Source organism: Oreochromis aureus, linkage group 16 (assembly GCF_013358895.1).
Source record: "Oreochromis aureus strain Israel breed Guangdong linkage group 16, ZZ_aureus, whole genome shotgun sequence".
NCBI classification, from domain to species: Eukaryota; Metazoa; Chordata; class Actinopteri; order Cichliformes; family Cichlidae; genus Oreochromis; species Oreochromis aureus.
Window position 1 is genome coordinate 28,362,160 of NC_052957.1, and position 72,089 is coordinate 28,434,248.

The 72,089-nt window shown below is 39.1% G+C and overlaps 3 protein-coding genes across 4 annotated transcripts in view; all 3 read right to left on the bottom strand.

The window, feature by feature from the left end:
- Positions 1–15,092: 15,092 nt before the first annotated feature.
- Positions 15,093–31,597, bottom strand: trim45 (tripartite motif containing 45). 2 transcript variants are annotated; one of them, XM_031755584.2, is made up of 8 exons: positions 30,873–31,596; positions 28,955–29,243; positions 28,538–28,683; positions 27,223–27,539; positions 20,131–20,260; positions 19,193–19,307; positions 17,884–18,010; positions 15,093–17,254 (listed from the first exon to the last, which is right to left on the bottom strand). In XM_031755584.2, exons 1-8 carry the CDS (start codon positions 31,358–31,360, stop codon positions 17,100–17,102), a joined length of 1,767 nt encoding a protein of 588 aa, XP_031611444.2. In that variant the 5' UTR covers positions 31,361–31,596; the 3' UTR covers positions 15,093–17,099. The 2 variants fall into 2 exon arrangements, 1 of the variants encoding a protein (XP_031611444.2); XR_005608531.1 differs by lacking the exon at positions 15,093–17,254 and adding an exon at positions 19,018–19,124 and having other exon boundaries at positions 17,914–18,010; positions 19,220–19,307; positions 30,873–31,597.
- A 6,626-nt stretch (positions 31,598–38,223) lies between these two features.
- Positions 38,224–41,627, bottom strand: vtcn1 (V-set domain containing T cell activation inhibitor 1). The gene is made up of 5 exons (XM_031755567.2): positions 41,596–41,627; positions 40,960–41,041; positions 39,333–39,675; positions 38,825–39,076; positions 38,224–38,402 (listed from the first exon to the last, which is right to left on the bottom strand). Exons 1-5 carry the CDS (start codon positions 41,625–41,627, stop codon positions 38,284–38,286), a joined length of 828 nt encoding a protein of 275 aa, XP_031611427.2. The 3' UTR covers positions 38,224–38,283.
- Positions 41,628–65,497: 23,870 nt separating this feature from the next.
- The window catches only part of LOC116322567 (MAGUK p55 subfamily member 4-like), a 15,148-nt gene continuing 8,556 nt past the window's right edge, over positions 65,498–72,089 (bottom strand). The window contains exons 8-20 of the mRNA XM_039599705.1: positions 71,987–72,058; positions 71,522–71,718; positions 71,158–71,216; positions 70,802–70,819; positions 69,905–69,946; positions 69,775–69,795; positions 69,140–69,178; positions 68,679–68,846; positions 68,192–68,272; positions 67,830–67,923; positions 67,544–67,652; positions 67,283–67,417; positions 65,498–67,114 (exon numbers count right to left, since the gene is read on the bottom strand). Coding sequence (XP_039455639.1) covers positions 66,929–67,114; positions 67,283–67,417; positions 67,544–67,652; positions 67,830–67,923; positions 68,192–68,272; positions 68,679–68,846; positions 69,140–69,178; positions 69,775–69,795; positions 69,905–69,946; positions 70,802–70,819; positions 71,158–71,216; positions 71,522–71,718; positions 71,987–72,058 — 1,221 coding nt within the window. The 3' untranslated portion in view covers positions 65,498–66,928. The remainder of the gene's footprint in view (positions 67,115–67,282; positions 67,418–67,543; positions 67,653–67,829; positions 67,924–68,191; positions 68,273–68,678; positions 68,847–69,139; positions 69,179–69,774; positions 69,796–69,904; positions 69,947–70,801; positions 70,820–71,157; positions 71,217–71,521; positions 71,719–71,986; positions 72,059–72,089) is intronic.

The following is a 72,089-nucleotide window of genomic DNA, read 5'->3' on the forward strand; positions in this document are numbered from 1 at the left end:
CCTCAAGCCCAGGTCAAAGCGCTTGTGCTTGGAATTGTCTGGGAGGAAAAAGAAGGCCCCGAAGCATAAGGTGATGAAGGCACTGAGGATGAGGAGGAGGATGAACTTCTCGGAGAGCCTCAACGTGGCCCTATGGTGCGGGAAAGAGGAGGCACCCGGCGACAGAGTGGGTATCCTGCGGCCCGACAGCGGTAGTAGAGCCGGCGTCGTCATCTTTTGACCGTTTGAAATGAACTTTACTAGGGATGGGGTAAGGTGGGTTTCACAGGTGTCATGGGTGTTGCTGTAGCGGTATGCAATCACCGCAGATGACACCACGGTGATTGGCCTCATCAGTGACAACGATGAGGCCGCCTACAGGGAGGAGGTGGATCGTCTGGCTGAGTGGTGCAACAGAAACAACCTGCTGCTTAACACCGAGAAGACTAAGGAGCTCATCGTGGACTACAGGAGGAATGCTGACCCACATCCACCCATCCACATTAAGGGGACAGCTGTGGAGCGTGTGAGCAGCTTCAAGTTCCTGGGAGTCCACATCTCCGAGGATCTCACCTGGACGACCAACTGCTCCAAGCTGGTCAACAAGGCTCACCAGCGCCTCTTCTTCTTGAGGACTCTGAGGAAGAACCACCTGTCCTCAGACATCCTGGTGAACTTCTATCGCTGCACCACCGAGAGCATCCTGACCAACTGTATAACAGTCTGGTACGGGAACTGCTCTGCCTCGGACCGGAAGGTGTTGCAGAGGGTCGTGAAAACTGCCCAGCGCATCGCCGGAGCACCACTTCCTGCCATAAAAGACATCTACAGGAAGCGGTGTCTGAAAAGGCTCCTGCCCTCTGGGAGGCGCTACAGGAGCCTCCGGACTAAGACCACCAGGTACCGGAACACCTTCTTCCCCACAGCTGTCAGACTCCTGAACGCTGCCTCCTGACATCTGACCCATGTTAAACTCATGGACTGAACATACACACACCCACAATGGACAACTGTACCCTCAAACACACAATAATAACATGGACTGAACCACCACTCACAAAAACTAGCACTTTATACAGCCTCTGTAGAAATTATCCACACCCTCACTTATCTTAACTGCACTACTGTATAGCTCTGTGTAAATAATCATTCTGTACATACAATAATTTTTAACCCTACAACTGTTTACAACTTGCATAGTTCCCATTTCTGTATAGCTGTATAACTCAGATTTCTGTAAAGTTATTTATTTCATATTCTGTATAGTTTTTCATATTTATATCCTGTTCATATCCTGTACATAGCTTGTACTCACTACAGCCTGTACATACTTATAGTTATAGAATATTCACAACATATTTCATACCATGTACATTATAACATACCATAATAGACCCATTTCTGTAATATACTTACATATCTATATTATTGCTAATATATATTGTAATATATCTATATCACTAAAGCACTTCTGGATGGATGCAAACTGCATTTCGTTGCCCTGTACCTGTGCATGTGCAATGACAATAAAGTTGAATTCTATTCTATTCTATTCTATTCTATGCACCGGCTGGTTGACTTTATTATCTCATCCCCGATTTGGTAGGTCCAGAAACCAAAAAAGGCAGAGATCCCTCAGTAACGGGGTGACTTGCCAGCAGGAAAAAAGTACACAGAGGCATTCAGTTAGAAAAAAAACAAACAAAAAAATCAAATGAGAGAGTGTATTTAACAGACTAAACACCATTGTAGAAAAACCTTGCCTTTTCCTTTCTTCATTTTTTTTTTACCATTTTTTTAGATAGTCAATGCTCTCTATGCACTGTCAGGATAGAAGAGTTGATGTCCAATGCAGCAAAGGCGAAATGCTCATTCTATCCCCTTTGTGGAAAGGAGGCAGAATAAGTAGCAAAACAACACAAAGGGGACACAAATGTTTACAGGAGGTCTTGGCAAAGCATGAGATGTTGTATTCCAGCTTGTAAATATGCACCAAAGCTTCCTGCCCTTCAGCTCCTCGCTTGACAAGCTGAAAGGGTGAATTATGACAGTTTCACCCCTGTGAATAATGTGCCGCACCACAGAACCTGCCTGTCAGTGCTCAGGCAAGGTCAGCAACAACCACTGGCTCTGGTGGACAGTGGCATGTGCGTGCATGTCTGTAGAGGAATTGTGTGTCTGAAGTGCTAATCCCATGCTCCAGTGGTGACAACTGCATATATTGCTGAGAAGAGACTCCACTTCACATATGATATTTGACATTCCAGTTAATGGTGCAACGCAGTGCCTTCCCACACTGCTAACAGAAGTGATGCTGAGACACTGGAGGGAGTTTGGCATAGACAGAGCTCTGTCCACGTGACTCTGTAGAGCACATCTTCTTTGTGTAGTGCTGTATGGATACTTAAATATCTACCAAATAAAAGTGGGATAATTCTCCAAACAAAAATGTTACACTCCCTTTAAAAGCAACTTCTCTGTACGTAGTGGTCATAGCTTTTATGTTCAGAATTGTATGCAAATCTTTCTTTAAAAATGTTTAAAAATTTGCTGACTTTACCCCAAAATCAAGTTTTAAAAGGTTTTCACTCACTGGGACCACATTGGCAGGTGGAAAAAGCATGAATTGAGGTTGTGGATTAAGGGAAAGCCTTAGCTGGCATTGTCTGCTGGACCATGGAGATCCCAAAGGAAGGCATCCTATAGAAGCAGTGATGATTGAGCGTTATAAAGGTTTTGAAGGCCTGTATATATAACTGGTAGGCTTGCAATGACCAGCGGCCCATGACCTTGACAATGAGGAAATTTGAAGGACCTGTGAGGACCTGGTAGCAAGATAGCCGGACTTTGTGATAAGCAGAGGGTCTGAAGATGAGGGGTGCTGGGATTTTGTAAGGTTGAGGTAATGGGCTAATAATTCATAGGGGCTTAGGGATGAGGTTAGTTTAAAATAAAATAACAAAAGGGGGGCTGCTTGATTGGTTGGTTTTACTTCATTTTAAAGAGAAGGTAAGGCATTCTTTGGAGACTGAGTGAAGGTTCCTGTTGCAGAGATGAAGATTTATTCTGAATTTGATTGTCGAAGAGTTAAACTCTGAGCAGTGTAGGAATCCGAAGAAAAAACATGGACTTGGACCTCGAGTGCGCCAGGTTGTCAAAAGCATTGTAATGGAGTGTAAAAATAGAGCAGGAGAACAGATCCCGAACTAAAGGGTAGATGGCGTGGGGATGTCGAAGGTGTCTGGCGTTGGAGTCATTTGATGAGTATTGACAGCTGGCATAATGCAGGGCTCGATGTGCGTATGATACAAAGCTTGACATTGAACCGATGGTTGGGAAGAGTAGATTCAAGTGGTTAAAGCCTTTGCCGTTGCCTTCCCTCACAACTGTGTCTGTCGTGGTCCTGGGTCCGTGGCCCATTGTTTTTGTATTTGGACAGTTTCAATCTAGTTTAAGTAATATTTAAAGTTGAGTTGTTTTCTGCTTGTGTTATATTTGCAATTTCTAGTCTTTAGGTTTCTGTTACTGTGCCTCCCCCATGTTCCACGTTGCTCGTTTAGTCACCCTTGTCTTCATGTTTGTTCATCTCCAGTGTTCGTGTCCTGTGTTCCCTTTAATGTTCCCATGTCTGCTTCTCCCCTGGTCCCCGTGTCAAGCCCGTGTGTCAGAGTCTACGTCTTAGTGTGTTTCCTGTTTATTTTGACAGTCTCTCATCCTGTGTTCAGTTTGTCCAGTTTCCGTTCGTCCCGTCTCATTTTGTTTGATTAGTTCCAGCTATGTACCTTCCTGTTTCCCATCCTCTTGTTATCCTCTATTTATTTAAGTCCTCAAATTCGTAGTCCGCTCCGGGTTCCTAGTTTCCATTTTCCAGTGTTAATTTCATGTTTTCTTGTATTTGGTGTTTGAGTTTTTTGCTACAGCAAATAAAAGCTGCCTCCTTTAGTTAATTCCTTTGTCTCAGAGTCCTGTGTTTGGGTCCAACCACTGCCTGCCACACAGCGACTCCATGACAGTGTCACTGTGATGAGCAGTTACATTTTCAGGGAGAAGCACATCATTACATGTTGTAGGGTTTCAGAGTATGGAACGCCAGGACTGCCATAATGAATTACTTAAATACACCATTAAATAATTAATTAAATGTGGCAATAATTAATTAAAATGGGAATTAATTAATTAAATAAATAGTTATGACACATGTAATTAATTAATTATTGACACATTTAATTAATTATTTATGTATTTCATATTTTAATTAATTATTGACACATTTAATTAATTAATTATTGACACATTTAATTAATTATTTATGTATTTCACATTTTAATTAATTATTGACACATTTAATTAATTATTTCATGATATATTTATTTATTTCATTTTGGCAGTCCTGGCACCTGGCTCTCATCATGAATTAATTTTATCTGTCAGCCTCACCCATCAAACTCACGGGGGCGGGGTTAACGCTGCCCATGCAGCTTCTCTAACATTTGATTGGTTGCCGTGCAATGTAAGTCAAAACAGGTCGATCCTAGATAATCGATTGCTTCTGTAGACTTGAGGCAGCCAGGTATCCCAGAATGCGTTTCAAATCACAGGCAGCAATGGTGGTGGTGTAGTTTTAAAATACCCCGTTTTTCTGTCACCAGCTACACTTTTAACAGTGTTTTAGCCGCGAATGTCGCGCCGTAATCTTCACATGTCTGGTCAGGTTGTCAACATAGAACATGTTTGCAAAAGTGCTCAGATGTTTTCAGAGATTTCACTGCTCTGCTAACAGTCAGCATGCAGAGTGCACCGAGGGGTTACGTCAACCGGTTTGTTTACATATTCCACTCTCCGTGTTCCACATGTTGCATTCGCAGATTCGCATTTTCACCGAACGATCGTCTCTTTCCGCCTGGTCTTGTGTCTCTGTGCTTCTGTAACATAAAGAACGAGCTGACATGTTTCTCAGGACACCAGCGATCAGCTCAGCAGGCCCTCAGTTTACCTGCATGCGTCCTCCTCACCTGTCAGCTGTTTAACACCTGCTGCTAATTCAAGAAACACGCCCACGTTACCTGGTGATAGTCACAGTTTAACTGGGCAGCCGGTGCTTGATATAACGCAATGTCAGCGCATTTTTCTGCACAACATAAGTAAATATAGTATTTTTCCCGAGCGCAGAGCTGCTGGAGCTTGTTTCCTTACAGAGGACTTTATAGGCGAACCCACTTTATCGGCAGCTGATGTCCAATCACCTGCACACAGCTTTGAAACCTCACCTGAGTTTTAGCTCTCAGTGGTTAAACGCTGGACTTAATTCACTCAGGTTTTGTCTGTCGGGTCACGTTTACTTCGCTGTTTTATTTACAACTGAGCAAATCGGTTTGGCTCAAACTAAAGTTATAACTGCAGAGTTTTACAGACGTTTAATGATTCACTGGCACATGTGTTAGACTGAACTATTCGCTTTTCTTTATCTGGTGTGTTTCGGATTTAACAGTGAATTTTGAGATTAAACTGACTTTTAAAAATGTTTTTATACAAAGAGGAAAGAGAAGGTGCATTTCCACCGAGAGGAGCAGAGTTTGCAACAGCATGTTCAAGATGAAGACTGCAACCTGGACAGAAATATTATATCATCTGTTTTAATAGTTATTTAACTGTATTCTAAGCACCAGCTATGTTAGAATTTTTAGAGTTTACTTAACTAAAAATAAATGAGCTTAACATATAATTTGTGTGATTTCTCTCTCTCTCTCTCTCTCTCTCTTTTTTTTTTTTTTTTTTTTTTTTTTCGGTCATGTTATGTTTAACTGTAAAGGTTTGTTACAAACTATGAAACACATCGTGCAGACTTCTGGATGTTAGAAGAAAACTAATACTGCTCATGAATGAGACTAAAGGCAGGAAGGTGTCCTTTAAAACTAAACATGTTAATAGGACCTCCCTATTTATATCGTAGTTTATGATATAGCACGTGTATTTCAGTAATAGCCTACTGATTTCAGCAGCTCACATGGGCGTTATCTGTGATACTCCTTAACTATAATTTATCCAAGTTAACGTCAGTTAACCATTCAGACAGTTCTTTTGCAATGAAAACATAAACACCCATGCTGCGTAATGTTTACATTATAGCTGCTTATGCAGTAACCATGGTAACCACGGACTCTGAGCGGCTGGATCGACGGAGGTCAGACAACAATTTTACATGTATGATCTTAAAACAGGACACAGCCAATATCCGTGCTGGCCTCATATCAAATGTGACCGCAGACTGAGTCTATGTTTGATGTTTGCTTTATATCTAATCTTCCTCTCAAACATTTAAACAGCAGCGAGTCTGCAGCTGAGGGAATACAAACTCAAATAGTCGGAACAGGTTCGATCGTGGATTCATTTGGTAATTTATTAAATGTATAACTGTTAGTCTAATCTGCTGCTGAGTCTCTGACGCTGATGAAAATGCAGATAACACAGATCACGAACACCTGTTCAACCAATCACTTTCATTCCACTTTGATCTGCGACAAACTGACGGTTCATCTCTGTTACAGTGTTGCGTGCTATATTTTTGTGTTCTTTATGCTGTAGATTTTCACGTCTCTGGAATAGTTGGCAGTATTAAGGATGCTTTTCTGTAAAATCATATTGATATGACCCGTGACATATTCGTAGATGACAGTTAGATAGTCAGCTGGGAAACTCTGTGTTAACTCAGAGAGCTGAAGATATCGTGGAGAGATGCTGATCTTGCTCCGTGGTGTACAGGTCACCCTCATGATTAATATTCACAATAAAAATATTAGCCGAACATCATGAAGTCTGTATGTGTTTCATAGTGTCGAACAACCTTTGTACAGTTAAAGCCAGCAGTTACTACATGACGGAAACACCAACGTTTTCTCTTTTATACGTTTATACACAGGTCACGCTGATTACTGAACAGAAACCCAAAGATCAGCTGTTAGTCGAATTTATTTGCTCTCTCTCCTCCTTAAACATGTTTTTAATGTTAGTTATCATTCAGAATTGGCGACTGAAACACGTAGGACACATAAGAACATCAGGAAATAAAACCCCGATAAATATAACCTCAGTAAAAGAAGTCAGTGTCAGCGGGGGTTATTACAGCTGTGTACCGGGGCCTGCGCTTTGTCGGCGGTAATAACAGCTCGATTGCTTGCGAGGCGAGCGGGTCTATCCCACGCTTTGCCGTGAGACTGGGCAGACATCTCCGAAATCATCGAAGCACTTTTGCAAAGAGGCTGTATCTTGACAAACCGATCACACATGTGAAGATTAAACCACTACATTCTCGGCTAAAAACATATTAAAACAGTATTTGGTGACACACAAACAGGGTTTTCAAAGTTCAGTTCTGCCGGTTGTTGTGGGCTAAAAACAATGGCCACCAGGCCAAAGCAATGGTTTTGAGTCGATCAGCGTTAACCCCGCCTCCTGAGTTTGATGGGTGAGGCTGACAGATAAAATTAATTCATGATGAGAGCCAGGTGCCAGGACTGCCAAAATGAAATAAATAAATATATCATGAAATAATTAATTAAATGTGTCAATAATTAATTAAAATGTGAAATACATAAATAATTAATTAAATGTGTCAATAATTAATTAATTAAATGTGTCAATAATTAATTAAAATATGAAATACATAAATAATTAATTAAATGTGTCAATAATTAATTAATTACATGTGTCATAACTATTTATTTAATTAATTAATTCCCATTTTAATTAATTATTGCCACATTTAATTAATTATTTAATGGTGTATTTAAGTAATTCATTATGGCAGTCCTGGCGTTCCATATGTGGATTGCTTTAAGTAGTTAATCTTTTTAATTGTAACCTCAGAGCACAGCAGATTGATGCATAAAGATGGAAAACACTGTCAACAGTTTAGCAGGAAGTTTTACGCTCACTTTAACACGCCTGTGTGTCGTGCTTAAAATCAGTACTATAATACTTAATCTTCACCAAAACTTCATAACAGACATTATTATTTGAATATTTGAAGGAGGTTTTCATTTTGCTGTTGATAGCAGCCATGTTTTACAATACTTGCACAGAAACTCAGGTGAGTGTGGAGGTGAGAATGAAAACCAGAAGATGGAGATGCAGCGTAGAAAATATTCAATGTATTTTGTATGTGAAAAGCAGGAATGGCAGAATTCAGGGAGCTCAGAAACAGTGACAGGACTGTATCCTCATATTCACTGCTGCCAAACAGGCTTCAGTCTGGCCGACAACAGAGTTCACATACTGTATATTAAGTAGCAGACTGTATGACCTCACCAGTTCAGCGAGGGCAATTTTGTTCATTTGATTTTTGATTTTTTTGCATGTTGAAGTATTTTGTCCTTTAATCTCTTTTTAAATTATTCCTAAAGAAGCAAACAATAATCCATGACACTGTTTTGTCATACTGGTATGGAAAGCCTATTTATCCTTTTTAGATTTAGCAATGCCCAAATCCTCTTTTTCCTGTTTATTTCAAACCTATTTTCTATTTATCTGCAGTGTATTGATGAATCCAAATTAATATACATCTGCTCCCCAACACACCAAAACACATCACTATGGGTTTCGATTTTCAGTCCTATTAATCTCATTCCGTTCGGTTGTTAATCTTTGACTCTAAATCCTTTTCTACTATTCCGAGTGGGCGTGATCAATCATTTCTGTTGCTCCGGAGTTCTATTGGAAAACAATACGTATCCATTTGGACACACATCCTCTTCTATAATATCACCTCTCAGTATCTTTAAAACAGGGGACCTTATTTGAGATAAGGTTGCTGTCTTGTCAGTGACATACGGCTTTACAGGCCAGCAAAGTTAGAATGACAAATTACGTTTGATTTCATTAGACTGAGTACCTTTTGTGTTTACTTGCACTTTCTGGAGTTTTTAAGCCAGCAAGTTTGTCTTGTATTCAGTTCAATTAACCCTATAAGATTACAATATTCTTGCCAGCTGTAAATTTTAATTCATTTACATAAAACTGTAGAGTGGAAAGCTTCTTTTCCTGTAAGAAGATGTACACTGTTTTTCAGCTTGCACCAGGGGTGGATCTACAGAGGGGCGGGGGGGACAACTGCCCCCCTGCTGTAGAGCCTTGCCCCCGTACCTACCCCCCATCTTTTATGTCCTTAAAATACTTGTAGAAACTAATTGCTTGCTGTTTTTGTACTTTAAAGCTTGTAATAAATCACCTCCGCTTAACCATGGCGAGATGATCGTCTGAGCAATCCAACTATCTTTAGCATTAAAAAAGCAGCGTGCAAAAGCAATAGATTTTAATGTCTTTGTGAGACGTTATGCTGCCCAGCACATCAATCGTTACCTTAAGCCTAAACGTGATGGCTGAAATCAGTCCTGTGCAGTAATTTAAGCTCTTTCTCTGTATTTCTGTATTTATTTTGGGGAACGTTTTTTTGTCTCATTTATACCTAAAATTTTTCTGTGTTTTCTTAGAAGAGACAATGATACAATAAATAGTTTTGTGTTTTTGTGGATATTTTGTTGACTCTATTTACACATACTTCACTGAAGAGGTGTGTGTGCCACCCTAGATCTCTTGCCCTTCCTTTGCCCCCCCATCTATAATTTTCTAGATCTGCCACTATTTGTAGCTCCAAGCTAAGAGCCATCCACGCAGCTGCAGTAGCACTGGTTTGTGTGTCGTAGCCTTTTGTTGCTTTGCAACACTGGAGACACTTTATTTTATAGTTGTGCTGAGGATTCTTTTTGTTACTGTTCAGAGCCTTCGTGTTTTATCTCCTATATATATTTCTGATCTTTTCACCTCATGTTCTTCACCAAGGCTGCTGTGGTCAGGCAACCAAATGCTGTTAATAGTTTCACAGCCGAGGCTCAAGAGAAAGGTGGATGGTGACTGTTTTATTTCCAACAGCTGAAACTAGGTCAGTGCCACAGAGGTGGGAAAAAGCTTTTTAAAACCTATCTATACTTACTGGAGTACCTTTTTACTCTTTTGCTTTTTTTCTGTAACTTTTTCATTTCGGTTTCTAGTTTTTGACATTTCTGAACGATCATTTTACTGGAGTTTATGATACAGCATTTTCATGTGTCCTTGCACAGCACCTTGGAGCTACATGGTCTTGATAGTTGCTCTTAAAGTTTGCTTTTGCAGTTAAAGTCAATCAGTGAGTTTTCTAAGATGCAAAGTCCAAAAGAGATGTAAAATGATTTTCACTGGTTATCCATCTTTAGCATACAGATTTTCTTCATACACGTATTACAGCATTCAAATGTCAAATGGACTAGTTGATCAGAATTTACAACCATGACCAAGAAATCATTTTACTTATTTAGGATTGGCTTGCTTCAATACAGACAGTAAACAGTAGGGATGATCAGGATAAGCAGGATCAGAAATGAGTGTATCAGAGTGACTGTGTAGGTTCTCAGTCATCCAGGTTGTGGCAGTCTCTAGAAGCTGAAAAATAAAACTACTTTAGCTTTGCAAAGATGTTTCAGATTACACCCAAGAGGCTTGTTCAGTTCCAAAAACAAATAGTAGAGAGGCCCAGATATTTAAACCCTAGCAGGGCTTTGGACAAGATGTGATAAAAGGCATGGGTCGTTAGCATCACCAGGGATTCAAGGTGGCTGGTGGTGGTTGAGGTCACCTAAGGGAAAGGTTTGAGAGGGGAGGTTGAAGCACTTGGGAAAGGACCTCAAGACTGCACTGTAGGTGGCTAATAGTTTGTATAGTTAAGCCACCACCTCTGTTCATTGATGGTCATTCACAGTGGACATGGATTGGGCTCTTTATACTTCCTTGTATTAAACCACCTGTGTTTTTGCTCCAAAATGTGAATATTGGCATCCTTAAATCAGTGAACTTTGTCCTTTAGGTGCAGATGTACAGCATGTTTGTTGAAGTTGGACGTTGTTGGAGTGTTTATGGAGTGGAGTGGAGTTTGGTTTCTCCAGTGTAAAGATATGAGCACTCCTCACTGCACTGCACAGCATACACTATGCTGCTTAGCTTGTGTTTGAAAATTTTGTTCTTGGGATGAACCACTTATTTTTGAGGGTGTGGTTGAACTGGGATATCATTCACCTGAGTTTCTTTGATAAACCTGCTACGTAAGGGATGGCAGTGTTGTTCCCTTTGTCATTCTGTTTCTCCCTGGGTGCTGTCTGACCTTCTTTCCAGTGCACCTTTAGTGATTTGACGAAGGCCCAGTTGGGATAAGCACATGTTAAAGAGATTGCTTTACTTGTGTGTTCCTTTACTTTCCATTTTTTCTTAAAGGGAACATTCTCTGTCTGGTGTTGTAGAGTCCTGATCATCCCAAGTTTGTGTTCCAGAGGGCAGTGGGAGTCAAGGAGTAGGTACTGGTCTCTGTATGTGTGGGTTTCTGGTAAATTTCAAGGAGGACACCAAGTAAAATAGGCTACAGTTCCTGGACTGTGCTGTGCTCACTGAGGAGGATGGAAGCCTCAACACTGAAGTTTACTGGAACCCCCCCCCCCACACACACACACACACACACACAAACCAGTATTGACTCTTTAGGTATAAAAAGACTGGGCAAAAATGGAAAATTTCTAAGGCAAAAACCACCTCTGACCAAAAAGAACACAAAGGCTCCCCTCACATTTGCCAGAAGCACAACCTGATAATCCCCAAGACTTTAGGGAAAATATTCTGTGGACTGGGGAAAAGTTTTATTTTTGGAATGTTTAAGTCGAGCTACATCTGGCATAAAACTAACATCATACCAACAGTAAAACTTGGTGATGGTAGCGTAATGGTCTGGCTCTGCTTTACTGCTTCAGGAACTGAATGACTTGCCATAAATAAGGAACCATGAATTCTGCTCTCTACCAGAAAATCCTGAATAAAAATATCCAGCTAGTTTGTGCACTGAAGTTCAAACCCACTTGGGTTATGCAGCAGGACAATGATCACACCATTAAGTCCACTTCTGAATGGGTCGAAAAAGAAAAAGAAAATTATGGTTTTGGACCGGCCTGGTCAAAGTCAGTACTTAGAGATCTGATTGAGATGATTTAACATGATTTGACCTACATTTGTGGGGTAATCGATGAGAGAGAAGGTTGTTTTTTTTTTTTGGCAAACACGCACATGCAATGTTTAGATGAGAACTGCAAACCAAAATGTTAGGGCATCAGTTCATGATCTGAAGCTTAGAGGTTGGGTGATACAACAAATTGCATGTCCTGTACTTGAACAGGACAGATGCAAATTGTTTCTTTGTAATAAGAAGAGTGACTATATCCCTCGACCAGCTGGAGGTCAGATTTTCTGCATGTTTCTCTTTGACTCAGGGAAATACAAGTTTATTACTGTAAAGATTGACCCGACACACTGGTATGTTGTTCATGTTTGAGGAGTGTTTATTGAAATATCACACATGTGTCGTTTATATGGTTCGGCACCCGGTCCACCAGCTTTCCAGCTGATCTCCAGCACACACTCCTCTCTGGGCTCCGGCTTCGCTCTAAAAAAACCACATGAACAACATACTTGGGCTCACTGCACTACCCCTCCCCTGCAGCTGAGCCAGGGACCACGCCTCTGTCGCAATTATATTACAAATAATTGAATCTTTATTTTAACAGTCATGGAAAATTTCCTGTTTCTTATTCAAGTTCAGGTGGTGGGAGCAGCAGTAGGATGCCCAACCACCTCCTCCAACTCATCTGGGGGAATACCAAAGTGTTTCCAAGCAAACCAAGAAACTCCAGCGTGTCCTGTGTCTGCCCCGGGGCTCTCTCCTGGTAAAGCATAATGAACACCACATCTTGAAGGCATCCTAATCACTCCTAACCACCTCAGCTGGCTCCTTTCAATATGGAGGAGGAGTTGTTGTACTCTGAGCCCCTTCTGAATTATCAAGCTCATTGTATCATCGTGTATCATGTAAAATGATTTCAGTGATACCATGAAATGATATGTAGCATATGGCCACAAAAATCCTACATATTGGCATCTGATGTTATGTAAAATACACAATATGTTAACTTATTCTGTTCTTTAAAATTGCAATCACTCCTTCTCAATGACTTGGATGCTGAAAACCTGATTCAGGTTCTGAACTCTGAACTCTGAATCTCTCAGGGTTAGATTAACTGGCAAAGCGTGAGAACATAAAAGGCACAAAAGGTAAGAGATTAAATATGAGAAAAGATGTCTCTCAGCTGTGAGACAATATTGTACCGTGGTCACTGAGTCTCTCAATTACAAGGTACATTACTTGACAGCTCAATGATGGGTGAAGGAGGTTTATGAGGTCTGGCACAAGTCCTTCTCAATGTGCTTCAGAGGACTGGTGGTATCCTGCCTTTACTGTCATTGTTCTAATTTGGTGTGAGTACGCTCAAGTTCTTTTAGATTGGGTCCACTGAAAGTACAGAGCCTGAGAAGGAGAGGAATCAATAATGACGACAGGTTTTGAAGCACTTTATCATCCTTAACCCAAAGCTGCCCTCATCTAGTGTGTGTGTGTGTGTGTGTGTGTGTGTGTGTGTGTGTCCTTACCTGCAGTGTCCTCCAATTTCCGGCCATGACCTCTCTTCCTGAGCGTTAGGATGAACATCAGGGGATCGTTCGTTTCCAAGTTGCTGTTAACCGACTGATCACTGTGTTTAATTAAGCAGTGTCACTGCTGACATCGCTGATGTAACTTCCTGTGAAGTGGCTTTTAGTGGAACAGATCCCCATTCATCAAACTTTCATAGTGAGAGAGTCAGTCTAAAATCGCTTTAGACATTTTCCAACGATAATGCAGTATTCATCAGCTCTGCAGGGCTGCGGTAAAGACGGCTTGTGAAAATGCTGATTATGAATGATTTGTAGGAATAAAGTGTGGAAAACTTGATGTCAGACGCAGAGGGACAGGAGAATTAGTTCTGGAAGACCAGAGGAAAAAAATAACTCTCTGCTGCAACCTAGTGGTGGGAAGAGGTATTTCTATGAAGTATTTACAAAGTCAGTGAGGGCAAGGTTAAAGTTTCTAAGAGGCTTTGTGCAAACTAAGCTTTATCTCTATTCTTATAGGAATAAATCATATTCCACAGTGTAGTGGTTAACACATTCACCTTGAATGAGAACAGCTCGAGTTTGAGACCAAGGGGAAACATAAATCCAACCTCAGGGGATCATAAGCTAATCAACCTCCAGTACCTTTGGAATTATAATCTGTAGCTTTATTTTATTCCAAAAAAAGGAAATACCCTTAAAAAAGAATAAGACAAAAAATTGGATTAAAAAAAGGAGGTGAATGTGATCCTTACCATACCCCTATACGTAAACAGGACACCAGCTAACAGATTAAGACAAAGAATTTGGCATAAACTTAGCTTAATGTTTTCTGCAATGACTTACAAAGATTAGATGTTAATAATGAAGAAAGGTGGGGCAGACCAGGCCCTCACTATGAACATTAAGGTTCACACTGATTACCAAGTATTATGTTTTCAGGCCACATTTTAGACAGTTTTCATCTGGAAAGTGCCACAATCCTTTACAGCAATATTTGGGCCATACTTTGTCAAATGTGGGCCACATTAGACTCACAACCTAATTAACCAGTGCACAGTAGTGGGCTACCTTTGCTGTGTTAGACTAGGGCCACTTACTCAAATCTTACTGAGCCACAGCTTTTCTAAAAGTGGCCACATATGTTTTATGATAAACTGTCTACCTTTAATAAATTAAATATAGACACTCTTTGACGTGGCGTATATTCATCTGTTGCACCAGGTCCATATGAACCATTTACCACACGGACCACTTTAGGGCACAACCAGACCACACAATCCCAAAAGCACCACATTTTTGCCAAAAACAGCCCATTGCTGCTTGGAGCTCTCATGCATTCTGTCCAGACCAGAAGGTTGTTGCTGAATCATTGTCATCCACTGCCACCCACCCCTGTTATCAGCCTTTGCCTTTACAATCTGCTGCACTGACCACAACACAAAAAAGTGACCTAAGAAGCAGTAGCCCTCTAAATTAAATAATGCAGATGTATTATCTGCAAAACAACATATTCATTCCTGAATGATTCTATATGTAATTTTCAAAAAATGAATGAAGCAGGATTTGAGAAGTGACAAACTCTTTATTAGATGTAAACAAGTAAAAAAAATAAATAGTAATAATAATACAGCAACAGGACAAGTTACCTGCTAATACATCCAGATGAATGTGTAAGTCAGTGTCTGATGGAAACACTTCCAGATCTCAGTGTGTGACAGCTTCTCTGTCATTCTGCAGATTTTGGCCCACAAGTAGAAAAAATAGTTGTAAATTTCATTTTTACAACTTCATATTGAGCCAATGCTACGTAAAAATCATCATGTTCCTTCCACTCAACTGGAACATGCATGTTGCATTCTGAATACAGAAAAAGTGGCTCATTATAAGGCTTAGAAGAAAAACAAGTCTGTATTCTAAGCAGTGGCTGTCTGCACCTTCATGGTCACAGTGTTTTCCAGATAAAGGCGTGAAGCTTGCAGGAGTTGAATTCCTAAAGACACTCAAGGAAAAAAATTTTGTGTGAACATTTTAATGAGTTTCTTCGTTGTTCCGGTAGCACTAACAGCCATTGGATGTAAAATTGTTCACATGCACACAGGACAGGACAGATGTTTGCATTTGGAACAGCGAATGAATTTACACTTTGGATGGTTTCCATGCAACGGCCTTTCCTGACCTTATGGATTAGCTCACAAATTAATCAATCAATCAAATGTTGTTGAGCAAACATATTTTTGCAGTACTTGGCACTACATCTTATATATATAAAGATTTCCTTGTAGCTACACATAATGTTTTATTATTGAGTAGGCTGTAATATGTAAATTTGTAAGAGATAGTTATGAATTATTAGTAACGCTATGTGTAATTAAGTAAGTTTTGTGACTATTACATACAAATATTCAAGTAAAAGGCACAATTATGTATAAGTTGTTACTAATGAAGACACAGTAGTTATTGTTATAAAACTACCTGAAGTAGAACTCAAGTAATTACTCAATATTTATATGACAAATATTCCCGTTATTCAAAATTGATCCCTGTCTGAAATGAGCTGTTTTAGCTCCTTTCCCTCGCCCTTCACGCTAGCGTTTCTTCTGATTGGCTACCCCTCGTAAACAGCAGGTTTGAAAAGCAGGTGGGCGGGGCTGCTGTGCTCGCAGCCAGAGCCACATCCATAGGAGCATCTGCTCTCACTGACTCAAACCTGAAGCTTGAGCTTTGGCTCACATGATCAGTCGTTCAAACATTGATCTCATTAATTAACACAAGTGTCCATATTTGTAACAGCACTGTAAGGAGATGCATAAAAGCATTTCTTGACACATAGACAGTTGTTCCACTACCTCATACCTCATAACAGTTACAATAATAGTTACATTATTTCAGAACTGAAAGAACAAAGGAACAATAAAGAAAAATCCATCAAAATTTTATGTTTTGTAAAAATAGCATTACAGTCATTTTTTCTACACAGGCCAAGGTGCCATGTAGGGAGTGGTGGTGTACCATGGCTATATTTAAGAAACTATATTTAGGATTACTTCCTCTGACTGTTTGATATAAAAAGACATTAAAATATTCCACAATCTGTTGATTCTGGCTGGTTTTTTTTGCACCTTAAAACTTCTGAGCTGCTTAAAAGGTTAAAAACTTGTAAACTGTCAGCTGTTGCGCCGCTTCCTTTCAGCGAGGCTTTAAACACATTTCTGTGCTGCTGTGATCGGTGCTTCTTCTTCCTCCTTTCTCCTCCGGCTTGTCATAAGCATGATTAGCTGACACATAAAGGCACTTTTACAATGAGGACTATACGGTCCCTCTTTGGTGTCTGTCTCCCTTGTTAGTCTCTAACAGCTGGCTGGATACTGCATCACATTAAGCCCGACATGCAGTGACTCTGATGTCCTGCCTCACTCGGTTACTTTCACTTCCCTTGTCTGACCTTTTCAAGTTGGTCCAAGGTTTACGCCGACAACCTCAAGGTTACTTCCCCGCAGCTCTAACCTTTCGGTTTCTGCCATCTTTTTATGAAACCGCATCGTCCTGACAGGTCTCGGCTCTGCGTCGCCTCAGAGCTCCACAGTTCGCAGGTGGCTGCGAGGGGAAACGGCAGCCAGCACGCTCTGGGGCAAACACTCCGACTGCTCCGTGGTGCTGCCACAGCAAGACCAGTGAGGCTTCCCGGGATGTCCTTTATGACCATGACCGCAGCCTTTAAATCCTCCTGCAGTCAGACGGACATGTAGGAAGACAGACATTCGATGGCAGAAGAAATGATGAGAGACAAAATACAAAAGACTGATTTAAGCTCAGCCAACATTTTTCCTCATTCGTTGCTTACAAGCTCCTTTAGACAGAGATTTTGCAGCTGAATTACAGCAGGTGTGGATAGAATGATTACATCTGTACCTTAATTATCGCCAGCCCATATGAAAATTTGTTTTTCCAGTTTATCAGTCTGTAATAGATCTACGTTTACCTACATTTACCACAGTGGCTTTGAACATCTTTCAGAGTGTAAGTAAATGCAGAGAGAAACAATGTTTTCCATAGTGACGGGAAACACTTTAAGTCCCTGTTTAACTCAAATTAGATACAAAAGACGTGTGATGCTAAGGAACTGTCTTTCAAACATCTGCCACTTTTATGAATCAAATAACCTGAAATATAACCGAACACGGAGAGTGTAAGAAAAGCTTAAAAACACAAAGTGCACAGATGATAGTGCCGAGATCCTGTGAAAATCTTAACTTCATCTTGTTCTTCTTCTGTGCGTTCTAGTCAACAGTACAGTGTACCCCAAAGTAAACCCGCTCCTTCAGACAGGACATATGAAAGTCATCTCCTGTGTACCTGGCATGGTTCCTGGGCAGCCACAGCGAGCCTCTTTGGCTCCTCCGCTGGAGCAGAAGGAGCAGCAGTGAAACGTCCCTCTGTGACGCCTGAACTTCCTCTTCACATTCAGAACAAATGGAGAACCCTGCAGAGACAGACGGCACAGAGGCAGTCAACCAGTGTCGGTTGGCACAAGAGCTGTTACAGGGATTCTTCTTGCTTAAGGACAACGTTGTGCATAATAACTTGATTTGTCAGGAGGATGTAGAGAGCCCTGAAGTGACGAGCTGTGCACTGCTAGCAAGGCCACGGCTCCGTCTAGCAGTCAGCTTATTATTTCAACAATTCATATCTCAGCTGTGAAACGCAGCTACTGTTTTCAAACTGTTTCGACGGCGGTTATATTTTTGTTTCGACATGTAAATATTATATAAGGAGGAAACTAATTAGACTCTGCAGGTGCTTTTCTGCGACTGGTGTGGCGTATAGGTGACTGACTCCAGCCTTAGGACGTCGCCTTGTCCCGGTCATGGTTTCCTAGACGAAACGGAGGCATGTCCTCTGTTTTTCTTGGTTTGCAGTTATTCTGTGTGTGTGTGTTTTGTTTTCTTTAGATATTCTGGGGGCAGATTTACTTACTGTGGCTAATTTTTGTGACATTCAAATGCTCTATAGTGCTTGTAAAGCAGAGCTGAAGGCCCCTCTGTGTGCAGAGTTGGTGGACAAAGGCGTCCGACCTTCACAGAAGGAAGCTGCAAGGCAGACTGAGGAGGCCACAGCAGAATAAGGGTTGTCCACGAGGCCGAACCAGGGGTGGATTCGAAGGTCGTGGAGATTGCTGGCATCCTTGCTGCTGGTGTCAGTGTGGAACCTGTGTCAGGTATATCTAGTGAAGATCTTTGGGTAATCCCTTTATATAAAGGAGGTGATGGCCTGCATCTCTGCATCAGAGCTTTTGAGTTGGAGATAGACCTGCCAGGTTTGGACATCTCTAAATATCTAAAACCGATCACGCCATTTCATGAAACTGAAGTTGATTGTCATTTCAATGTTTTCAAGTGCACAGCAACCGCTAAGTTGGCTAAAGCAGTTTTAGCCTCTTTTGTTATAGTGTAAACTTGTAGGCAAAGCCCAGGAAGTGAAAGTGTGTACCTGTGTGTCAAGTGAAGATGGCCTTAATTCTGAAACTGTGAAGAAAACTGTGGCTGCTTGAGTCTTGGGTAAGTTTTGTGTCCCTATCTCATTTTGTGTCCCGGCCCCTTAGACGGAACATAAGAGAAACAAACCAAATTCAAACTTATAGTCTCGACACTTTAGTTTAAAATACCTTGACATGTTGGGCTTTGACACAAACCCACACAGAGTAGGCTCCTGGCTCTTGTGGTGTGTATGACACACTGTAGGACCCGTCACTGTTGTCAGTCACAGCCGTCTCCACTTTACTGATGGAAAAGAAAAAACATTTTATTAATAATATAAAATATCACTTTAAAACTGCAACTGATAGCACATATTTGTAACCTGTTCTTCCACCTGATGCATCTGTTTTCGTGTTCAAAACATCAGTGCTGGATTCTGAATCTGCTCATTCTGAGAGCATGGATGACCTGCCCGAGATTTGAGTCATACTCTAATGTATATCAGCCTCTCAGTCTGAAGGTTAACTTATTTCAGACATCCAAAACACCGGTGATCACACACACGTGCTGACTTTAGGTAATAACTCAAAGACCTTCATGCGTGCAGGCGGCTGTGCTGGCAGACACTAAACAGATACTAGCCTTCCTGATATTGCTGCCCTTGTTTTTAAAGTTACACACTGTTTGATTGCGAATGTGAATAAAAATGATTCATGTGATGTTACGGAGGTCAATAACAGTGCGCCTCTTTCAACCTAAGTGACAAAAATAGCACAGCACACAGGCCTAGAGTACTCTGTTGACCTGTTCTGAGCAGCTGGGGGTGTCACATGGCCCAAAAAAAAAAAAAAATCTTCAACAGTCTGGACACTGAAGCTGCTGTGTGCTGCTGGCAGCTGCATCTCCGTACTGAGAGTTTTAAAACCTCACAGCACCTCAGTCACATGATCAGTTTTTTGTTTTTTTTTAAAATCAGCTCCTTGCTCCGGGACAATTCAGCAGTTAAGTTTCAAAAACCTTCTTTTTTAAAATTAAATGTGTTTTCTGTATGATTTGCTGAGTCAGAAATGCTCAGGAGAGTTAAAATGCTGACCAGGCACGCCACACGCTGTCCCCCCCCACTCACCAGTTCTTCTTCTCTGTGTGAACGACGCTCACGAGGACGTGCTCTCCACCTCGCGCCAACTGTTCTCCAGCTGAGTCTCGGCACACCAGGGTGAAGTGGCCCAGCTGGCCCTCCGTGCCTTCCTGCAGGCCTGTGACCAACACGGGGTTAAAGGTTAGAATCCCGAAGACTGCGCTGAGTAACAAAAAAAATACAACAAAAAAACTGCTTGACTAAAAGTGTACCACGGTTCAACACAAGGCTGAGTCCTGATGTTGCTGAAAAAGCATGTCCGTCCCAAACTGCCACAAAGTTGCCTGTGTCATCATCATTTACCTTAATTACAGCTCAGAGATGTAGCCCATTAGCGAAGAGAGCACCAGGACAAAAGTACGCAGTCATAAGTTGATGTAGGGGTCTTCCATAAACTGTATATAAAAGATTACCACTGTAACATAACACACTGGTTTTGGACTCAGCATTCTGAAGCCTGTTCACTGTTGTTACCGCTGGACTATTTCTATATTTTTACACCTAAAAGTTATTGTATTTAGAGGAAAGAATGGTGCGCTAAGTTATCAGCTAAGGCTGTACGTCACAGCGGCCATATTTTTATAGATTTCTACTAAGAATCACTACAAGCACAGTGCAGAGGTCAGGTTTAGGGGCTCACTGCTGGCTCAGTCGCACTAGAATAAAAACACAACGGCAGTCTGGTTGTGACTAGGAAAGGTTGGTGGTTAATGGTGATGTCATTTAATTGCTTTTTTAAATTCAGTGACCAACTGCAAGTTGATAAAGCAGATGACTTGTGATCACAAGCTGGTTGCCTGATGGGAGGCAACAAAGCTCTGCAATAACTGCTGTCGAATGTAGAAAGGCGAACGTAGACTGACACCACTCTGTGATCAATCACAGTCAGTCTGGGCTGATCAGCACAACTTGTCTGCATCTCTTTACACTAGCGGACTCAACTGGTTCTATTCTGGTTTCAGTCCTATATAAAAGCAAGGACGCCGAGCACCATAGTCACATTTATCATTTTGCCACTGAAATGCTGTCCTGAAGCAATTACGTCACTATTTGTCAAGGAGCTTTTAAATTTCACACTTCAAATCTATGAGCTTCTGAGTGGACTCTAAATCTAAGTTAATGTGAATTCTGTTTAATGCAAATTTCTGTTTATCACAGGAACAGGTTTGCAACAGGTGGCAAAGATTTGTGATTTTTGTAGATTTATCACAGTTGATTGCATGTAATTGACAAATAGACCCCATTCAATCAAAACCTGACAGAGAGTAGACTCTGACTCTGTCTTCTTGCCATTTTATTGCTGTCTTGATGCACCAGTGCTGCTTTGAAGATGGCAGCTGATAGTGAGCTGCCTTTGAAATGGTTGCTTTGAAGTGCAAAGCAATAAATTTAGCTGTGCTTTAGTCTCCAACTACTGTTTTCCCTAGTGTGACTGTAGCATGAAGCCTAGGAGGCAATATTCGAGCTACAGCGCTTGTGTCAGCACACCTGTCAACGGCCCAAACTATCCCGGTATCCAAATGAATGCCAACCATACAATTTCTATGATGGTTTAAACAACCTATCAGTCTGTAAACATGCTTTTTCATGCTGGCACGTTGGAGCATTTTAACCTGGGAGTTTGGAGGCATGGTGTTTATCGGTTTATTTATGATATGTAAAGTTCAAATACATGGACACAACCTCTTCATATGCAGAGATTTCACAAATGGCAAAAACACACAGACACACAAACACCCAGAAAAGATGTTTCAAGGTAGAGAAAAGTTGGTAACAGTACAAAGAAGGACAGAAAAACCTACAAAGAATAAACGAGGCACTTTATCATTCAGACACACTGCGACATTGAGACACTTGGACATTTGTCTTGTGCCTCTACAGGTTTCAGTCACACAGATGCACGCTAATGGGCTACGTCTCTGATCACAATCTCAATACAGCCCTCTGCTGAGCGCTTACGCAGGTCAGTGTCCAGATGAGCGAACTGCACATGGAGGGGGATTCAGGTGCAGCTGGACTTTGTCGAGTTACTCAAACACCTCTGCGTCATTATTTAGCATTTCATTAACTTGTTCCGCTGTCTCATTCAAGATATTCATCAGCTGTTTCTGTCGTGTTACAGCGCGCATCACCTGTGTTCACTCCAATGATTAATGCCGCTTTGCGTCTGCTCGTCAGAGTCCATTAGCAGTTTGATAACAAATGATCCCACGCTGTGTTTTCATTTGTTATTATTCAGTGTTTTCCAGCAGCTGCAGGGAGAGCTGTTTGGATGCTAATGGAACTAACTCCAGCGGCTCCTTCAGTGATGATGAATGGGAGTACTGGTTAAGGGGATGAACTGTCGTTAATAACGGTGCAGCTCTATTGTGTTACGGGACTCCTGCTGAAGTTGAAAGGCACTGATTTTAAATTTCTGCTATATATGAGCCATAGCAACAAGACACGTGTGCTCTCTGAACTTGATGCTCTGACACAACATTTATCTTCTTCTAATTTTACTCGTAGAAAGCTGCTCGAGGTGGACCCAAGGTGAGTCTGACTAACATGACAGGGTTGTGTGTGCGTGATCTCATGATTACTTTTCATGTTTCAGACAATTGTGTACGTATTGTATTGTGTACAGATGACTTTTGCAATTATGCCTAATCTCAAACTGGAATTATTCATCATTTGGATCATGATGATCACACGCGTGTTTACGTGCCCCCTCTGGCACTTGGGCCCGTACGCCCAGCGTGTGCAGCAGCGGGGCTGAAGTTGACGACCAAAAGTAAATTTATTAACAAGATTTTTCATTTGAGACGCTTTAAGCAAAATGGACAGGCATTCAGCAGACTCAATTTCTCATATAATGATGTGCTGCTTTTCCACATTTTAAACATTTGTGTTATTATGTTGGTCAGGAAAACCCAATTACTTAAAGACTTCAATGGACACCTTTTAAATTGTTTTAACTAACGAAAATGAGAAAGAGAATTCATGAATACACACTGTCAGGGTTTTTCCTGGCTCAAACTGGGCCTTTGGGGCTGAATACACAATGGGAGCATGACTGGTCTGCATATACAGGGAATATACAGTTTTCATAAGACTCTATGCAAAAAGTAAGAACACTGCATGATTCATTAGCTTCTGACTGACTGCAAGGTCAAGGAAGCTCAGACCATCACCCCTCCACCATTGTGCTCGTCTGTCAAGCATCGGTCTGTCTGTTCAAAGTTCCAGAAGTTGTGGTCTTTTCTGATGAAACTTTGCAAACCTTCCAATAAAGTCATACTTGTTTCGTCTTTTTCTAATTGTACTTTTATGAAATCTGACACGTTAGCTGAGGCCTGAGATGTAGCGCTCAGGTTTTTTTTCCCCAATTTCTCCAAGCAATGCACGAACATCCTGGGAAAACTGGGAACTGTCTTGAATGTTTTCCACTTGTCAACAATGTTTCTCACTGCAAAATGACTTTGAACTGTTTGGAAATACATTTATAACCCTTCCCAGACTGATACGCAGCAACCTTTGCTTCTGTAAGATCATTGTTATCTTTCCTTCTTGGCATTGTGCTAACACTTGAATGCTTCAGACTATTAAATTGCCCAAATCTCTGCTTTTCTTCCTGATGATAAGTAGATTAGATTAGCAGCCCCCGGTTGGTATGTACCTTCTTTATTCCTATGGAAACAGTGAGAGTATACTTAGCTTTTCACATGACTGTAAGAGTCTGTGCTACCTTACTGATTCCTTGGTGAAAGGCGAAAACCTCTTCTTGGGTGCCAGAGTTTTTATCTGCATGAAAATATCCACATGCAATATATTTAAATGTCTTTACGTCCGATTTTTACAGTTATTTTAAAAAAAATAACATCTTCCCATTTTAACCTAAACACTGCATTTCAGTGGAGCCTAAGTTACATATGCTAAGCTAATATGAGCTGGCCTATTACAGATTTTTATCATTATCAACATATAATTTGTCTGATGTGCACCAATATTACAAATTATAATGCATATAAAATAAATAGGGAGTGCTGAGAGGGTTGTTTTTAACCTTTCAGCACATACAAAGTAGCATTGGCGCTGAGCGGACAGAGGGGTAAGTTAAGTGCGTCTTGACAGTAAATTGATTGAACATACGGTTTCATTATCTGTGAATCTCTGTTCGTCTTCTTGCTGAGTACTAGCAGCTGTCACCGCTAAAGACACAGCTCTCCTCACCCACAATTCACCTGTGCTGCTCAGTCTTGCGGTCCATTTCAACACTTCAAACCTTCTTTTTACACAAAGAGGGGATAATCTTTGGTAAGCCTCCGTGATGTCCACTTTCCTATACTCAAGACTGAAATCTGAACCCCTAAATTGAGACTGTCACACTGTGTTAAAGTGATTGCAGTCAATTTGCAGTCAATAAACAACTTAAAGCTGGAAAAAGCTGGTTTATCTGATGCAGTGATCCTCAATCTGGAGAAAAAAAGTAGAAGCCTTAGCAACTGAAGTCAGCCCAAAGTAAAGCTGGATAAATGAAGAGGTCACTGCAGGGACCGGAGAGCTGTGTACGGCTCTAAATCTAATGCAGTGCACATGACTTTAATATGGACTCAAGCAAGCCCCCACACAAACGGCCTGCCTGACATCACATGGCAGACTGACTCTTTGGCAAACATTAGCACAGCTCTTGGATACCAACGAGATTCAACAAAGAAGTCCAAATTTGCTTTGGTTTCCCATTTATCACAAGTAAACACTGCTTTAATCCGAGCTCTGGGACAGAGAGAGAAACGCTGCTACAAATCTCCTGCTTGCTGCGTCTGCATGTGTGTGGTGGAAGGATGGGAACTGTGGCAGTACCTGGATGCTTTTTTGAGTAATGAATAAGGGCTGCAGTTTGCATAATCAAGTGATGTGCGAATGATTATTTCTACAATAACAAACGAGGTGATTTAGATCACACAGACTGTCACAAAGAGAACCTTGGGGCGTATTTCTGTCTAACTCCTCACATTAGTTTTCTGATTTAACTGTTAACTTACTAAGGACAGCAGTAGAAGCAATCATTTAAACAAAAGGAAAAGCAGGCAAACCTTCCCCGTGTGCATGTTTCTCCTCTGTTATAAAACATTTTAACACAAAAGGAAAGTCGTAAATATTCTGTCGCTCAAAAGCTGTCCTGTACTCTTGCTGATCCCCGTTCCTCCAACACTGCATGTGTCCCTGTTATGTTTGTGCACTGCCTGCAGGCCTCTTCAGTCACCTAAACATTCCTTCACTCCTGAAGGAATTTCTGCCTTTAAGCCAAAGCCCCCAGAGACAAAACAACAGTCTTTATGTGCTGCATGGGTCGGTACTGTCGTCTCTGCCTCACACTAACCTTCGCCCTCTAAACAAACTGATGTGGCTAGAAAAACAAGAGTTCTGAGATTAAATGAAATTGCTTTTGTCACTGTTAGACACTCTTTTAAAATATTACTCAGTGAATTAACCAGTATCTATTTAGACTTTAAACGTTCATGACTGCATTTCAGCCAGTGGTTTTTGGAAACTTGTGAAAAATGAATGGAATTATGAACACAGAAAAGTATCATCAGATTTCTGATCCCCCATGCAGTACAATCGGGAAAACGTCTGATTGGGAAGATCACAAACAGTGCAAATGTTGTAAAAGCATACCTACATAGAAAAACATACAAAGCATCACTATCAGTTATGGATGGGGCTCCCCAGAACCCGAACCTCAACGTTACTGAATTTCAAGCTTATGAGAATTGTACAAACTCTATTTTTGCCTTACATGCTGTATTTTCAGGGGTATTTGTATGTTTCAATAAATCACTGTACTCATTTCCTATTTTCCTAGCAAAATCTAAATGTAGGATGACCCAAGACCTGTACATAATAGACTTACAAAAAAAACAGTGGTCATAATGATGATGCAATCAGGCATTTTAGGCAAAGACTGTATATAAAAGATGGACACAGTCACTGTGATGACTGGTATGTCAAACTGAACGTTTTAAAACCTTCAGTTTGACATTTTGTCTGTTTCTTTAAACTTGTTATGAATGTATTTGGATAAGAGGGCAGGCCAGGAGACAGTCTGGTTAGCATGGTGTTTGTAATTTACTGAGACATTATGCCAGATCTGTCCACCTAAAACATGCTTTAAACATATTTACTGTCTTTAAAAAAAAACTGAATCTGGAATGACACGAAATGTCACCCAACTATGACTCAAAGCAGCCTAATAAGGCACAAATTTTAGATTTAACACAATTAAAATGGGTGACTTACATAAAAATTCACCTGCGTAATTGTCATGACGTATAAAAATTTGCCACAGAGACCAAAAAAGGCTGTCAACATGTTTACTTCTGCTCTAAAGATAGGGCAATTTAACATGGAGGTCTATGGAAAGTGACTCATTTTTGGAGCCAGCCTCAAGTGGCGATTTGAGGAACTGCACTTTTCTGGCACTTTGTGTATGCTGCATCTTTGAGTCTTGAAAGTTGCTGATATGCTTTAGGGCAGGGGTGTCAAACATCCGGCCCATGATACAATTACATCCGGCCTGCAAGATTCTGACTCATATGTATATTAATGGCCCGTCTGTATGTGGGAGCCGAATATTTAGCCCTACTGAGGCAGGGGTCATACTTCATTTTGATGGGGCATCATGCGGCCAATAATATGCAGACAGACAGGGATCAAACCATTATGTGAAATAACAAAGCGGGGCAGATGTTCTGAACACACCAAGTGGTAGTGGTACAGGCCGGGTACACAGAGTGTCGAAAAAGTGAAGAAATGAGCGCATTTCAGTGATATCGGAGACTTCAAAGCTCAGTGCAGAATTTATAAAATTAGGAGGGGCTAAAGTGATACCTGCTTAAATTTGTGGAGGAGAAAATGTTTCAAACTTGTCCATAGCACAGACCAACAATTGGTTTTATCGCCGGTAAAAACACTTAAAAAAACCCCAATATGTACACATGATCCTGAAAATAGTTTGCCGTAAGTTATTTAAGAGTGTTATTGTACTAAGTGTGGATTGAGTAACCTTCTGTACACATGGTTGAAACTGTCTTTTACCTTCCCCTTCAATGCTGCACCTGCTGACATCCACCGTCTTAGAGTTGATTACCCCGACCACAGGGTAGCCCTCCACCTCCCCTGCAGGTTCCCTGGGCATGAAGGATATACTGCTGCCATCGTCAGGGGCAATGGTTGCTGGGTGGGGGTCATAACCCCTCTCTGTCAGGCTGGTGAGTCTTCTCAAGGTCACTCCTTTGGCACTGAGGATCTCAGCGTCAGACCCGCAACTCAGGAGCCGCTCTGTGAACTCCACACCGCCTCGAATGTCCAGCAGAGCCTGCTGAAGCTGCACCCCCTGCAGGTGGAGGTGGTTCCTGATGAACAGAGAAGTTGGACAAGCAGAAGTTGAAAGCATTTCCTCACTATATTCCTTGTAGACCCTCGGTGGTTTTTGGTATCTGTGGTATGGCAGTGAATAATTACTGTATTACAATATTCAAGAAATGAATGGATTGCGTATGCTTGTTTAATTCTGGTTCATTTTTGCGTGATTAAAACATAACACACAGAATAAGCTCTGTTTCAGGAGATTTCAAACGTGCTGGGGTGGCAGTAAGTCAACAACTTCAAAAAATGAGAAACACTTTTAAGTCCAGTGAAGACAACATCCACTTAGAATCAGCTAAAAAGAGCATTTGGACATTAGACAATAAGACAACAGCATCGATAGCAAACACACTGCCAGTGAAACTGCAGCCGCTCAGCTTATTGACTTTTTATATATACTGGCACAAAAATGTGCTGAAATGGATCCACGAACACTTAGCAGAAGATTTCCTGGGTTTTATTTTCTGGGTCTGACTTTATAATCTAAACGCTGATGAGGTTGTAATTTTAAAAACAAAACAAAACAAAACTGTAATAACCTGTTAATCTTAACCACAACTTTGGCGACTCTATATCATAATCAGTAACTACTCGGTAAACTATTCAGTCCTGGGGTGGTTCATTCATCTTCAGGCAGTGCAAGGAAATTGATTCATGAACAGCACTGTGTCCTGCTGTGGCAATAAGCTCCTGTCTCCTCTTGAGAAATAGCTTTGGAAAGGTAATGATATGCTAATTAGCCATCTATGCATTTTGCTTTCTCAACTAGCCATGTGGCGCTACGGTGGTTAAAGCACAGTATTCTGATGAGAACTGTATTTTCCAAAAACTATGAGGTAAATAATGCCATTGGAAAAACATCAAAATTTCATGTTTTATTCATAATCTAATCTAATGTGGTAAACCCATGATCTAGAGAATCGTCAAATCCCCGGTAAGTTCTTTTCCTGTGATTTTAAGCTGGTCAGTATGCATGTTTTCATACCTCCGTTGGACTCGGAGCTCCTCCAGACGCTGCAGCAGAGACAGGCAGTGGGCCTCCACTGCGCTGGCGTAACCTCGTGCAAATGCCCTCACCTCGTTGGCTGTGGCCTCAACTCGTGCCTGCAAAGTCTCCTGAGATGCTTCCACCTGTGCCAGTGGAAAGGTATATTATAGTATAAAAGCAGATACTGGGCATTTAAAATAATAAGCTTGACAAACTGTGCCAGAACAGGTTTTCAGAACGAGTATGTGGCTTTTTTTCTCCTCTGAGACGACAGCAGGGGTGCCCTTTGTTTAACTGTGAGCTACCCAAATTTCATGCAACTTGTTGTAAACATGAAGCGCAGGTAACGACAGAAGGTATTGGGACACTGGCTCAAAAGTCTGAATATCTTCCCAATAAAATGGCAGTCTTCACCTTCTGCAGTGACTCCTCCAGTCGCTCGAGTCGGGGCCGAAGGTGCACGTTAACCAGCTCTCTGATGCGGTCCCCATGGCGATCGATGACATCACGTGTGGGGCAGCAGCGGTGGTCGCGGTGCAGCGTGGCGGCACACTCCAGGCAGACGGGCAGGTCGCAGGGCTGACAGAAAAGCCGGAGCTCCTGTCCTGGATGCAGGGTGCAGAGGACGGGTCGGACCAGACGACCACAAGCCTTCAGCTCCTCCAGAGCCTGAATGGAGTGAGATGCTGTTCGCTTCTGCCGTCTGAGGACACACAGACATATGAGCACATCTTTGAGTCAGAACACAGATCTGGATTTCCCAGGATGTCTGCTACTGTCTGTGCAGACAGTGTTAGTGTGTTAGTGCAGAGAATGGCTCAGAATCCAACTTGAAGACATACGTAAACAAGATCAGTTAGTGATGAAGAAGAACAGAGTAAAATACAATTTAAACCTCAGTCTCTTCAAAGCCTCTTCATATATTTAAAAAAAAACCCTCAAATTTCCACTGTAATTGACTGTAGTAGCACTAGAGTAGCACAAAACAGCCTTTAATAAGTCACGCCTAACCATTAGTGTTGTGCCACTGTTAGGACAAACACAAAAGACAAACAAACAAATAAACAAAATATCCAGTTGAATAAAAGTATCTGAGAAAACCACCATCAGTTCCTAATATATACAAAGTTTATGGTCTCAGCCAGTAACTCCAGGGGCCTGTCTCAATATGCCTACTTGCGTTCTTGTTAACTCGTGATACGTCATCAGTCGGAGACCAAGTACTGTTCCTAATCAAAGTACGCATCAAGCCGAGAATGCGAAAAATACCCGGACGTGTTCTCGCTCTGCCTGTTTTATCGAGCATGCATCGGTGGTGACTTGTGTGTACTTGGTAAAGCTAAATATCCCAGAATGCATTTTGTCCAAAACACAAACACGGCAATGGCGGAGGAGCGCAGCTAAAAACTTTTAAATATTACTCTTTCTGGGTCACAAAATAAACTTTTAAGTTATTTTCAAGCGAGAATGTAGCTGTGTAAGCTTCAAATATCTGCTTGATTTATCAAGATATCAAATATTTCCAAACGTGATCCGACGTTTTCTGAGACGTCTGTTACCCACCAGCTCCATAGCAGAGCGGGAGGTTGAGGATCACAAGAGCTGGTGAGAACAGTGGACTCCCGGCACATTGTTTTCAACCCCCCTGCGGTCTTTCGCTACTCAGGTTAAACATGATATATAAGTCACTTAGATCACTTCTAAATGTTAATGTTTGGTTTATTTCAGTGTTTTATTTGTTCCTGGGTAAATCGGTTTGGCTGAGATTTAAGTTAAGCTTCATAACATATTAATCACAGTTAAATTAAGAGGGGACGCCAGTAAAAACTCCGGAGCTGTGACATCGTCAAGTACGCTGGTGTTCCAATTGTACAAATCGCGAGTCCGTGCTTGCGTTCTCGGCAAGTCCGGACTCGCCGAGAACGAATTGAGAGAGGGCCCAGGTCTTAAACATGCTCCTTAATTTGGAAATTATTGTCACCAAACAGCAGAGTGTCCTTTTTGACCTCTCAGGGCCACCGTAGCCTAAGATGCACAGCCTGACATTTTTAAAAGGAGATCTCAAAGGAATGGATGATGTTGTTGCAATAGCCATCTTCCATTTACAGTCTGTGGAACAGATTCAAACCAAAAGCAAAAAGAATATCAAGCAGCAGAAATAATAGATTACAATTTTTAAACACGGTAAAAACCTAATTTAATACATTAGACAGCAAAAAACAAACAAACAAAAAAACAAAACAGTATGAGGGATGTACAAAGGGATAAAGAAAACTGAGCTAAGGCATAATAGCAGCACAGAATTAAAAACTAGCCTCGGAGCTAACTGTACCTATGCGCTTGGCAGCAGAACTCGCACAGGTTGACGGAGCACACCTCGCAGCGACTCCCAGCACCTCCTTCTCCGCACAGGTCGCATCCCAGCGGGCCGTCCGTTTCCAGGGTCTCCGCGAATACTTCGTCCAGCGCTAAGTGGTCGGTGCTCAGCCCGACGGGCCCGGACGGAGGGAGGTCTACCTCTGAGTCACAGTCAGGGCAGAGCACCGTGATAGTGACGGCGGGTCGGTCTGCCTCCGGCGCTTCATCCCGCTTACCGCCCTCCGGAACATTCCGGTGGATACGTGAAGACACCGCAAACGGCTCCAGCTGAGCGATGCAGTCAGAGCAGAACGTGTGCAGACACGGCAGGATTTTAGGGTCCCGGTACAGGCGCTTACACACCTTACATACCGCTCTGGGATTTACCAACACGTCGCTCTGCTCGCGTCCAGAGCTCTGTGCTCCCTGCTCCGACGTTTCTTTCTGCTCAGACTGCGACATTGTCCCGTTTGGGTGACTTCTGGAGCAAGAATAAAGGGAAAAAAACCCAGCGAGTTCGAAAAAGTTGTCAGAGCTGAAGGGAAACTTGTGTATAATCCCCTTTCTGCATAATAAACCACGTTTTCTGCACTGCGGCAAGAAAGTATCTTCATCCACCCCATTGATTAATTAAAACGCCACTCGAAAGCCCCACTTTTGATTATGAGAAGTTTACTGCTCCATGGGACATATGACACCTCTCATTGGCAGACCAATAGGAAACCTCTCCCGGGCTATCCGGGGTGGTCCAAAACTTTACAGAAGTCTTCAGCACAGTGTGGGACTCTGACTGCCCCATCTACCGGCAGGACGGTGGAAGATATATCCACTCAATGCCTGCATTTAAACCAGCGGTCCCCCGGGCCACGGACCGGTAGCGGTCCGCGAGTCGTTTGGTACCGGGCCGCGAGAGTTGATGCTCTGTGTGAAATTTACGGTTTTCAGGGTTTTTATCGTTACCTCGGTTTCCCCGGGTCTTTTCCCGTGTTGTAGTTGTGTCTTATTTGGAAAGAAATATTTACGCGTTACCATAGCGACCAGAGAGCACTAAGGGGCAGAGAGAATGTTAATGTTGTTGGCGCATTTCAGGAGGACGCTGCTAAAATAGTTACACAATTACACTGTGAATTCGCGTTTATTATTTACTAAATACCACAGTTTTTGTCTTGGTTGTATCTTTTTTTGTTGTTGTATTTATCCGCGACACTTTAATGGCCGGTCCGTGGAAATATTGTCGGACATTAAACCGGTCCGTGGCGCAAAAAGTTTGGGGACCGCTGGTTTAAACTGTTGTAAATGACCCGTTGTCCTATAATCTGTGAAACATACGAAATCACCTTTTGGGACAATGGCATCAACACAAAAAGAGCGGGCTGTGTTTACAGCATCGCTCCAGCATTTCTAACAACTGTTTCACTTCCCCTGAAGAAAAACATTAAAGAAGCATAGGGAAGAAGAAGAAGAAGAAACCACATTTATCGCAAAGGAGGAAAAGGGAGAAGAGATTGTGAACAATGTGTGAGCCAAGTTTGTTCCAGTTTCGAAGTGCTGTTGCTAGATTACAAACTAATCTTAAGGAAGTGTTGCCCACACTTCTCCTTTTCAGTCAGCCTCAATAATCTAGTGGAGATGTACGCGATTCCGAAAAATCGATGTGAAACATGGATGTGTGAAAAAGTTTTGCACATGAGCGGAGATCTTGCTGAAACACAGTAAAGTCGAAATAAAATCCAGGAGCAGATAAATCAACTAAAATATTGGATATATCACTGAGGTAAAAAGGTGACATATGCACATTTAAGCAGGTAACAAAAGGCACAAAACCAGCCGGACACCAGACAGATGCATAGATGATACTATAATAATAAGATAATACTAAAAGAAAAAAGCTGATAATACCAAATACTTGAAAAGCAATACAGGATGTGGCTCACTGCATTATGTTGAACTATTGGCTGATTTTTTAGCTTTGTGTTTTCCTTTATCTAAAAGGTTTTTCATCATAAATTGATGCAGAAAACACGTTTGATGGAGGACCTCTGCAGACCAGAGAAATTAAACTGACACCTACCACCAGGGATAAACCTTTTGTGCTGTGGATGTGGAAAGGACCCAAATGCAGACTTCTAATCAGGCAAACTTAGTGTCACTGCAGACAGGAGGACACAATCATCAATTCCCCAGGATTTACTTACAAAGGTTTTAAGTTAAAAAATAAAATTTTAAAGCAACACTATCACCCTTGAATCACAAAAAGCATTTTTCAAAAATAAAACTTTAATTATTAATTTTTTTAAAATTCCGTCATTAATCAGAGAGTCTCATTGGGGTGAAAATATATTTGTTGAGAGGAATTAGAACAATAAGCATTTATAAAAACATTATCAGATGATGGAAATAGAACAATGGAATAAAGTGAGTATGAATAAACAGCTGCAAACATCACCCTCACAAAATCCAGGAGGAATCTACAGATTTGTGTAGACTGAGGTGTTTAAGGTTTATTTGAAAGATTCAGAGTACCTGAAACCAGTTCTGCCATGGTTACTGGACACTGTAGTTTTTAGATTTAAATGAAAGGTGTAAGGTAACTCCAGAGGTAGAGCTTTCTGAATAAATAAAGTGAGTGCTTCTACACTGAAAAAATGGGAATTGGCAGGCTTTTGAATTTGCACAAATGAATTTAGTTAATGCTACACAAGCCTTTCATGTTTCTCTTATTTACATGATTGAATAAAGTACCATTTACTTGATTATAAACAATACTGAGACTACTCATTTTTCTTGCATTGATTTAAAGTGACTAAATTAGAATACTAAAACCATTGTAATCATGTTTGACCACAACCGGAAATGATGCAATATATTCAAAGACAACAACTAAATATGATTGGATAATAAGACCTAGAGTCTTATCCAATAAGACAACAACATAATTTAAGGAGAGCGCAATTGACCGCCAGATTCTGGAAGACTGTTTAGCCACATGCGACCTTTGCCACTGAGTCAGGCATACTGAGAAGGTAAGTAATTTAAATACATTTGTTTTAGTTGGGTACGTTTTCACAGAATTGTTGTAGTGCATGCTATATGAAAAGTAATCTGTAATGCATCTACATGTTGTTTTTACAGTGCTAGCTGAAGTTGGTATTAGCTTCGTGGCTAAAGCTGAAAAATAGTAACAAATTGCACATAGTCGGGAGAAAGCAGCTGTTGTCGGTCAGATATGGAATTTATTTCTGTGACAGAGAGGACTGGCGTTTTGATGGCTTAGCAAGTTAAAACGTCACTGAGAGAGTGCAATAGTGTTTGTGTTACTCGTGCTAGTTATGGCTACATTGGCTAATTAGTCAGGCTGTAACCGTCAGAGTTTAAGAAGCTGGGAGCGCCACAGTGCCATACCTTAATTCTTGCTGCTGACACGCACTCAAGTTATAATAAGGATCCTGCCACCTTAGACGTGGGTTTAAGAACCTGTGCCCATAAATGCCAAATCATTTTTCCATTTAGTCATTGTTTTAGGTGAAGTGTCACTTACTTGACTATTCTATTGGTCAAGCCGAAATAATACAGCAGATATCTACAAGGAGATAAGTTTATTAAGTGATGTATTGTGAATTTTCCAACATTGTCCTAACAAAATTAGGACCCTTTTTCCCCCTTTTTTTTCTACTTTGTGTGGAACATATGTGAGCTGCTTCTCAAAACATTATGTATAAATGAGAGAAAGATCGGTACTCTTCTGGACTGGAATACCTTTTTCAATTAAAATTAATGTTTTTGTGATGGTGGAATTTTTACCTTTATGATCACAGAAGTCAAAACATAAGATGATGATAGCTTACCATCTAAACTCCCATCTCTTGGCAAGTCTGAATTAGAGGTCTCAGCTGTATCAGCTTTTCTAGTGGATTTGCTTAAAGAGGAGATAGCTTAAGTCATTAGGTACATATTCCCTGACATTCTAGAAGTCAACCTTGCACAGTGTGTGACATTAAAGGGCATAACTTATAGAAAGGGAATGGTACTGTCCCACAGGGCAGCAGGTGGATTGCCAGAATACTGAAAAACCATATCTGCCTTGTACCACAGCATATTCTACATTGTCAGAGAGCTTGGTGGCTGGTACAAAGAGCACGACAGAGCTTTTGAGCTCAGCCCAGTATCCACAAGAATATTCACTCTCGTTTCACTCTGTGAACTCCTTGATACTTATCCATTGGTTGACTATAAGATTGGATCAGTCCACATTGTGACTTTAAAAAGGCATATAGAAATAAAAGGTGTTCAGATAAGTGTAATAGGTTCAGTCGCATGTATTTCATTAGATAAGTTCTTTTTTTTTTATGTCTGATCTTTATAACTTTGACTATTGGGTATGGATAGCTGTATGTCTGATATGTAATTCTTTTTTGCCTACAGAGTCCTATGGGGAGTCCTATGGTCCTAAAGACTGTCTTGGCTGACGGAACCTGTCGAAGGCTCACTCTCTAATGGAGCGCCCGAATCAACTGAGGATCTCATCGTTGAAGTCAAGAGACAGTGTGGTCTTCAGGGCAGTTTCAGACTTCAGTTTATGGATTCCTTGTTTGGGAATGAGTTTCTTAACCTTACCTCGGTTTCAGAAGTAGCAGACAAAGGGACTCTTAAAGCTATTGACATGGACATAAAAAGAGTAACAGAGTTGGTGAAACTCAAGATGGAAGAGACTTTTTCATACAGAAGACATGAAGTTGTTCGTGATGCACCAATGGTGGAGGCTGCCTGCTCTATTTGATTTCCATGAGGTAAGGTTTGCCTCATACACGGTGTTCTTGCGGTATTAGCCTAAAATGGTTAAGGCACAGTTGTTATTTGACAGCCCATTTCTTCAGCATGAGTGATTGCAGCCTTCTTCCAGGTATTAAACCTTTGAAGCTCATTCCTCTGTGCTCATGTTTTCAGATCAACGCTGAGTTTAAGAGAATTGCCACCATCCCCCTCAAAGTTCCTGGCTCAGCTGGATTTCCACTTGGACAACCTGGTGAAGTTGGTCAACAGAAGAGGAGAGCTTGGACTAATACTGGAAAGAATTGTGGCACAAATGGATAATGTAAGTGATAAAGCCTCAACACTCACTTAATATGATCCTCTTTGGATGAAACTTTATAATTGTGGAAGATTTCAGATGTTTTCCCATGATAAATTCTCTCATTTTGTATTTTTACATCTGCTTGTTTTTTTTAACCTTCACTTTGTCAACTTATTATTAATTGCCAGTAAACCTATTATTAATTTGTGTGCCTTTACTTTAAAAACATTCATGTAAAGTACACTATTAAAACTTAAATCAAGGACAAGGGCTGAATGAAGATGCTAATTACATACATTTCATTTCAGTGTGAAGATGTTGATGCTGGACGTGAGTGTGTCAAGGGAGTGTGTATCTACATGGGTGAAGACCCTGGCATGCTTATCCGGGAGTATGTGGTATGTACTTGTCTTTTTTCTTTTCTTTTTTTCGGACTTTCCACAGTGTGTCATATTACTTACTTGGCATGAAATGACTAACATGGCTTCTTTTTTACAGGGCATGGAAGAACGTGCCATCAATGAGACTGTTGAAGACACCACTGTTCGAATTTATCTTAAAGAGCAAGCTTCAGCAGAAGAACAAGAGTTGTCCTTGCAGGCATCAGGGTGGCGAAGAATTTGGATAATGTAGCATTTGCTGTGATAATGCTATTTGGACTCATGTATGCATTAAACCTTGCCTACCCTGCTGACCTCCGCTACACCTTTGACGTTTTCCAGAAGGTTTTCATGGAACTGGATGGAGCTAAACTCTCTAAAGTTCTTGCTTTTAAAAACCATCTGTTTCATTGAGAAGTCAAAGACAGCACTTCTGCAATTCTTTGCAGTTTTTCATTTTGTGTTCAGTAACGTTATACTGCTTATGTTTTTATTGCTTTCCCCTCATGTGACTGCAATGCAGGAAGATTTTTCCTTTTGGTATCATGTTGTAAGAAATTTTTACTGACGATTTTTAGCAATATGTTCTGAGTCAACCTTAATGTCCTGCTTACATGTTTAAAAGGAAGATTAAGATTCATGTAGGTGTTTGGTATTAGTTATGTAACAATATCATTTAAGGCTCAACTTAGTTGAAATCTTGTACAGGTAAATACTTGTACAGAAGCTGAAACTGTTGTCAAATAATACACAAGTTATATTTGTGTAAATCTGTTTATTCATAAAAGCATGTTGCTTTTTCAGGTCTTAATTTAGTTTAAATTTTCAATTGTGTAATTAATACAAATGTTATATGTAAGAGATGACAGGATCATCTATAAGCACTTTTGCTGCTAAGGTCAGTTTTTTGTGAAATATTTGCAAATGTTTTAAATTTTCTTTAGTTATTTCTGCAGGCTATCTTTAAAAAATGTGTTAACAAGTTTATATGGATGTGATTTTGGGGTTGTTCATGGCAGCTTGCTGCTTTCACTGCTGTTACAGTTTAATAAAGGTGAATTGTTCAGCAGCACTCAGTCTTTGCCTTTTTTTGTCAATAATGATCAGTTAATATTTCAATTGAAAAAATTAAGTAGGATTTAAAGCCATAATTTGTGTTGCAGGAACATAATTGCAATGTGTTTACATTACACAATATCATTGCGTACCACTGGCAATCAAAAATAAGTTGGTGTTAAACATTAAAATATATTGACATTATGCAATGCATTGATATTATGTTAACAAATAAATAGTATGTACATCAAACATGATTTTTAAAGTAATCTGATGTAAATAAAATACTTTGATTTGACAAGCATTAATTACTTGAGGAAAGTGGAAAATTAAGTCAGTCATACTTATTCATATTATGTGGGACCGATGTACACAATAAAATCAAGTAAATCGAAAGAACTTTTTTTTTCAGTGTACAATTAGACAGTAAAACTGTCACAGAAAATGTGCTAAAATGTCAATGTTTTACTTGTTTTGTTTCTATATTTCTGTATTTCATTATGTTACATGTCTGCATTAAAGTAAAATTTCAAAGTCAAGATAGCTGAATTTTACTGGCATAATTTAAATGGAACCCTCAGTTCACACACAGTAAATGCATTAGAGGATGTAAAAAATAATATTAAAAGTTAATAGATAAATTATTAAAAACATCCAACACAGAGTTAAATGGCATTACACAACTGCAACACATGCAGTAATAAATTACATTAAAGTAAAGCTACACAATCTTCAAAGAGGACCGCTTTTGTGAATGTCAGTCTTTACTTTGGACATATCCTGAGGTTAAATGCAACACATGCACACACATATGCAGCCAGGGGAAGTAATTAACAGTATTTCTGTATGTATTGTGTGTTTTTGTGTACATTAGTGTGTCACAAGGTCACATAATAGATCCAGAGGAAACTGGTCATAATAATGACATAAAGTGATCCAACTGGACGGAATGAAGCAGCACTGAAGGTGAAATAAGTCCTCCATGAAACATCCGAGCCTGAAAACATATGAAAAATAATTAGTTTTTTTAACCTATAATATTATTTGTCTAGCTATATATATATTAATACATATATTTGCTTTTATTTTCTGGTAGATTTGATTTAAATTGAAGAAATATTCCTCTGACTTAGTGTTACACTTCCATAAATAAAAGATACGGGCCAAAGGCCAAAGGATGAATTTTAGGCCTTTATTTTAAATCTTACAGTTTCTTTAATTCAGCTTAATATCTTATTTGTTTTAGCCCAGCTTGTAACACTCATGTCTTTATCCCAACTTTATGTAAAGAGTGTGAGCTGTTAAGACTTTAGAAAGGTTTTTAGAAACATTAAGATGTTGAATCATAATCATTTTGTTGGGTTAGCAGAATCTTTGTAAGTGTTTGGTATCAGGTCCATGTAAAAGTATATAGACTACCTGATATAGTTGCCTCAGAAAGAGCCATCACCAAGTTGTTTTCAATCCTGACGCTGTAGGTGTCACTGACTTGGACCGACAGCAGTGTGCTGAAGATGCTGAATATCCCCTCAGAGTTTTCTGTGAAAGTGGAGCTTCCATTCAGGATGTTCTCAGTTTGGTTTAACCATGAAACGCTTGGTTTTGGGAACCACCTGACTGCCTCGGCAGACAGGGTGCCATTTGAGAAGGTGAAAGTGGGCGCTGAAAAAGCTGATGTAATAAATGAGGGAAGAAAAAATTGTGAATTAATATTGCAATCAAGAGTGAAGCTTCACTCAGTACTCACATTACTCAGAACAGCACGTTGGTTAAAATTCCCAACATTATAAAAACTAGGAATACCCTTATACCATCTTATTCCAATGTGTTGCAAACCATCCATTAAATACTGCTATATTGTTAATTAATGCCAATAAAGAATGATTAGATAAACACACAACTAATCTTGAAGAGTGGGTCATCCTACCTGCTGTTCTGAGTTGAATGCTGACCTCTCCTCCACCTTTAGAGGAGCTGATGCTGCATGTGTACTTCCCCTCATCGCTGCGTCTCACATTCCTCAGCAGCAGAGACACATTGCCTGTGACTACAGCCTCAGGGAAGAGCTGAGTTCTCCCACTGAACTGTGACGCCTGATTCGTCAGATCCGGAGCTCCATTCTGATAAAAGTAAACCAGGCCGGTCAGGTCCGTCTTCTTCCAGGTCACTGTCACTTTGTCTTGGGAAGTTTGTGTGTTAAGATAGCAGCTGAGCAGCTGATCCTCACCAAGGTTGGCGACAGGCTTTGTACTGCTGCTTATCACATTGGACTGGGGCTCTGTGGGATGTGGACATTTTATACACATATTATAGACTAGCACATTTGAATTACAGTATTCTAGTTCCAAATTGTTGACAACTTAACAACCGATTTAAATGATATTTAGTGAAAGTGTTGTTTGCTTTTGGCAGTTATAAAACTTTTAGCAGGATGATTTTAAAGACAGGTTCACATTTTTCTCATTCACATATTCTGAGAGAGGGAGAGACTGTGATTTCAAGAGATAGTTCAGGCAAAGCTATGACTATTTAGGGGTCTGAGTTAGTAAAAGTGATTAAATTCTAAAGATACAGATAGATAGACTGTATATAAAAGATGGTTCTAGCATACAGGTCTGAAAAACAAAGCCAGGGTGGAAATGTCCTATACCTGTCTTCTTTCTACTGACCAGCAGAGGGCAACCATTGTAGCTGTCTAGAAAAGAAATCTACTCACTTGATTTATAACCTCAGTAAATATTTTCCTAATGCCTTTATGGTTTCAGTCAGTGGTTTTATGACTTTATCGTGTTTAGCTTGGAAATTATGGTGCCATTTATAAAAATAACTCACTCAAAGTGCGGTATGCTTTCTACTCTGTGACTGATGACTCACTACTGTATGAGCATGGCGTGTCCTTTGGTTCACAATCAGATCTTTTTTGGCAATCAGTTAAACTAAAAAAAAGAAGTCCTTTTTTCAGGTAACAACATTGCGCATATTTAATAGATTTGTAACTTAATAAAACTAACATGCCAATTAATCTAGCTTGAATGCTAGCTAGCTATCAGCTTCACACATTCTTCTAAAATATAGCCACGCCCACTTTCAAGACATCAACAAGGTGATGGCCAAAATACCAATTTCACAGGTTCATATAGGACAGGATTCCACAGTAAAAACTCAGGCGCACCACGTTTATGAATGAAACTATCAAATGATATTTAAAGTCAGTATTCACTTAATACCATGTTAAACCTGCACCAGTCAAGCATACCTAAACACACATAAACATTTTCTCAAGGAAATGAAACATGAATATAGAGTATATGTGTTACTTGGCTACCAACATTATGTATCTCAAGTGGAAAGTCAGCCTCACTTACAAATATTTACAGATCATCACACATGCTGATACAAATGAATATTCACAGTTAAACACTGGATGCCGTGCCGTGTTGCTGTCCACATGGACTAACTGTATTTTAGTTAAGACAAACACAGCATGTGGCGAGCACACCCATGTATCACCCCAGGCCTCACAGAGCCATCACTAATGACAAGAGGATCCAAACAGATCTGTGGGTCTTACTGGAGAAGGCCAGGGAGAAGAAGAGGATGATGAAGAAGCTAAGTATGACGATGATGACGAGCATGCTGCACAAAAAGAAAAACACAAGTGCAATTGTAATGAAACACATAATATTAGTTTTTGAAGATTAGTTTCATAGCAGTTCTTTAAATAGCTTCTATTACTGTTTCTATAACTGTATGGTTGGGGCATGGCATTGTGTCTTTCGGGTCTCGTGATGATCAGGACAAAAAAAACATCGTACTAAGAAAGCTGGAAGCTGGAGATTGTTTTCAGTTCTTCTGTAAGTGTTTTCTTTGTGGTTCAAAAATTTTAATATTTTGTCCTTACAGATATTTAAAGGAGAAATATCTCTGACAGAGTGTCAGCAACTTTTATTCTGTAAGGGATCACATATCAAACTAGTTGTGAAGCATAAGTTTAATCTTTAATAACATGTTGTTTTATTATAATCTGAACCTTTAAAAGTAATCAGCAACTACAGTTGTCAAATAACATCAAAAGTGTTTTCTTTCTCTACTGGTTCAGTAAAAGCAAACATACCCGGTTACCACTGGAGACACCTAAATATTTTCAAAGTTGAATGACAACAACAAATATTCAAACATCACGGTCGCACCTGTAGAAGATGATTTGTCCGAGGGTGGCCATGGCTCCTGATGAAATCTCTTGAGACCAACAAAAAAGGCAATTATTTATTCTTTATCCACTTTTTATCCAAGTAATATATTTCTGCTGCTGTCTGTCAGCAGCCTGCACAGAACTGTCTGCTCAGCCTCTCTCAGAGCACTTAGAAAATACAATACAACACCATAAGTAAATATTACTTTTAAGGTGTGTTCTTCATTTTGGTTGACAGGTCATCATTGAGCTTGTTTATCTTATCAAAATAAAAGTTCATGTGACTGATTTACAAGAGAAAGAGATTATTTTTGTGATGTTAGTTAAGCTTTTACAAAGTGAAGGGATTACATTCAGAAAAGCATTTTATGACATACAATTTGTTTTTCATGTATATATGTATAGCATGCAGTGCCGGCTGCTGCTGGTTAACATTTTATTACAGTAAATGCATAATATGCATACAAGGAAAAAGAGTAGCACCCTGGGCTTGGCAATTTACTCAAGGTGGGCTAAATTTGATCTGTCGAGGAGAAAGAGAACATACGTAACATTTGTTCATTTATGGAAAGGACCAAACATTGTTCACTAAAATAACAACAGAAAAAAGAGATGATGATAATCACTGGTGATTTTTTCGGTATTTCAAAACAGACGATTAGCCTTATTCATACTAATATCTGCTTGGATTGAACTACAGTAGCTTTAGCTCAGCTCAGATCGAAAGAAATGTGGCATGCAACACTTGTGTGACAAAGGAAGAGACTCCCGAGTCCTCTTGACCACTGGAAAATTCTGCCAACCTCAAATGTGTACATCAAACTGAAACTTAAGCACATGTATGTCATATCATATGATCTTATGAAAAAATAAATATTTTCTTTTTCAGTTTTTATTTTAGTTTTTCAAAAGATGTGACCATGCAACTGTGAAATGTAGAGTTTTTAAACTGTTAAGCCATAAAACAAAAAGAAGCGCTCAGTTTTTGCTTTGCAGCAAAAACACATATTCTTGGTGCAAGCATTTCACAGTAGATAACTGCAACCAAAACCCTGCTTTGTTGACAATCCTTGTTAAAGATTAGTGTTAGAAAGGTGCGCATTATGTAAGACGCTTAATGTTATTTTGCTATAAAAATGAATGCTCAAAATGATTAAATTACACAAACATAAATGAAAATATAGAACGCAACCCAAAAACCCTTAATGCAATTCTCTTTATTTATTTCTTCAGTTCTAACAAGCTTGAAAGCTAACAGTTAGCATGTCCACCTTTATTCTTCAACAAAGCCTCAACTGTCTTACCTTAGCATTCTTGTCTTCAGGACTAGTCCTCCATGATTCTGGAAAGATAGACAAACCTCTTGTTTGGAGGCCCTTGGGAGGCCAATCCATGACTGATAGTGCTCCATTGTGAATTTTTCTATCTGCTTTCCAGATATTATTGTATTGTTATGCACGGTGTTACTAGGTGCATTTATTAGGCTGGACTACTGTAATTCATCATTATCTAAAAGTTCTCTGAAAAGCATTCAGTTGATCAAGACTGCTGCAGTGTAAGTACTGACGGGGACTAGAAACAAAGAGCATAATTCTCCCTTCTCTTCATTGGCTCTCTCTTCATTCCAGAACTGGGTTTACATGCAAGGTCTTAAATAACCAGGACCCATCATATCTTAAAGACCACACAGTACTGTATTATTCCAAGCATTTTGCTCTCAGACTGTCAGCTTACCTGTGGTTTCTAGAGTTTCTAAAAGTAAAATGGGAGGCACAACCTTCAGCTTCCATGCTCCTTTCTTGTGGAAAAAGGTTCGGGTCAAATTCAGGAGACAGACACTCTCTGTAGGTTTAACATTAGGATTAAAGCGTTCCTTTTTGCTAAAGCATAGAATTAAAGATGGATTAAGTGACCCTGAATCCTCCCTTAGTTTAAACTATCATTTGTTATAGCTTTTTCATCTATAAAAATGTGTAGTTCGTATTTGCATTTCATGTGCACATTTCATTTAGTGAGTTATATATTTATCTGTTAATACAGAAGACGTTTTACAAACCTAAATACACGCATTGTCTTAATGTTCTGATAACTTAAAACTGCATAAAACACGTGTTATAGATTTTGATTAGTTTTTCCCATGTATTCATTACAATATTGCAATTGCTAAATAATTTTGAGTCATCAGAAAACCTCTGAAGATGGCAGGTCTCTGTGCAGTGGCCAGAGTCTGTGGTGTAGAGGGTGAAGAGGAAGGGGGAAAACAGCAAACATGAGAAACACACACTTGTGTTCTTCCATTTGTCATTCTGTTTCTCCCTAGATGGTGTCTGACCTTCTTTCCTGTGCATTTTTGCAGATTTGATAAAGGCTCAATTGGGATAAACAGATGTTTTAAAAGCTTTCTTTAAATGTCTTTGTTCCTTTTCTTTCCCTTCTGTCTTAGAGGGAACGTTTTCTGCCTAGTGTTTTCTGCAGGCTTCTGATTACTCCAAGTTTGTCTTTGAGAGGGTGGTGGGAGTCAAAGAGTAGGTACTTATCTGTATGTGTGGGCTTCTGGTAAACTTCAGTATTGAGGTTTTCATTCTCCTTAATGTGCACAGCACAGTCCAGAAATGGCAAACTATTATCTTTTGTATCTTCCCTGGTAAACTTTATGTGTCTATTCACTGAGTTGACGTGAACAGCAAAGGCTTCTACTTTTCAGGTTTTGATTTTGACCCAGGTTTGACCAAAACACAAGCAGATTTCTTTGTGGTGTGAAAATGTAAATATTACCTAACAAATATTTAAAGTAGAAATCTCTCACTCTTTTTTTGGTTGTAAGGGATCACATATCAAAATAGTTTGTAAGCATAAATTTGATCTTTAATAATATGTTTTGTTATAATCTGAACTGTCAAATAATATGAAAAGTGTGATGCTGCAATAATGCAAATTGCACAAAATTCCACAAATACAGTTGGTTACCAGTGGAGACACCTAAATATTTTCAAAGTTGAATGACCACACCAAATATTCAAAACTCGTGGTCGAACATGTAGAAAATGATTTTTGCCCCCCCTTGTGGTCCTCATTGGGTCCTCGTATTCTGGGGCCTCTGGATGTCTGGGGCCTGGATCTCCTCCATACCTGCTTCATGCCCTGGGGGACGGGGCTATGGCTCCCCACACTCCCTAGCAGATCATTACATGGAGAAACCTTTTGAATACAAGCGTGCCAATCCACACAGGTGTACACACAGGTTTTCACAGACACAAGCTACACCGTTCTTGGCTGCTACCTCAAAGCACATTGTGCGCTGTCGATCTTGCTTACTGCACAATAACATGTAATATTTAGTATTTACTTTTATCTACTGTTAGCTAGTTTGTTGTGATGGTGTTGTATTTATTATGTTGCTCTGTTTTGTTTGTTTTCTCATCTGTTTTTCTTATCCCCATACAGGTGATCCAGGTGTTTTGTTTGTTTTTCTTTTTTTCTCTTCTCCCTTTCTCACCATCTTTTCTCCCTCTATTTTCTTTCTCTCCTCTCTTTCTTTCATTTTTCTCCCTGTCCTATCCCCCTGTCATGTCTGTCCTGTAACAACTGAAAAATCAAATCAAATAAATACATAATTATAATAAAGGTCAATCAAATGGACCAATATGGCAAGGCCACGATGATCCAATGGGTAAAGTAAATCCGCTTGTTTTTTTTTGGCCTTCAGACAACAATTCTGATGGCTAAAGATCCAAACGGTCAGTGTTAAGTTATTTAACAACAAAAAAAGAGATATAAATATTTAATATATAACTTACATAAATATTTTCTGTAAAGCTAAAAAGTGAGCGAGTGAGATATGCAAATAAATTTTAAGAAGTAAATTGTTTTAAAATTTGAACTTTTTTATTTTCTAGGATTATGACCTTAATCTCATCTGTATTTTTTGTATGTCTGAAACACCTTTGAAATTAAAGACTGCCTTACTACAGTGTGTTATTTAAAGCTCTTGGGCAGAAAAGTTTGGTACTAGGGTTCTGCTTGATGGAAGATGAGGAACAACAAACACACGAAGACAGTGGAGCAATATTTAAACAGTCATTTGTTATAATTAGTTATATAGAGTTGTAAATATGTATAAATACATGTGTATTTAATTTATTCAGTTATCTATTTATCTGATAATTTAAAAGATGACTTATTGAATGACTTACTATGCACAAATTTCCCATGTGTGGGACTAATAAAGGTTTATCTTAACTTAAACTGCATAGAACTTATCTTGATGCACTTTTTCTGTCTATTCATATTCACTGAAATCTAATATCATATATATTTTTTATAAATAATTTTACTCAGTCTTAAATGGTCTTTGAAGCAACACTTACTACAGTAAATAAGTCAATAATTTAAATAATTTACTTATTAATTATTACTTTTTATTAAAACGTCGGAATATAGAGTGCATGCAAATTTTTTGACATGTGTCAAAGACCTTAAGTAAACTAGCGTAATGTTGAGTATAATGCAATTAACATTTGATTTGTTTTAACCTAAAAGAAACTACAAGTCAAACTACAGTTCAAAACAACAAATTATATTCAGCATGGAGGAAAAATGCAAAATACTGAAAACACCCCATCTGCCTTTTTAGGCCTGAATCCACTGTCAGGATCAATGCTTCCTCTATGGAACTGGATGTTGTGGTGGCGAAAAATTTATTGGCGGCTGCTGATTTCTGGCTGAATCTTGGCTGAATTTTAGCAAACAAAAAAACAAACAAAAGTAGGACATGATGCTGTAACCACCATGCTTGACAGTTAGTCACATTTGTTAAGACTCCTTAACAAATGTTGCAGCAGATGTCAACCACATTGAACTTGCAATGTCCAGAAGATGGAGTACAAAAAAACCTGAAACTGTTATTTATGTTTGTGTAGTGAAGTAGATTTTGGGTAGGCTTTTACGTGATGTCCGCGAATGCAACGCTAACATCCACACCTTCCCAGCTGATAATTAGAGGCCTTATAAAAAACAACTGCGCTTCATTCTGTTCCCATGCAAGGTGGCCGAGAGCGTTAGGTGGCTAAGCACTGCAGAGTGGTTTTATTTCTTCAGGAAAGCTGCTCATTTTAGTATTGCCCTTTAGAGAGTGATAAGTGGGACGCTTGTGTTTGTTACAATGTGTTTTAATGTGTTTTGTCTTTTTTTTGCTTTAGTGGAGGTAAGGCCGCTTGTTGTGGGGCTGGGCACGTGAGGTGGAATCCCCCCTGAAGCATGAGAGTGTACACACTGGGTAATGAGTAGATTGCACCATTCAGGTTACAGTGAGAGTGGCAGTGAGGATTGCAGTGATACTACACGGGTGAGTAATTGGTGGCCCCCTTGGACACTCCTCTCTGTAGGTTTCCTCCTGAAGTGGCCGGTCTCCACCATTTTGTTTAGTTATTTTACCAAGCTACTATTTTACTAGGGTTAGCACTGTGGCGGCGAGCCTGGTCTTTTTAAGTGTTTTAATTAACGGTCTTGCATTGTAAGCCCTGCTACCTTAAGAAGTTCTGATTTTACAGCTCTATGCTTTTAGTAGTATTTAATAATAAATAAAATTTTAATCAATTTTGATTTGGAGAAAATTCTGACCCAGATGAAGGCCTGGGCATGAAAGCATGAGTAGTGGTCAGAAAAAAGCAAAAAATGTATACTGGGGACAAACCGAACCAATTCTGCTATGCCTGGTGCGTGGGAAACATTATCAATATGCTTTTTGTGACATTTTTGTGTGGTGGTGTGCCATCTGTGGTTTTTTTCTTTTTTTTTTTTCTCTCTAATGTGGTTGGGGAAACACTGGTTTAGGGAACCTCCTGACTGCCTCAGCAGACAGGGTGGCATTTGAGAATGTGAAAGTGGGTGCTGAAAAAGCTGAGACAAAAGTGGGAAGTAAAATTCATGAATTCATGCTGCAGTCAAAAGTGAAACTTCACTCAATAGTCATATTGGTCATAGCAATTTCCTTGATGAAGGTACCCAAAATGAAATTATTTGATTGCTGAAATGTTTTTTTTATCAAATACTACAAACTGTTGTTATAGGCGACTATAAACAAAATAAAATACAAAATAGTTAAACACAGTTGCAACAAGAGCACTCAGAGCGTAGGCCAAGGCCTATACTAAAACTGATATTTTATGCTGATGTCAGCATTGATAATATGGAAATCTATTGTAGTATATGTATCGTTTTGTCAGTGTGAAGTCATATAATGACATTTCAATTAATATTGCAAAGAATGTTTTAAAGCGCTCAAACAAAAAGTGCCTATGTCCTCCAGTGACTAATATATTGCTTTAAAATTTGGAGATGATCCAATGGAAACAAAAGTTTTTTCTAATTCTTGTGATCCTGACCTTTTACCATGAAGCATTACATACTACAATGGTGTTATTAATTATTATATGTGTATGTGTTTGAGGTTGTGGAACATGACACTGACAAAATGAAAAGTGCGTTGAACAGCTCTTTCCATGCCCTCATACCATATATTACTCTTTGAAAAACAATTTCAAGACACCAAGGTCAACTTTGACATTCTGGGCTAAAGGTCAAATGCTTAGCAACCTAGGTATTCATGCAACCCAACATCATTAAGTTGCTGTGAATGGAATAAATTCCACACAAAATTTTGGGTAATATAAAGTTTGGACATATTTTTCACATTTGGTGTGACCTAGACCTTAATCCAATGTTCACCAAAATTAAATCCGTTTGAGCTGTTACTAGTATCTACCATAACACAAAAAATGCTGTCTTAAACTGTAAATGGTATACTAGTGACAAACTCAAAGAAATGGAACAAATTACATATTCCTTATTTTTTTTATTTTTTTTTTGGGGGGGGGGAGCATAATATAGAAAATGGCTTTGTAGTACAAGTATGCTGCAGTGAAGAATAGGTTTCATCACAGAAGATGTCTTTCTGAAAGGCTGTAAGCGGTCACTTGGTGTTCGCTCTCTGCGGTAGAGTATCACTTCCTCTTCCTACACACAGTGGTGTTTTTGAGTAGCTTATCTGCTTAGCAATTTAATTAAAAACTTTTAGATAACTTCTGTTTTCATAGTATAATCTTCATGTGCTTCATCCGAAGCACACTGTGTACTCACTCCCTAATTCATAGCCAAAGTATTCACTTACTGTGTCGTTACTGTTTCGCTAGCTTAGCACGTAGCCGACTCGCTAGCAGCATGGCCTCTTCACCTGTCCCTCCTCCACTTTCCTGCTCATTGTGTCAGATGTTTAGTTACTCCTCGGCCTTTTTTAGCAGTAATGATACTTGTAACAAATGTAGCTTATTTGCAGCTCTGGAGGCCAGGATTACTGAATTGGAGACTCGGCCTCGCATCCTTTCATTCACCCGTAGCTAGCCAGGCCCCTGTAGCTGGTGCAGCCGAAGATAGCATAGGCCCTGCTAGCTGTTCCCCGGCAGACCCCAAGCAGCTGGGGAAAGAGGGCGGCTGGGTGACGGTGAGGAGGAAGCATAGTCTTAAACAGAAGCCTGATGTACATCACCAACCTGTTCATGTGTCTAACAGTTTTTCCCCACTCGGCGACACACCCGATGGGGATCAAACTCTGGTAATTGGCGATTCTGTTCTGAGACGTGAAGCTAGAGACACCGGCAACCATAGTCAATTATCTTCCAGGGGCCAGAACAGGCAACATTGAGGGAAATTTAAAACTGCTGGCAAAGGCTCAACGTAAATTCAGTAAAATTATAATTCACATCGGCAGTAATGACACCCGGTTACGCCAATCGGAGGTCACTAAAATCAATATTGAATCAATGTGTAACTTTGCCAAAACAATGTCGGACTCTGTAGTTTTCTCTGGTCCCCTCCCCAATCAGACCAGGAGTGACATGTTTAGCCGCATGTTCTACTTAAATTGCTGGCTATCTGAGTGGTGTCCCAGAAACGATGTGGGCTTCATAGATAATTGGCAAACCTTCTGGAGGAAACCTGGTCTTGTTAGGAGAGACGGCATCCATCCCACTTTGGATGGAGCAGCTCTCATTTCTAGAAATATGGACAAATTAAACCCCCCAAAATATGACTATCCAGAGTTGGGACCAGGAAGCAGAGTTGCAGTCTTACACGCCTCTCTGCAGCTTCTCTTCCCCTGTTTACCCCCCCCAAAAAAACCCCATCTCCATTGAGACTGTGTCAGCTCCCAAACAGATAAAAAAAACACAAACTTAAAAACCAGCAATTGATTTGGAGAAAAAAATGACAACGAAAGAACAATACAGTATCCACATCTGAACCAAAGAGTAAAACAGTGAAATGTGGATTATTAAATATTAGGTCTCTCTCCTCCAAGTCTCTGTTAGTACATGACTTAATAATTGATCAACAAATCGATTTACTCTGCCTTACAGAAACCTGGTTGCAGCAGGATGATTATGTTAGTTTAAATGAATCAACACCCCGAGTCATTCTAACTACCAGAAACCTCGAAGCACAGGCCGAGGGGCGTGTGGCAGCAATTTTTCACACCAGCCTATTAATCAACGAAAGACCAAGACAGACTTTTAATTCATTTGAAAGCCTGATGCTTAGCCTTGTCCACCCCAGCTGTAAAACTCAGAAACAAGTCTTCTCAGACTTTTTATCTGATTTAGTGCTCAGCTCAGATAAAATAATTATTGTGGGTGATTTTAACATCCATGTAGATGCTAAAATGACAGCCTCAACATGGCATTTAATCTGTTATTAGACTCAATTGGCTTCTCTCAAAATGTAAAAGAACCCACCCACCACTTTAATCACACTCTAGATCTTGTTTTAACATATGGCATAGAAACTGAACATTTAACAGTGTTTCCTAAAAACCCTCTGCTGTCTGATCATTTCCTGATAACATTTACATTTACAATAATTGATTACACAGCAGTGGAGAGTAGACTTTATCAAAGTAGATGTCTTTCTGAAAGTGCTGTAACTAAGTTTAAGAATATAATCCACCCACTGTTATCATCCTCAATGTGCTGTACCAACACAGAGCAGAGCAGCTATCTGAACGCTACTCCAACAGAGGTCGATTATCTTGTTAATAATTTTCCTCCTCACTACGCATTTACTCTCTGGATACTGTAGCTCCTGTGAAAACTAAGGCCTCAAATCAGAAGTACCTGACTCCGTGGTATAATTCTCAAACACGTAGCCTAAAGCAGATAACTCGCAAGCTGGAGAGGAAATGGCGTGTCACAAATTTAGAGGATCATCATTTAGCCTGGAGAAATAGTTTGCTGCTTTATAAGAAAGCCCTCCGCAAAGCCAGAACATCTTACTATTCGTCACTGATTGAAGAAAATAAGAACAACCCCAGGTTTCTCTTCAGCACTGTAGCCAGGCTGACAAACAGTCAGAGCTCTACTGAGCCAACAATCCCTTTAACGTTAACTAGTAATGACTTCATGAACTTCTTCACAAATAAAATTTTTATCATTAGAGAAAAAATTACCCATAACCATCTGACAGATGTAATATTATCTACAGCTACTTTTAGTACCATTGATATTCATTTAGACTCTTTTTCTCCAATTGATCTTTCTGAGTTAATTTCAATAATTAATTCCTCCAAACCATCAACGTGTCTTTTAGACCCCATTCCTACAAAACTGCTCAAAGAAGTCCTGCCATTAATTAATTCTTCGATCTTAAATATGATCAACCTATCTCTAATAATCGGCTATGTACCACAGGCCTTCAAGGTGGCTGTAGTTAAACCTTTACTTAAAAAGCCATCTCTAGACCCAGCTGTCTTAGCTAATTATAGGCCAATCTCCAACCTTCCTTTCATATCAAAAATCCTTGAAAGAGTAGTTGTCAAACAGGTAACAGATCATCTGCAGAGGAATGGCTTATTTGAAGCGTTTCAGTCAGGTTTCAGAGCTCATCACAGCACAGAAACAGCTTTAGTGAAGGTTACAAATGATCTTCTTATGGCCTCTGACAGTGGACTCATCTCTGTGCTTGTCCTGCGAGACCTCAGTGCTGCGTTTGATACTGTTGATCATAATATCCTATTAGAGCGATTAGAACATGCTGTAGGTATTACAGGTACTGCGCTGCAGTGGTTTGTATCATATCTATCTAATAGACTCCAATTTGTTCATGTAAATGGAGTCTTCTTAACACGCTGAGGTTAATTATAGAGTTCCACAGGTTTCAGTGCTAGGACCAATTCTATTTACATTATACATCGCAGGTGTCGAACTCCAGGCCTCGAGGGCCAGTGTCCTGCAGGTTTTAGATGTGTCCTTAATCCAACACAGCTGATTTAAATGGCTAAATGACCTCCTCAACATGTCTTAAGTTCTCCAGAAGCCTGGTAATGAACTAATCATTTGTTTCAGGTGTGGTGACCCAGGGTGATATTTAAAACTTGCAGGACATCGGCCCTCGAGGCCTGGAGTTCGACACTCCTTTTATACATGCTTCCCTTTAGGCAGTATCATTAGAAGACATAGTATACATTTTCACTGCTATGCAGATGACACCCAACTCGATCTGTCCATGAAGCCAGATAACACACATGAAAATGAAAGTCCTCTAGGTTTCTGATACAAAAACCCGGGTGACCTCTAACTTTCTGCTTCTTAATTCAGATGAAACTGGCCCTAATAAATCTTAGAAATATGGTGTCTAACCAGATACTTATTCTGGATGGCATTAGTTTGCCCTCTGTTACGTGTCTGCAGGCTGCATGTTTTCTTTCCCTCTCCTTTTGTTTGCTAATCCCTTAGGTCGCAGACTGCAGGCTGATGTCAATCTGGGGATGTCCAACCAATTAGAGGAGGGAGACCCTGATTGGACAAACCAGGAGTGCACACCTTGATAAGGAGACTCACCTGTGGCTGGGTGCGGCCTCTCTTCCCTCCTTTGAAATGTTTGGCTCATGTGTAAAGCTCCTCTGCTGTGTTTCTTTTGTTTGATGGTTGTGGTGGGAGTAAAAGTGGACTAGGTAAGTTTGGGGACCCCATACACTTACTCACGTAGAGACTCTTTGTTAGAAACACTAGGTAAGTAGGTTGGTGCCACCCATGTAATTTTGAGCTTGTTTTGAGTTGTGGTTTAGGGACTTTCTGTTTTTGTTTTTTCTAGGATAGTAGCTCAGCTATGTTTTGGTTTTGTCTTTTTGGTGTTTTTTTGGCACAACCTAACGGTCCCTTTCTCCCCCACATTTGTTGTTTGAATTTGGGTTATTTATTTTGTGGGAGCGCTGCCATTAAATCTTTTTCTTAACACCTTTACTGAGGTTCCGGAGTTGTTGTGTTATTCCCTCCCGCCCTCGGGGAGACGTAACACCTCCAACAACACTGAGGAACCTTGGAGTCATTTTTGACCAAGACATGTCCTTCAATGCACATATTAAACAAATATGTAAGACTGCTTTCTTCCATTTGTGCAACATCTCTAAAATTAGAAATATCCTGTCTCAGAGTGATGCTGAAAAACTAGTTCATGCATTTATTACTTCCAGGCTGGACTACTGTAATTCACTATTATCAGGATGTCCTAAAAACTCACTGAAAAACCTTAAGTTAATCCAAAATGCTGTGGTAAGAGTACTGACAGGGACTAGAAAGAGAGAGCATATTTCTCCTGTTTTGGCTTCCCTTCATTGGCTTCCTGTTAAATCCAGAATTGAATTCAAAATCCTGCTCCTCGCATACAAGGTCTTAAATAATCAGGCCCCATCTTATCTTAATGACCTTGTAGTACCATATCACCCTATTAGATCACTTCGCTCTCGCACTGCAGGCTTACTTGTTGTTCCTAGAGTATTTAAAAGTAGAATGGGAGGGAGAGCCTTCAGTTTTCAGGCCCCTCTTCTGTGGAACCAGCTTCCAGTTTGGATTTGGGAGACAGACACTATCTCTACTTTTAAGATTAGGCTTTACTTTCCCATATGGAAAAGAAATGGTAAAAACTTGTGATTTACTCATGAAAGTGGCCACTTTCTCATTACTTTCATATATTGTTTTAGTAAGTATCCAAAACATACAAGTTTCATTTATATAATTTTTCAATTATATAAATTATGTTTTCACTCTTGTATGCTTTTCATACAACTTTCACACAAGACAGATATAAACTTTATAAGAATTATATATCTTTTCCATACGGGTTTCCTTTTTGAGTATTTAAAAGTAGAATGGGAGGGAGAGCATATAGTTAGGGCTGGATCAGGTGACCCTGAATCCTCCCTTAGTTATGCTGCAAAACCGGTAGGCTGCTGGGGGATGATGCATTGAGTATTTCTTCTTCAGTTGCCTTTCTCACTCACTGTGTATTAATAGACCTCATTACTTGTTATTAATCTCTGGCTCTCTCCCGCAGCATGTCTTTTGACCAGTTTACCTCCGCTCACCCTAACTGGTTGCAGAACATGGCCGCCCCTCCCTGAGCCTGGTTCTGCCGGAAGTTTCTTCCTGTTAAGAGTTTTTCCTTCTCATTGTCGTCAAAGTGCTTGCTCATAGCTGATGATATGATTGTTGGGGATTTCTGTTGTATTATTGTAGGGTCTACCTTACAACATGCACTGTGATTTGTGTTATTCTAATGTTGTATGGAAATACAACATTCAATTCCAATTTACAGTGCCAAAGTTGGTATATTTTGCATGATGTTTCACAATATAAAAATACATTTATCAAAACACATATACAGATCCAATATGTACTGAATTACTACAGCTCAAATGTCAGTGTAGGCAGTCCTTAAGTTTAAAGTTTTACACTCAATTGACTGAATCATGATGAATATCAAATAATATGCATTAAATTAATTTCCTGATGATGATGCTATCATCTTGTTGTAAAGTCAGCACACTCACTTCACCAGATGCACCTTGTTTCTTTTCCTCACCTTTGATTGGGTGTGGTGCCATCCCTTAATTGCACTCGCCTGTCACCCGTTATGTAAGGACTGCACTCACCTACAGCTCACACGTTGGGTTTTTTTTGTTTGTTTTTTTCCCCCACTCCCACATGGGGTGGCAGCTGAGGTGAGTTTCTGTTTGAGTCTCCTGAGTTCATGCATTATTGTGATTACTGAGTGAGTTAAATCACGCTTTATTTCCTTTCATAGTTAGCAGTCCATGTGTCTCTTTCCTTTAATACGGATTATATAATAAAACAAGAAACCTGCAAGTTATTGATGACTGTTCATTCTCATCCTGACTCGGTGAGCCCATGACGGTAACTATCTCCAATCACCAATGAGCCTTCCTTCAAAACACATTTTAAAGGATTCAATTAAATTATATTCATAATAGGAAACCCCCCCCAAATGAACAACATTACATGTTCTGTAGTAATACTTCAACTGGAAAGTTAAACAAACATTACTAAACATTAAAATTTGAATGCACGAAGAGAAATGAGACAGTTGTCATTCATAGTGAGAAAAAATTAAAAAGGAACTACACAAATTCTGGATGTGATACTGTATACTGTTCATAAACACACTGACGTCATATAGTTTCACAATGTGATATATGAAGCAGTTTCTATTCCATTTTCCATCAAACACATTAATGCTAGATTACTAGCATATCTAAGAATAACACCAAACACTAAACTAATGGGGTTGCTGTCATGATTTCATTGCATAAAACATTAATGTGTGCAAACCATGTTTTAAATATTATATATGTATATTGATCTTCACATTATACCTTCACATAAGTTACCTCATGAAAATGAGGAAGTTTAATAAAGAAATGCTCATCTTTCTGTGGCTTATTTTAGAATGTTCATACTAAATATTTCCAGGACTTAATATTAATATCAGGAATACATTATAAAGAATGTAATTCACACATATTTGATTTCTTCTTGAAGCATTTTTCTGTCCAACTGAAAAAAGAGACAAAAAAAAAAATAAACTGAAAATATCAGAATGAGGATGTTCATCTCTGTGAATCTGTCTGGAAAACCCTAATCAGTCTATTTGAGAAGTGAAAGTAGACAGCAAAGCGTTTAAAGGCTGGCACACTGACATTAAGATGCAGAATTATGCAGAGGAGGAATCCATCCTTTTTTTTTTTTCCCCCAATATTTTTTTAAATTCACTAGTCACTGGAGGAAAAAAGGTGCTAAAATCTGAGAATAGGACAGAGAAGAGAAGCAGCTTTACAACAACTTAAACTTTACCTATTAATTTTCCATCTGATACTGATTTCAACCAGCATGTCTCCCAGTCTTGATTTTACTCGAACTTTTGAAATAGTAAGAAATGCTGTGAGTGTTTTCCTGCTGATAGTCATTTTTTACATCATGCAGTACATTTTTGACATGCATTTCTTATGCTCTTGCATGCCAGGCCTACATGTAAATGGTGTACTGTACCTGGTCCTTCCACCTATGATCCTCACCTTTGTTGTCAACATTCTTGAGCCTTTTCAGCGAAGAAAGGTTTTTTATAACATGGACTGTTTAAGCTGTGAGGGCTACACCAGTAATTTCAGAGGGTATCTTGCTAAGTCAGTTTTTAAGTATGTCAGTCTGGCTGCTATATGGATAGCCTCTGTTCTGTTTGATGGAGACTGGTACTTTTGCCTGATGACAAATCTTAACCTGAATCAGACTGGAATCCCATGCAAAGCAAATCTTACCTATGAGGAGCAACGCATTCAAGACAAATACATGAAGGATTCAAATGTGAGTAACAATCCATTAATGAACTGGGTTATCTAAATTAAAATAGCTATAAAAACAAAACTACAATAAAATTGTATGTTTATTTATGACACTTTATTGTGGCTTAATGGAATGATAATAAACTCCTTTACCATATAAGTATTTAACGTAAATAAATCAAAGTTGATAGCCATGCTGCTTATATGCTGGGCATACTGGTAATATCAATACTCCAATGGTAAAAGTGTTTAAAAAAATTAGAGCTTTTATACGAGTATTTTATGTATAAAAATGATGTTATTTTTCTTTCTAGGACGATGCCCTTTATGTCATCTTTGGTTTTGTGTGTGTTTGGAGCATCTATGAAATGCGAAGAGCTTTTTGTAGATCAAGACACCAGTGTTGTCCTCCTTACTACAGCGTGGTTTATGAAGATCTTCTGGCAGAGGAAGTCAGCAGCCATTTGAATGAAAAGCTGAAAAAAATAGCAGCAGAAAAGGCTGAGGTAATCTGTAAGCTCTACCTTCAGAATATAAGGAGACATGAACTGACGGAACAAAATGAAGAAGATGTTGACATTTCTGATACTTGGAAGATCATTTCTGCCTCAGATTTCTACTTGATGGAAAATGAAAAATGTGAATCAGTTGTGTAATGGAAGGGATCAAGTTGGACAGGACACATGACAGCGCAAATCAATATTCATTCATTTTTGTGATATATCTCCTTTATTCAGATACCATTTGTTAATCTACAATAACTCTTCAAATGCAGTATATATGTTTTTTTTGTTTTTTTACAATTAAACTTCTTTATACCAGTTTGATCTTACTATCTCAGATTAATTGTTCTTTTCATTAACATATTGCATATTTCTGAAAGCAAATATAACAATCAAAATCATTTTATTTTACATTTCATTTATTTTATATTTTATTTATCTTTTAAGTTAAGTTTTATTTTACACCATTTTATACAGTTATTGTACAAAATGTTGTTTTATCTAGATGAATATTGTTAAATTCAAAGGCTTGAAGAAAAAATATGGCACTATGAGAACCATATAGGAAATGAAATACCAGATTCTTTGTAGTGGATTTAAAGGCAAAGAAGCCTTTAACCTTAAAGAAACTGCATTTCAGACAACTAAAAAATATACTGAAACTGGAGGTGCCCTAACAAGGCTGAATATAGACTCGGTGAGAAGATGCGAAAAGCAGCAGACAGTTTTAGAAAGTTTATTAACAAAACAAGATGGGAACTAGAAGGGAAGGGGCCCAAGGAAACGCATTGCCCCACGCAAACTCATTGAGTCTATCAATGAGGACACAGGGAGTTAACAAGCTATCAGAGGGAAATGGCCAAAATGTGGTCAGTTTAATGAGTGCCGCATTACTTGAGAGAAAGGTGGTCTGAGGCACCTTTCTCTCAAGTAATGCGGTGTGGGCGGCTGGTGGTAATTACAATCTAGCAGGGCACCACTGCAACCTCCAGCTTTTGAATAGAGGGTGCTCGACTGAGGAACAAGAAACAGCAGCAGGAAAGGTATTACCCCAGGAAAGATCCTCCCAATGGCAGACACAGCAAAGGTAAATGAAGTCCACAGATTTATGACTGCAAAATAGGAAAAATATTATTCATATTCCAAGCTAAGGAAGATGTAAAGCTGAACTTTGTCTCACTATCATAACAGCACATTTAACAGCTTAGGCTTTCCTTTCCCTCTTCTACACAAAAACCTCAGATGCTTTGGAGATGTACTAAAATCCAAAGTTTTGCTAAGGTTCCAGTCATTTGTCAAGCTAACTAGCACTGTAGTTACAGATATAATCTATTATATTATCAATACCACCCTGAATTTTACTGGGTATCGGATCAGAAAGGAAATCGGTGTTATCGCACATCACCAGTTGGTACCACGTACAGACCTTTTTACATCTATAGTACCTCCCCGCATTAACAATACAAAGCATACATCGCTGTGGCACGATTTTAGTTCAAACTTGTAACGTACACCTGGTAGTCGGTTTGGACTGGAGTCAGATTGCGTTCACACAATAAATGAACATCTCAATAAATGAACATCTCGCACTGTGACCTTTCTTCCAAAAGGTCACAGTGCGATTGTTTTGGTCTACAAGTGAGCACAAACTAAATGCATCAAGGTGGAAAATGAACCATAGTTCAATTTAAACTGACTAAACACCCTTATAAGTTATAAGGCTTTTTGTCAATTTTCAACCAATAAATCATTATGTAAGCAAAATTTTAATGGTTTGTTAACATGACCTCTATGGAATGCCAGGACTGACATAATGAATTATTAAATACACCATTAAATCATTAATTAAATGTGTCAATAATGAATTAAAAAATATGTATTAATAATTAATAATTTATTTGTTTCACATTTTAATTAATTAATTACACATTTAATTAATTATTGACACATTTAATTAATTATTTAATGAAGCATTTATTTAATTCATTTTGACACTCTTGTCTCCTTCAGCTCTCACCCTGAATTAATTTTATCTGTCAGCCTAACCCATCAAACTCAGGGGGTGGGGTTAACGCTGTCACTGCAGCTTCTCTAACATCTGATTGGTTGTTTTGTAAAGTAAGTCAAGACAGGTCGATCCTATAATCGATTGCTGTTGTGGACGTGGGCAGACAGGTATCCCAGAATGTATTTCAAATCACAAGCAGCAATGGTGGTGACCTAAAGTTTTAAAATACCACGTTTTTCTGTCACCAACTATTATTTTATCCGCGAATGTAGTGGCGTAATCTTCACATGTCTGGTCGGGTTGTCAACATAGAACATGTTTGCAAAACAAAAGTGCTCAGATGTTTTCAGAGATGTCACTAGCTCTGCTAACAGTCAGCTGACAGAGTGTACCAAGCTCACAGCCCCGGTGTTCCAGCTTAACTGTTTTTTTTTAAATATATGTTAACCAGTTTGTTTACATTTTCCACTCTCTGTGTTCCACATGTTGCATTCGCAGATTCTCATTTTCACCGAACGATCGTCTCTTTCCGCCTGGTCTTGTGTCTCTGTGTTTCTGTAACATAAATAACAAGCTAATATTTTCCTCAGGACACCAGCGAGCAGCTTTAATTATGAAGCTGTCACCTTTAAATAGCATAACAAAAGGGCATAACATAATATGGATCAAAGTCTGACGAGTATGTGTACTACTCTCTTTAAAAAACAGAGTATATAAGTACAGTAGAGTGCAGAGATTAACGAATATATGCCTCACACTTGCTCAGTTACCAGCTTCACTAAATGGCACCTATGAGTCAGACCTTGCTGTATTTTCTTAGAACTCTGTGACACGTTAGAAGATCTGATAAGGGTTATTTGGAAAATATAATTAAAGCCACAAACCAGACACTTGCCAAATCTGTTGCTTCTATAATCAGCACAAGTGTTCAGCTGTGACATGACAATGATTGGAAACCTAACATAATAAGTTAGCCTTCGAATGTGCTAAATGTGAATTAGGAACAATGTACCTATGTATTCCTACATAGATACACTATCAAAACATACTTACAGTAAAATGACAGGGAAACATAGAAAATAGGATTACTTTAACTTAGTAGAAATGTGAGAATATAACAGCTTATAATAGTCTTATGATAGTTTTCTAAAAAATTAAGACAACTTTTTGTTTATTTTCTTGAGTTAATGGGGGCCTCATCATTACTTAACAAATATACTGACGTCTTGCTCTCTTCTAGCACTAACCTGAAACCTTTTTAAATCCAGCCTAAAAACATCTGCTGCCTTTTCTGCTAAATGTGCATATTTACTCTTATTATATTATCTTTAATTTTGTAGTATATGCTTTATATCAAAACAAAATAGAAAACAGAAGTCACACATTTCAAAGGTGACATATCAATATTGCACTTCACATGGCCACAAGAGGTCCTTCTAGGCTAGCATGTATTTTCTTTTAAAACACTGAGGCTGCAGTTTATCTTAGATTAATATATGGGTTTTATTACCTTGCTCAGTGGTGTGCTTGTGTGTGGCTTTTGGTGTTTGTGTGTGTGTGTGGCTTTTGGTGTTTGTGTGTGTGTGTGTGTGTGTGTGTGTGTGTGTGTGTGTGTGTGTGTGTGTGTGTGTGTGTGTGTACAAACACATCCATTTTTTTGTAATACAGGACTACCATGTCGTTCCTCATTCACCAACCATGGACTAGAAAACTGTCGGTCATGCTTTAAAAGCTGTTTTAAAAGTTAAAATGAAAATCAAGCTTAAATTATGTGAAAGACCTTCCTGTGAAGTCATTCCATTTCCAGATGTGACTGATAGGTATGTAGGTGTCAAAGCTCACACTCAGTAGAGCCCTCTGCGGCATCGAGCCAGGATTTTACATTGTAATTTATCAAAAAATTTGTGTGTGCATGTGAGGTGTTGATGTATTTTCATTCATCTGTTAATCAAAGCAATGGAAAATTGTTCGATTATATCTAATGTTTGCACATTATCACACAATTTATTTTAATTTAATGTAAATACGGTTAATCCATGTGGATAACAACACAGTTTGTGTTTATGTATGCTTGACGGGTGCAGGTTTATTATGGTATTCTTGTATACCATTTGATACAGTTTCATTCATAAGCATGTTTTTATTTATATGGCATGGTATTTTTTAAATGGCACTTTCCAAACTAAACATGATAAAGTCATAATACTACTGAATGAGACTATAAAGTCATTAGTATGAGGGGCCGTACAAGCCAAAATTCATTCTTTCACTCTCACACACATACATTCTTCTTTCACACACATATATTTTCACTCTCACATACATATATTTTCACTCTCACATACATACATTTTCATTTATGCATTCCTACATTTTGCTCTCATTTACATGCATTCAGTATGCATTTAATCTAACAAATAATATATGTATGTAAGCAGAGAATGCATACATGTCAGAAGAAAATATATGTATGCAAGAGAATAATGTATGTGAATGAAAGAGTATAGTGGAAACGGAAGGAGTTTAATGGAAACGGAAGGCTGGGTGTCTGTACCGCTGTGATTGGCTGAGAAGCACGCGCGGGTCACTTTCAAGTGTCCGGCAGCATGGAGGGGGGAGAAGAAACTCGAGTTCTTCAGCAAGCTATCGGGGTGTTAAGAAATATTTTATCGTCTCCTGAAACGGTCACATCGTTGTCCTCGTCACTTGATCGAGATGGGACGGGCTCAACTTTTTTTTTACGTGCGCTCAGAATAGTGGGACAAAAATAACGCCACAGTAACCCAGAAAGAGTAATATTTCAAACTCCGCCACTCTGTGCTTCTCTGCCACTGCCTCGTTTGAGTTTTGGACGAAATGGATTCTGGGATATTGCATTTCGTCATTTCGAGCCGATTGGAGACCAGAACAGCCAATCAGATATTTTTGCATCCAAGTCTGTGATTGGCTGGTTTTGTGGCACAAAAATAACGCCATAGGTCACAAAATAAACTTTTAAGATATTTTCATGCGAGAATGGTGCTGTGTAAACTTCAAATATCTGCTTGATTCATCAAGACATCACATATACCATAAGTGCTCTAACATTTTCGGAGATGCCTGTTACCTATGGCGTTATTTTTGTCCCACTATTCTATTCTATTTTTCTTATTATTTTCTAATTATATACAGTGATGTAATGAAGTTATAAATAATTATATGATAAATTAACACATGACTGTGTTCTCATAGATGAGCGAACTAAACGAGCACTGAAGGCTTGGCATAAACTGCCCGTATGAATACAGAATATAAAAATGATTAAAAACTGAATAAAGCTAAATGTGAACAAAACTCACAGTGAAGACCAAGGCCAATGAGCCCAACCAACAGGGAAACACTCAGCAGCCCCAAAGTAAGAATAACAGCTTTGTGAAACTTCCCATCAGAGCTCTTTGGACCTGACAAGAAAAAAAAGTCAGAGATGTCTTTCACATAATGCAACATATGCAACATATACTCAGTTACTGCGGTACAGTAAGTCTGGACTGGTTCTCCGTCTTAAGGCTCTGAGTTAGAATTACTAGAAACTAATTAAAGGAGACGTCCTAACTGCCTACACCTAGATAATGATACCACTGTCTCTGATAACATACTCTGATTAAGCAACTCTGTTAGTCAAGTACAGTCAGTCACGCCCTTGTTTCCCTAAAGTAGCAGGCCAAGAAATAAACGCCCTAAGTGACGGTCAGCTTGTGGGCTAGAGCAACCTCTTAGAAGCAATAAAAGCTGTAATAGCCATACACATATTTTAACCTTCACCGTTTAACAACACAATTCAGACTAAATGCAGGTAAGATATTTATTTAAGTCACAAAAGCCAATTTCTATAAATCACTTTATAAATCACCAAGACTAATCATAATAGATGAAATGGGATAACTGCCACTAAATACCGCTATGGTCTCATAGTTCCTCCAAAGTCCATAATTCAACATTGCAAAAAATTAGCAGCAAAGAAAAGACTTGTGGCTCCAATTTTTAGATCACAGTTGTTTGGCCATAATTAACCGTCTGGAACACTCTGAAATATTATATTGCTGAGACCGCTCCAGAGACTCCAGTTTCACAACACTTACAACTTGTTTTTAACTATGTACATGGTTACCCCGCTGAGTTCCTATTCATCACATTACTAGAAGTCCTAGATGGATGAGGTTTGGGGGATTTCAGTCCTTTGACAATCTCCATCGAACTGGAAATTCTTACCTGTTTGAATTGTTGAAGAGCTTCTGTTGACTGACTTGCCATGTTGAACATTGACATAGATTTCCTCCATCTCTCCTGAGATAGTCAGCTTTCTTTTAGAGAGTCAGCTCTGCAGTACACGTTACTTGAAGCATAAATGAGGAAGGTTTTAGCTTAGTTCCTTCTTGTCTTTTACAGAAGTTTTATCAGAAGTCATACTGTATGTGTTGAACCCAGAAGTGTCACTTCTAATAACACTTCTATAACTCAGTTTAAGTTTGAAGGTTGAAGTCTCCTGGAATAGTCTGAATGACTAATGTTACATGAAAAGACAGATATACAACAAAATTCAAAACTCAGCAGAAGGTCTAGATCTTGTCCCTTGAAGCTGCTCATTACCCACTGTGTGGATCATAAAGGTATAATGAAAGTGAGCAGGCAATCTGCATATACATTAATCTCACAAAGATGCACTGAAATCACCAATCAATCACATTCCACTTGGCCTTGTGTCCAATGAACTTCAATTCAATTCAAAATGTATTTTTATAGCATATTTAAAAGCAGCAGAGTTGACCAAAGTGCTTCACAATCAGTTAAGAACAAGAGAAAACAATAGAGAAACAAATGCAGATGAATGAGAAACAAATACAGATAAATGAGAAGACAATGTATTAACATTAAAAAACAGGTCTGAGGTTATTCAAACTGAACTTGAGTTAAAAGCCAATGTTGCGGGGGGCGGAGATAGTTCAGTAGGTACAGTGATCTCCCCATGATGGGAAGGTCGGGGACTGGAATCAACCGAATCCAGGCTACCCTGAGGTACCCTTGAGCAAGGTACCGTCTCTACACACTGCTCCCCGGAGCAAGTGAATGGGTTAAATGCGGAGGACTACAAAATTTCCCACGTGTGGGACTATAAGGGGTTTAAAATTTTAAAAAAGGGGGAGTTTTAAGACACCATTTAAAAGACTGAATAGACTCTGAAGTACAAATATCATCTGGCAGACTATTTCAGAGTCCAGGCGTTGCAACTTGGGCAAAGGCCCCATCTCCTCTATGCTTCAATCGAGACCTCGGTTATACTAAGAGCATCTGGTTAGACAATGTCAGTGCTCTTTTGGGGTTATAAATGTTGAGGAGTTTGCTTAAATAACTGGGTGCCATATTATTTAAAACTTTAAAAGTAAGTAAAAGAATCTTAAAATTAATACAGTATTTGAAAGGGAGCCAGTGTAAATGTGCTGAATCTGGAGTGATGCGTTCATACATTCTAACACCTGTTAAACTTGCTGCAGCAGCATTTTAGACTAACTGCAAGCGAAGCGATGAGTGTTGAAGACCAAAATAGAGAGAATTGCAGTCGTCCAGTCTGGAAGTGATGAAGGCATGAACAAGTGTTTCTAGGTCTTTTCGAGGAAGATAAGGCTTCACATAACTGATAAAAACTGGTTTTAACTGTGGACACTTGCTTCTGTAATTTAAAAAGAGCTATCTAAAAACACTCCGAGATTTCTTACAGTGTGAGAATGATGACAAACAAGTGAACCGAGGGTAACAATTAACTTATCCAAAGGAGAATGACTTCCAAAAACCATAACTTCAGTCTTATTTACATTTAGGGTGAGAAAATTCTGTGTTAACCAGTCTTTGACATCATGTAGAAAGTTAAGCGAAGAATACAGTGGAACAGAAACACCCAGTTTCAAGGGGAAGTAAATTTGGATGTCATCAGCATAACAGTGAAAGGGGATGTTGTAATACCTAAAAATAAATCCCAAAGGCAGCATGTATAAGGAGAACAGAGTTGGACCCAAAACAGACCCCTGAGACACACCACAACAAATTGGGGCAGAGGAAGAGGAGTATTGCCCAATAGTAACAGAAAAAGACCTCTCTGATAGATAGATATTTAAACAATGATAAAACTGTGCCTTTAAGACCAACAATGTGTTCAAGTCTCCATAAAAGAATGTTATGATCAACTGTGTCAAGGTGGCAGTCAAATCTAAAAGGATTAAAACAACAGAACAACCTGAGTTGTTCTGTTGTTTAAACACGGCAAATAATAAAAGCTTCTGGAAAAAAGTAAACACACTGGACAAAAAGATGTGTTATCCCCTTGTGCAGCAAATTTTCCAAAGTGGAAAAAGCTGGACGTTATACAAAACATCACAGGAGAAATGTAAGCTGCCAGTTTCAGTCATGTCCATCATACAGGTACAGTGAATACTTTATATTTTGCTTCTAAGAAGGTCAGGTAATTAAACATCTTAATTGTCTGCAAAGACGTTTTAACACAATGGAACACAATGTAAAGGTCAAAAGCAGTTCCCTGTTGATTTAATTTTAAGTTTTGGTAACTTTTAGGTGAAGGAATAGGACCAGTTTGATGTTAATGTAACAGCAGTGTGCAATTTACATGACAGTACAACAATTTTTTTTCACTATTATTATTATTTGTAACATTTTGGTTTTAATTACTTTATTGTATCATATACATGCAAATGCTATGCCATTAAAATACAATTGCTGTGATGAAACATTTGTACAGTGTTAATAAGACGTTCTACATTCATAGCAAAAGCAAATTATTTTCTTGACCAAAGAGCTACAAATAAAATCAGTCAAGCAAAATATTTCTCTCAAGGTCTTGTTTTATATTTATTCAAAAAGGAAAAGGCTAATCACAAATGAATGCCATTTTACTAACTGCATTTCACCTTTAAATCATCAGAATTTAATGAAAAAGATTCCTTGGCAACTGTTACACATAAGAGTGTAATTGTTCTGCTATGATGTTTTTGTACCAGTCAGTGAAACATGACAGACTGCTGAATTAGTGGAGATACTACCAGCACGTACTGGGTACTGTGTAATATGGATGTATGTCACGTATCTTCACATGAATGTATTTGTAAGATATTCTCATTGTGTATTCCTTTTGTCGTCTTAGATATTGTTCTTTATTTCTTATTATTGAGCTGAAGAAGTGGCAATTTTGTCTTTTCGACATTCTCAGTGATGCCGCTGGGCAAGCAGGCAGCATGGACACCTAAGTTTGTGAATGCGATAATTTGAGAACAAGGCGACATAGGATTTTGAAATTGACCCCATAGTTGTGTCTACCAAGAGGCTGAGCGGTAACACTGGTGGTCATCATTATTATTACAAAAAGCCAACAAGTTACTGAATTTGCCTACAGGATAGCGAGAATATGTAACTACTGCTGAATTAAATATCATTGAATTGCTGTAGCTGTTCCTGCTAGTAACACTTTAAACTTTTAACGGACTTGTTTGATATGTAAAATCTGAATATAATATTAACACAAATACCAAAGACTTTAAGTGAATGTTGTGGTGTACAAACTTTGAAATGTTGTGAAGCAAAAGCACAAAGGTGACCAATTTGGAAATGCTCAAGTAAAGTGCAAGTACCTTTATATGACAGTAAGTGTACTTAATTACATTACATTACTTAGCCTCTAAACCACAACATACCAATAAGATATCACTACAGCACAGAGAGGCAAAGACTGAAAGTAAATACATTGAACAGCTGTCACTGAAAAAAAAAAACAGCAACAAAACTGGGAGTGATTATATGAAATATAATTAAAGTGCAGTGTTCAACACCATACAACAGCATGTAACATGAAACAACAAACTGTTGCTAGGGTTACCAACCACTGGATACAAATACGAGTTTTGTTTCCAATTGCAAAGATATGACATCATGGATAGTGTCACATCATAATCACATGACTGATTATCTGTTCATCCCTTATAAATGTATTATCCTCATGTTCTGCTCTGAGGATTTCACCGTGTCTTTAAATATTCATTTCTGCCTGTTTCTTCTTATTTCACTTTCACATTGTCATTTCGTATTTTATTCTTCCCCTGTGCTAATCCTCTGCTCTGCCCCAGCTTACAGGTATCCACTGTGGTTCATCCTGTGCCTGCTGAATGATGGAACAGAGCTCTATGCAAGCGTCCTGTAGGTCATCGTTCACCAGGACGCTGTCAAAAAACTGCTTGTACTTCGCTTCAATCAGCTTTGATGTCTCTTCAAGCTCCGCAAAGTCTTCCTCCTAAAACGACATTATTATTACTGTCAGTTTTAAATAACATTCATTCTTTTGCTTTGTCTCTCTCTCTCTCTCTCTCTCTTTCTTACACGCACACACACACACACACACACACACACACACACACACACACACACACACACACACACACAGCATTTTTTATGCTCTTACTGAGAAAACTCTGTTGATGGCATAATTGGTGATGATTCGAGCATCTCTCCGAGTTTGCCTGAGTCTGTCTGGGCTGGGTGGTTTGATGAAAATCACATAGGGTTTAAATTTCTTTGTTCGCAACAGCTGGATGCTCTGGAAATAAAATACTATATTAACACCAAACCTTTTTCAATCATATGCAAACAAAAAGCTTCACAGAAAAATAAGAGACTGTTCAGAATACATGAAATAAGTGAATCTGTGTTAAATGAAACTCACATGGGGCTCGGCGTCAATGATACACATCCGCCCTCGTTTTAGCACCTCATCAATGGCATCAGTGCTAATTCCATACAGCTGACCTTTACTCTCCCCATATTCCACAAACCTGAACACATGTACACACACATTCATACATCCACACATACAAAAACAGCATAAAATTATAAATAAATAAATAATAAACTTATATAATTCCTGAAAATTAGAGCAAAAAGCACAAAAAATCATGCCAATCAACACCAAGAACATTAGCAAAATATATAGTAAAGGAATAAAATCTTGCCTGTGGTTGCAGACCATGTACTCAAACAGTTCTTTGGTAACAAAGTGGTACTCTCTACCGTTCTGCTCTCCTGCTCTGATTGAGCGAGTGGTGTCTAGAAGAACAGACCAATCAGAATGTTTGTATTAATAATTAGTCACATTGAAAACAGTAGTGTAATCACGTAAAGCAGGTAAAATCACTTTCATGATTTTACTACTACTACTACCATTCCAGATGTTTAAAAACAAACAAAACTATAGCATATATTTCTTTTTTCTTTAAATGTAGAGCCGTCTTTTTATTGTCATTTAAAATGAGAAGAACAGGTTCATTTGATTTCTGTAGGAAAACCTCACACGTGTTAAGTAAAAGGCACATACGAGGCACAGGTCCCTGGAATGTCGAAGGATTCAGTTTGATGAGTCTCTTCCTCAGTTCATTTACTCCAACTCCTGAAGCACCTGTGCAGAAGAACAAATAATCGACTGGTAGGAATCTCCTTCAGGCTCCTTTACATAAAGTAAAGCATTATTTATTGTATGTATTATAATTAGATAAGTACTCCAGCTAATAATTCAAAGGACTACTGTACTTCTGCCAGAAATTCAGTGTTCAAGAAACCAGTGAAAAATCTAAGCATACAGAGAGGCTTCGATTACAGAGGGTCTCAAGATCAATTGATAATCTCAGATTTTGTTAATCTTTATTCTGTTCAGCAATTTTGTGCTGCAGTTGTCTTTTGACGTGAGGTGGCAGGTCTGTTTGGAACACTTTACTGACATCCCATAATTTCAGGGTCAGCTGGGAGGCACTGACTGATTTCTCATGGAAGCATTCATGTGTAAATAATGCAGCTATTCGTCTCACCAACGAGGATGATGAGGCGGTGGTTCTCCTGAGGAGGGCGCTGGTACAAAACCACTTCCTCGTAGGGGGTGGACAAAGCATTGGTGTTGGGGGAGCAGGTGGTGCACGACTGTCGCCGCTTCCTGTAGGAAGTTCTCTTCCAGACACGGAAACTTCGACGGAAACCAGCTGGCGAGGTTAAAGAGCACTTTTAGTTTCAGGGAATAAACTTGACACACTTTTCACACACACTTCTCCTTATAAGGTGAAAGTTACCAAAGTTTAGAGACAGCAGTTAAAGGATTTATTATTGATAATATATATTTTCTATAGATATGATTTCATTAGATTGTAGCAATTTATTATTAAATAATAATTTGTCTTATTAAATCCATCCTTCAGTATAGATTTTATTATCAGTGCTATCCACTTAATGACTACTTAAATACTACCTAATTATCTGAATAACATATATGGCTTACCCAGGTAGATTCCATCAGTAACATCTGATTCAGCTTCATCTGAAGGAAAGAAACATTCAACCTCCTAAATTTATCACCAGGCAGTACATTTCTTCTTTTCATTAAGCACAGAAAAAAGTAAGCATTTCTTGTCATATATTTACTACTTTTTATATTGTGTTTATAAGCCTGACCTTAATTTTCATGGTCATATTAAAAATGCACCTGATTCTACCTCACTGGTAATTCAGTGAATCATCATAGAAAATATAAATTGTTGCCATTTAACATTTTCATTAAAATAATTTAATCAAATTATGACTCAAGTACATATACAAAAACAACAGATATATATAAATATAATACATATATATTTTTTGTTTGTTTTAAATAATTTATCTTATAAACTAGCACTGTTCACATGAGGCACAACGGTTTTCTGCATCATTGTTTTTATGATAATTTGTGGTTAGTTTTTTTATGCATGTGTAAAGCATGTGTTGTTTGGTTCTCTGTCACTCTAAAGTATTGATGAGAAACTCAATAGTCACAAATATGAGAAAAAAGCACTAAGAATTAGAAAGGAACAGCAATGAGTGTCATACAATCAAAAGGTTGCACTTTTTACACATTAATCACTGGACAGACTTACCTACCAAAATTTATTTCCTCCAGATCTGAAAAAAAAAAATAGTGACTTTCAATGGGTTGTTGAATAATGCATAGCTTTCGTATATAAAAACTAAATATTTAAAATATATATGAATATGTATTTATTATGTTCACCTGTTATTGCATGTTTCTCATCAGAATTTGCAGGATTGTCCTCTGGAACAGATTAACATGAAAGCTAGTTAAAGCTTATTTCCACATACATGTAGCTGGGTTTAAATATGCCAACAAAGACAACATACTGTATGGCTGAAAGGCACGAAAGACTATGTTTGTTTGAAAGTGTTCATGTGACAGACTGTAACACAACATAACACACTTCAGTTACTGTGAAAGGAGCAGCCTGGCATGATCTAAGCTCTTGTTTCTACCTTTGAGATCTCTGAGAAGATGAAAGAAGCAGCTGCAGAAGCAGCCTAATTAAATTAACATTGTAGTTTAATTGGTGATTCAAAATCAGCTGTGAGTGTGAGCATGTGTGCGAATGGTTGTCTTTCCCTCTGTGGTAGATTGGTGACCTGTGGATGGGTTTCTCATAGGATTTTCATCCTATGAAAGCTGCGACAGACTCTGGGTAAGTATGCATGCATTGGTGGCTGGTTTTGACTCCTTTAACTGGGTATGTAACATTTTGCTACAAGATATTTCCTAATATGATGAACAATGCTTTTGAAGAGATGTTTGGGAGATATTGTATAGCATAGAATATTGTTTCTGTTAATAGTCTCAGAGACCTCAATTATTATAGTTTTATTCAATGAGTTTTTGAAAAAGTCTTCTGTAGTTTCTTGTTTTTGTTATTGGTGGTTTATTATTAGCCAAAGCGACACCTCTCTGCGTTAGGAATGAACACAGAGAGGTTAGTGCAGATGACAGTAATTAGTGCTGAATAATAATTAAAAAAGGTGTCATCAAAACAAGCAAACAAACAAGCACACTCGGAACACTAAAATGAACTAAACTACGACATTAAATGACTATTATGGATGATGTTTCACATGTCACACCCACCGTTAGCAGTCAGGGTCACTGAGGGTTAACAGAAAAAATAAACAGCTGTTAAAAGCACTGCTCATGTTATGTCACATTTCCACAGCAGGTAGAGATTTACACACAAGTGGGAAAAAGGATGAACCTTTTATGCACACACTGACATAAAACAACATATTGTTTTTGTAGTCTTTCAAATCTAAGACTAAAAGACTAAAAAATACATTAAAAGTGCTTCATGTAATCACATTGGTTTGCAAAACTTTAGGCCTTACTGAGAAATATCCAAGTTACAAACAACTCTGCGATGATTGTACATATAATATATAAACCATTAAATAAGCACACGTTTAATAATAACAATCATGATTCCTCACGTGGTCTGATGCAGGTATGAACCTGTAAAGGCTGACACCACCATTGTTCCCTCTGTTTACTGTAGAAAGAGAAAGAAATTGTTAAATGCAACCAATGTATTAGAGTCTTAAGCTGAAATCATGGAGCCAAACTGCAAACATATATTCTTTCTGACATTATTATAAGCTAACTTTACCTAATAGTGTAAAGACTTTGCCATCAGTTAAATGTGCAGAATAAAAGTGATGTAGCCCTTTAAAGTTATTTAGAATGATATAATAAATGTTTTCTTACTCTCATAATGTCAGATCTGTAAACTAACCGCTTCCTCTGGCTGCAGCCTGTGAGTTCGTCACACCTTCACAGTATGTGAGTGCGTCTCACCTCTTCAGCATGCTGGCAGAGGGAATCAGACCAGCGCAGGATGTAGCGCAGGGCAGTTTCCTGGCCTGCCACCACTGTCCATCTGACTGGTCAACCACCTGAAGAAGGTCTCCTCTGCTGAATGCCATTCCTGCATCTGGACATGGGATGGAAGAATCCTGCAGAGGGCAGTAATCTACCATTGCCCTCATACATACCTGGAAGAAAGAGAGATAAACTTTGTTTCTTTGCAGATTAAAAAATAAATTAATCAAAAAGTGAAACATTCACAGATGTACTGAGGGAAATCATATTTTTAAACCTGGAACACCAGCCTGGAAACACCAGTCTGAAATGACCTCAATCAGTGAATCATGTCAGTAATTGTACAGGGATTTTCCTGCTTATAAGTAAGTTTAATGTCAACAAAATGTACTTTTACTAAAGTGATACTGGAGGTGAAGTGATAAAGTGCGTGTTTCTTACCAGTGTCTGGCTGTTGCTGGCCTGAGATGGATTTGGAATGACTTTAAACAGGATAGTGCCCTGGGAATTGGCCTGACAGGGAAAGTCATACACAAGAAGTAAA

Bases quoted from the DNA above. Each gene is read 5' to 3' on its own strand.
- trim45 (XM_031755584.2), bottom strand. From the start codon at position 31,360: ATGTCGCAGTCTGAGCAGAAAGAAACGTCGGAGCAGGGAGCACAGAGC. The intron at 20,261-27,222 runs GTAAAAGACAGT...TGTTGGTCACAG, and splicing joins GTGCAGCATTGAAGGGGAAG to GCCTGCAGGAAGGCACGGAG. The intron at 17,255-17,883 runs GTACACAGGAGA...GTCTGACTGCAG, and splicing joins CTGCCCAGGAACCATGCCAG to GAGGATTTAAAGGCTGCGGT.
- vtcn1 (XM_031755567.2), bottom strand. From the start codon at position 41,627: ATGGCCACCCTCGGACAAATCATCTTCTACAG. The intron at 41,042-41,595 runs GTGCGACCGTGA...CTTTTTGTGCAG, and splicing joins GGACAAATCATCTTCTACAG to CATGCTCGTCATCATCGTCA. The intron at 39,676-40,959 runs GTTTGGATCCTC...ACAGAGCCCCAG, and splicing joins CCAGTAAGACCCACAGATCT to TCCAATGTGATAAGCAGCAG.